At 33.8% G+C, this 72,089-nt stretch overlaps 2 protein-coding genes and 1 long non-coding RNA gene across 3 annotated transcripts; 1 reads left to right on the plus strand and 2 right to left on the minus strand.

The window, feature by feature from the left end:
* Window positions 1–17,191: 17,191 nt before the first annotated feature.
* LOC130806317 (phospho-2-dehydro-3-deoxyheptonate aldolase 2, chloroplastic-like) lies at window positions 17,192–22,377 on the minus strand. Its single transcript, XM_057671337.1, has 5 exons — window positions 21,751–22,377; window positions 18,780–19,057; window positions 18,302–18,578; window positions 17,976–18,221; window positions 17,192–17,793 (listed from the first exon to the last, which is right to left on the minus strand). The coding sequence occupies exons 1-5, from the start codon at window positions 22,216–22,218 to the stop codon at window positions 17,527–17,529; spliced, it is 1,536 nt and encodes a 511-aa protein (XP_057527320.1). The 5' UTR covers window positions 22,219–22,377; the 3' UTR covers window positions 17,192–17,526.
* A 719-nt stretch (window positions 22,378–23,096) lies between these two features.
* On the minus strand, window positions 23,097–26,732 carry LOC130806683 (uncharacterized). The gene is made up of 3 exons (XR_009040340.1): window positions 26,561–26,732; window positions 25,056–25,276; window positions 23,097–24,932 (listed from the first exon to the last, which is right to left on the minus strand). It is a non-coding gene; the product is annotated as an uncharacterized LOC130806683 (long non-coding RNA).
* An 8,284-nt stretch (window positions 26,733–35,016) lies between these two features.
* Window positions 35,017–37,470, plus strand: LOC130806837 (uncharacterized). The gene is made up of 2 exons (XM_057672056.1): window positions 35,017–35,324; window positions 36,415–37,470. The coding sequence occupies exon 2, from the start codon at window positions 36,918–36,920 to the stop codon at window positions 37,332–37,334; it is 417 nt and encodes a 138-aa protein (XP_057528039.1). The 5' UTR covers window positions 35,017–35,324; window positions 36,415–36,917; the 3' UTR covers window positions 37,335–37,470.
* The last annotated feature ends 34,619 nt before the right edge of the window (window positions 37,471–72,089 follow it).

The raw sequence follows: 72,089 nt of genomic DNA on the forward strand, positions 1-72,089 counted from the left end.
ATATTATAAGTATATTGATTATAAAATTCTAATGTGATAATTTCAACTTGATAAGGAATTAATGATAATATTTGACTATATCATTGTTTAAAAATCATAATACTTTTATATCTTAATACTAATAAATTCGTGTATTGCATAGAGTTTTATACTAGTATTAGTTTAATGTACAAACAATTTTATTTATCATTTCAAATTATGTAGAAATATGGCTGGTACTCATGGTAGAGGGAATTGATTCTTTTGAGATTTATTGCCCCTGAGTACTTTTAGGCATGTTAGTCACGACCCTTATAAGAGGGGTGTTACTGGATCGATCTGTCGTGGTAGGCAAAAGCAAATGCTTTGACATAGTCAGGCCTGGAGGTCTAGTACTTCTAGTGCTCTCAATGGACGACATCCCTAGCCGAAGATTATGCTCCCTAGGCTAAGCGACGTAGGCATGCAACTAGCCAGAATTAGGTTATTACTACACCTTAGCGTGGCAGATCTACAAATTAGTGGCTTCTTTATAGCTATGGTGTATATATAGCTAAGCCAACCTGGGAGAGGTCTAAGCATGCCCCTTCGATTCAAGAGTATCTTCCATAAATGAAGGAAATAAATAACACCATCAGGTTTCTATATATGTCTGATGAGCTATATAGAGAGTTGTATGGTGTCCCTCTAGGTGTGTTGTTGTGTATCATGTACCAGCACCTTAATAGTGTCCTAATTTTTACATTCATTAAGAGGTGATAGTTATATACCAACACCTTTTCACATGCCAAAGGGAGATGATTATTATGTTGCACTACGTGTAACAGATTCTAGGATTGACTATAGGTGGTTCTTTGCCGACGAAGCCTACCAAAGAGGCGTGAGCCTTGGCTCTTGGATACCTTTTTAGAAAACCTGTAAGTGAGCTCCGCAAGACATTAATGTTTACTAGTGGGTGCATGAATGCTAATGACATCCTTAGCCGGTGGAACGGGACTCAGAATTTACTGGTGCAATTGTGGGTTTGGCACTACTGATCAATTAGACACATACTGGGATAAGGTCTTAATTAATTTTGATTATCGACAAGAACGAAAGTGAGATTTCTTGTGGTTAGTTACTCTAGCGTACTTATGTATGCATCGGGCCTAAGAATTACAAAAGCATATACAAAAAATTCTAAAAGGTAGACATATATGTGGTTATGGTTACATATCATCTATAAGTATGTTCTACAAATTTATTCAGTTACAATAAAGGCCTTCATAATGTATTGCTGAAATGTTATGTACTCCTCTCCAATTCAAAGCAGCTAGTGATAGTGGAGATGTATTCTCATTCTTTGGCAATTGAAGAAAATTATTTCTATTTACTCGACATGCGCAAAACTTTACTTAATCCTTATTTTCGTAGTGAAAGGATCAATGCAGTGTGATCAATGTTACACCCTCCACCTCCTCTGTAGTAAGCAATGACTATGTTTCCATAAGTCCAAGTAGTACATAAGTCGCACAACCAGTGTTGAAATGGTGTTGGTCCTTTACTACAACAATCACTAACCGTTGGTTATATAGTCCTCTAGTGCTTGTCTTATCTCGACTTGCTGATTTGTTATTTGTGCATGTTCTCTCTTAGAAGTGGATTTTAGTACTCCTACATGCCTAAAAATTAAATCTCTTAATCGTAATTAAGCTACTAAAATTCGAGAGCTTAATTTCTATCTTATTATTTTAAAAATAATTAATTTTCAAAACTAAAATATAAATATTCAAAACTCAAGCCTAACTCCTTCCATCCAAATTTATATATTTTTTTCTTTTTTTCCTAAATCAGTTAAGAGAATTATCCCAATTCATTTAGCCTCATCGAACTGTAATAATCCATCTCCAATTTGAATTCGTTATTTCCTTCCTCACACCAAGTTTCCTAAAAATAGCTATAATATTTTTATTCGTCTTTGAATACAAATTTAGGAAAATTTGATTCTAAAGGTACAAATTTTCCTCTTTCACTTTTAGAGGTTTCAACTTTTATTTATCTTTTAAAGGTTTCAACTTTTAACTAGATTTGCTTCTAAGATCTTCCTGCTTCGTAACCTAAAACTACTCGTTACCTTCTTTCTCTTTTTGGTTCCTGCATCTAATTTTTCTCCTCGGCCATGGCGGCCTTTTCACTCTTCAACCATGGCCTCTTTACCATTTTAATCTTGGAAAAATTATTGAGAATAATCCAACATTTATTCGATTTTCCTACATTTCAACTATTGATTAACCATGAATAATCCGAACTTTGAGGTTTATTTGCCAAGAGTATACTATGATGACTAGTCAGCTGCTCTAACAAGTACTTTTTGAAAAAAATAAAATTAAAACATCAGAAAACTAAAAAGAAAAAAAAATAAAAAACACACAGCCAAACCTCCCACTGGCCACTACCGTCACCTCCCCCACCGCATCTCTGCCCCTCCCTTGTTCTTTTGTCTATGTCTATCATCAATTTCTATCACCATTGCTACATACCTCACCCACTCCTTCACGATTTCAACACCAACAAAATAGTCTTCAAGATTTAATAAAATTTATAATACTTATAAGTATAGAAATGTATAACTCTTTAATGGCTTGGTTTTGACTCCTCAAACGGGGTAATTTTTCCTTTTTTAAAATTTTAAGTTACTTTATGGGTTTTAGGAATCTAGGATTTTTTTTGTGGGTCAATGTATTGAAAGTTATGGGCTTGATTTGGTTAAGTTTATTTCCTTCTCTGCTATGATTATATATGATCATGAGTTTTCCTAGATAATGGGTATGAATTATAACCACAGATTTTAACTTTGTGATTTGAGATAGGGAAATGCATGCCTTTTTCTTAGATGATTGTGTGCTTCGTTTTGATAATTTATCAAATGTAGAATGTTTTGATTAGTAATCTGATTCAATATGATGATGGGAAGGTGGAATCGCTGGAACTTTGTTGCCTGTATTATGATGAAATAGTCATCAAGGAGACAAGTTGATTGCTTGAAGGTTAATATTTCATTTTACAATTTGTCAAAAATATAATCCTGATTGATAGTCTAATGTTTAATTTTGATCTTTCTAGTAAACAATAGTTGGGTTATGATATTAGATCCTCAATAACACTTTTTGCTGCAATTTAGCAGAGGTATTCATTCAAGTAGGTTGATTTCAGGTTAGGTTTTTTTGGTCGGTTTGAATATGGGTTTTGTGTCTACATTTTTTTCTACATGATTGTAAATCATTGATGATCAGGTCAAATTGAGTTTGGTTATAAGGTCGGATAAATTTCGGATCATCAGGCGTATTTTAAAATGCTTTACAATTTAGGAATGGTGGGAAACAGAGGGGGAAAGCGGATTTTGAATTTTTTCTTTTTCTTTTTTTTATAATTTTTTTATTTATTTTAGTTTTCTTTTATTTTTAAAATTTACTTACAAAAGCAAGTCATAATTTGCACAAAAATATTCTTGAGTAAAGACTTAATACTTTAAATTATACACGATTAATCAAAATTGTGATTATTTTAGAAAAAAAACAAAAAAATTAAATTATTCAGAATAATTTTTTCTTTAATCTTTTTCGTCTCTTTTGTTTCTTCATTTCATTTCTTTCCTTCCACCATGACATCTTCACCATCTTAATCTTATTTGTATCTTTCGTCTTCTCTTTCTTCCTCTTCTCCATATTTTAAATATTTTTATATTTATTAAATAGTAATTTTTTAAATCTTTATAAATTAAATTGAATCATGCACTTAATTTGAGTTTTGGATTTCAATCGCCTCGAAAATGTCCAAATTTCCATTTTAATTTTCAATAAAAAAACTCGTCTCAATTTCTTTGGGTTTTCCTTTCTTAGTTGATTTAAAATGCATTTCAATTTTTTGATCCAGAAATTATTTGCAAATAATTTGTATGATTATTTTGTTTTACCATTATCTATGATTATTTTCTTTTAATTTTTTATATCCAGAAATTATTTCTTAGTTTGAAATACCAGATGCAAGTATGGTAGATTCGTTGCATGCAACAGAAAAGACTTACTACAATTGTTTTGCAATTAGAAAAGCTGTTAAATTTCTTCTCTCAATAGAAAAAGAAAAAAAATTGAGTTCACATATCATTTTAATGGAGAATCAAGAAGCTTGGAACAAAGCGGAAGGATGAAGATGCTATTTTTAATGATTTTTTAATAATAAAATAAATATAAATTAAAACATAACCAAAAAAGGTTGAAGATGAACCGTTGAATAGGTTACCAATCGAAAACATTTTTAAAAGAAAATTCAATTTAGAGTTGAAACCTTTAAAAGATAAATTAAAGTTGAAATCTTTAAAAGCGAAAGAAACAAAGTCTATACCTTTAAATTCAAATTTTCCGTAAATCTATGATTTACGTATTCATAAGTAAAACTTTGTTGGATAGTTTAATCCTACATCAATACCTTAACGGAGCAGCTAGTAAAGGTATCATCTATTGAAAAATCAACACTCGGATATTAAAATGGTGAAGTCAACATCTTGATATGTTTACACTAGTACGAGGTAGGGATGGTCATGGGTCCAGGACCCTGTTGGACCCGCCCCGGACCCGCCCCTTTTTTAAGGGTCTGGGTCTTAATTTTTTAGACCCATCGGATCCGGGTCCGGGTCTAGATCCAAAAAAAATTTGACGGGTCCGGGTCCGGGTCCTAAGGTGAAGACCCGGACCCGGACCCGGACCCTAAACTTTAAATTTTATATTTTATATTTTCTGAATTCTGATTTTTCTTTTGCATAAATGAAAACCTTATTTGCGACTTTTCCTAAACTCCAGTAGGCACTAACCCTAATTTTTCTTTCTCCTCTAACATCTCTGCACTGCGCCTCCATCGCCATTCGACCTCCATCGCCATTCGCCATCACCAATCGTCTTCTCCACTTCAGTCGAGACTCCAGGTATATTATTATTCGTTGGTTTGTCAAACTCCTCCGGACCTTCCTCAGACACTCACTTATCCATCCTCATTATCAGTCTCCACGAAACTTCTCATTGACGGCTCACCTACTCGTATTTCATCTACTCTCCTCCGCCTTCTCTTCCGGCTTCCCCCTCTACATCTTCTTCTACTTCTACGGACCAGAGAAATTCATCTCTAGGTTTAGTCAACGAGGTGTTCAATTTCCGATTTTTGTTCGATTATGTTGAATGTAAAGTCACAATCACTGTGTTTTTGTCTTCATCTCTCGCACCTATTTACAGTCATGCAATCTGGTAAACTATCTTAAACCCTAATTTTTCTTCTCTTTTCTGTTTTCGCTCAATTTTCCTTATATTTCTCATTGAATTTCGGTATTTTTGGTGAGAATAAAATTGAATTCATGGAATTTGTGAGAATTGTATGATTTTAACTCTGTTATTGTTGTTGTTTGGAAAATGATTGAACACAGTTATTGATTTATGTAAATTTGAGAACTGTATCAGTGTCCGATTATTGGCTTAGAGCTATAATCTGCTGATTTGAAATTTTTTTAAACACATATAGTTTTCAATATCATACTGGAGTATTGCTGATTTGCTGTATTGATTTGATTTCTATTCTGTTTTCAATGAGGAATGAGGAAGGTTCAATTTTGACAAATCAAAGAGGTTTTGTATAAGACCCATTAAGGACCCATTAAGGACCCTAGACCCTGTCAGATCCGTAGGGTCCGGGTCTGGGTCTGAAAATTTTGAACCCTTAGGGTCCGGATCCGGGTCTGGATCCAAAAAAATAAAAGGGTCCGGGTCCGGGTCTGGCCAGACCCGCCCCATGACCATCCCTAGTACGAGGTGGGGATTATGGGTCAAATTTTAGGTTTTGAATCCAATTGGTCTAGGTCCAAGATCATCAAACCTAGATTTGAAGTAGACCCGACCTGAACTAGCTCTCTAAACATTTTTATGATCCGGATTCGCCTAGACTCGCTAAATTCAACATATTACATAACCTAAAATCATTTAAAACTCACTATAAACATATTTTATAATTTGGACTCATTTTAGGCTCATCTACAACATAATGTCCCATGTTAGACCTAATTAAACTTTTGAAATCTCAAAAATTAAAATATAAAAAATTAAATTAAGATGCATTATAAAATAATTTAGAACCATTGGACAAATATGGGTTTGGGTCAATGCGAAGGGAACGTGTTTTCTTGGAAAGGCAAGAAAAAATTAAGCGATTTGTCATATGCAGAAAGGAAGGCATTGCCAAAGAGATCACGAAGATTTAGTGGATCCAAAAATTACTTAAAGGATTGAGCTTTCCTCCTTTGAGAGTTGTAGGCTTTACGGTGATAATAAAGCTTCAATAAGCATATATGTCAATCTAGTTTAACATGATAAAACCAAGAATAAGAAATTGGTTGGCTCTTCATCAAGGATAGTCTTGAATCATGTCATTTGTCTTCCTTTTGTTTGATCAAAGACCTATTAACCGATATCCTCACTAAGGCAGTTGGAGCTGAGACATTTGAAGAAATTTTATGTAACTTGGATTCCATCGTCCAACTCTAGAGAGAGTGTTGGAAAGAAAAATTTGAGGGACTCAAAAACTCATAGTTAAAGGGTAATACAATCAATTGGAGAGATTTGATTTATGGTTCTTTTGTGTTTAATCTTCTTAATTATATAGTTTTAGACGTGCATATTTCTGTAAAAAGAAACCACAATTATATTAAACCCTAAGCATTAATTTTAAAACAAATTCTCAAATTAAACCGTCTTACAGTGACATCATTACTATTGCACTCACCCAATATACATTTTTGTCTTAGAAAGTTAGAGTGGTCACTTATTATCTTAAATAATTACTTATAGTTTTAAAGTTAGGAAAAATTACTTTGAATAATTCAATTTTTTTACTGATTTCCTTATAATAATCGCAACTTTTGATAAAAAAAAATTAATAATATGAGCTATTGGGTGACCACCCAAAAATATTGTTGATCAAATAGTAACTTGTTTTTGTAGTTGAACTTTATAAAATTAGGATAAATTTAAAAAATAATTAAAAGTAAAAAAAATCAAAAAACAAAAACCCTCCCTTCCCTGTTGCTACCCTACTCCACCCGAACCACCACGCACCGATCACTCACTTCAACGACACTCAAGTCTCCCAAGTCAGCTAGTTCCCTCTCCAACGAGTCTCCCTCAGGGCCGTTTCTAACCATAGGTAAGATAGACATTTGCCTAAGATTTAGAGTTAGAAAGGACCCTAAAATAAAAAAATGCTAGTTAATGAGAAGTAGACATTAAAAATTTGTAATTTATGCATAGTTCTTTTATCATTTAAAAATTATATGACACGTCTACATTTTTAATGTGAATTATAATATATAGGATTTGTCTTTGTTATTTTTCCAAACACTTGTTTAATTTAGAATCAACCTTCCATAGAGAAGGTTAATTTCTTTCAATTTGCCTAAGGCCCATACAATGCCAGAAACGGCACTAGTCCCCTCGAACCGAATCCCCCTCTCTAATTGAACTCCTTGTGAACTTTTTAGAAGTATATTCCCCCCTCACTAATTGTATTCCATCGCAATCACTCCCCATTAAATATTTGAGAATTGTGTGAGCTTACAACCTCAAAATAAGATTTATGCACCATAATAACCAATACATCTTGTTTCGGGATATTTTGTGGGGAATATCATTTGGGATAGTTTATATTGTAAGATTTGGTATGTATGTAAACTATGTAACAGAAGAAATATATGCATAGTGAGTTAAAGTAAAGTACAATGTCTGATAATGTCATAGTGTATGAACTACGAACATCTGTATTGGTCGGATCCATTTGTTTCATAAAAATAACATAGTCTGTTTGAAGTACTAACTTTTCAACTCAACAAACTAATAACCTCAAAATCTAATTGCATTAGCTGGAAAAAAAACATTACCTTTTCATTGTTCTATTAAATTTCAAGTGGTATTGAAAATTTGAGGTGGTAGTAGTTAGAGAGGGCCAAAGAAAGGGAATAAGTATTGGTTAACATTACGTCAAAAGTTAAATTTTTTTAGTTTTTTTAATTAGCTTTTTTGTTTTTTTAATTTTTTTTTATTTAACTTTTTTTTCAGAAAATTACGTTTATAATAGATTATTGGTTAACATGGTGTACTCTTGGCAAATATCCTTTAAAGTTTGGATTATTCTTGATTAATTAATAATTCAAATTATTATAGAAAATAGAGTAAAGATTGGATTATTTTGGGTAATTTCTTTCTTAATGTTGTCGTCTTTTATAGTTTTAGAATGACTAGTACTTATAACCTTAAAGTGATCACTTATAATCTTAAAGTGATCTGTTAGATAAATTAACTAATCATATAGACTTTGTCTTTGGGCTCATACAAGAATTTGATAATATAGCTTGAATTGAAAGTTATCAATTAAAACTTTAACAAAATCCATGAAGAGCAGGGCCACATAGAAATCATCTATCAAACGTAAACGACTTAAAAGATGAATATTTTTGACTTAAATTGCCAAAAAAAATATTAAAAAATATAATTAGAAAGAAATGAACTCAAATGTTTCAAACTTCCTATAGCATCACTACATACAAACATTTTCTTTGATTATAAATTTTTACTCGCCAAATTTACCGCATATAATAGATCATATCAAGCAACTATGAATTCAAATCACCAATTTTATTATTAGATAAAGATTTTGCTTCACTTTTTTTAAAGAGTCCTTATCACTATCAACTACTTCAAGCAACGCTTCTCTAATGCCTAAGTTGAGATCTTATTGCTTTAACACTATCTATCTACACAACTCTCTTAAAGAGCGGAAGAAAAGGGTGTAGTGTTTAGTTTTTGACATTATCCACCTCTTTATGGATCTCAAAAAATGTATAAACGGGTTAAATCACACCAAAATAATCTCTAACTTTTCCAAAGTTATTGGTCATATCACACAATATTATGTTAAGGCTATGGAGGGTAAAAAGCTCTAAGGTTTAGATCTTAAAGTTTGCTTTCTACTCTTGGTTCTTTCCATTCATATTTAAACTAGAGTAATTTGATAATAATAAATCAACCTTTACTTGACTGGCTGAAAATAAACCTAGTTATTATTTATTTTTAAATAAATTCATCTATTAGGTATATTTGCTAAAAATAACCCGACCTATTGTTTAAAACAATCTTCAAAGCTTCTTTGTAAAGCAAAAATTAGGAATAAAAAATAGTTGATTTTATTTTCTGCAATTATACCAAATAGATAGGTTTATTTAAAAATAAATAATAGTTGAGTTTATTTTTAACGAATTGGGTAAAGGTTAATTTATTTTTAACAATTTTCCCTTTAAAATATTGTCTTAACTTTGACCATAGTCATTGCCTAATTGTGTCATTCATATTTAAGAATTCTAAAAAGGATTCCTCTATGCTAACCCAATTAGAAGGAACATCCATATACCTTATAATTAAGATATTTGCTCTTGGTTGCTAATCCAGGTGAACAATCAAGTATCACAGAAAAATATTTAGCCACTTTTATTTTCTAACAATTTCATATTTAATTGCATGAGCAAGCAAGAAGATAAACTCATTTTGGATGTTGTGGCCATGGTAATGAACATGAGTCTCATTATTAGTAAAGCGACGAATATGTTATTGTAAAATTATGTCAAACACATCTAACATTTCAATTAATTCTAAAAAATTACCATTACTATTTTGATGCAATTTTTCATTTGTACCACGAAATTTGTCATTGTGCTTTCTAAGAAACTTAACTGTTGCGATGATTCTCAACAAGATATTTTTTCAATGTTCTTTCTCCTCCTCGACTTGTTGTTGAGCTATTTTATCAATAGTGGAGTTTTTTTGGAGTCTTATACGCAAATCATACCAAGTGGTTAGATTTTGGAAATGTGTCATACCAATTTTACACACTCTAATTCTAACATAAATATGTGCTCAACCATTAAAACCATTATTAGCTAATCGACCTCTTCCAACCATTTTCTTAAATAATTTACTAAAAAACAAAAAATACAATTAAGTTCTTTTGAATGTGCCAACCAATCTCTATCAAATTTTTCTCCATTTGGTAAAACCCACCCTAGTATACAATGAGTCCAAAAATTATCTTTCAATTTTATCTTTTACTCCTTTTAAAATAGACATGTCTCTTTTAGGACCTTTATAACTAAAATATCAATCATTTGAGAATCTAAACCATCTCAATTTCTTAGTCAAAATATGTCAACATTATAATTAATATCATTTTTTACAAAATTATAATTATCAACATTGAATCAAAAACATGCTCAATATCATCATCTTCAACATTGGAAATCTCATTTATATGTACATTATGATTAATATTAGTATCATTATCAATGGTTTCATCAACAAAAATATCATTAATATTTTCCATATTTTTATCATTTTGCTATTAGCGATTCTTTTTTAAAAAAATTATCAAGTGCTCCTCTTTAAGATTGAACTCATTTATCAATTTTCTTTATCTTTTTAAGATTGAGACATAATGATAAAGATGATGATTCAGACGAAGGTACAAGGCTAATTCAAATATTCAACAGAAGCAGGAAAAGGAAGAAGAAGAGAAAGCTTTTATTAATTGCAAATCTGGAAAATTGAAAAACTAACTTTACAAAAGGAAAGGGGAAACTATATATACATGAAGAAGAAAAATACAGAAAAAACAAATAAAGGAAAGGATCCTAATACCCTCCTGCTGAGCTGGCAGGAGGTGTACGTCCAATACCCCCCTTCAAGCTCGGGTTGGGTGTAGGAACCAATCCCAGATTGGATAGTAGCTTGTTAAAATGAGGAGAAGGCAAGGCTTTGGTAAAGAGATCAGCAAGTTGAGACTTGGTAGGAAGATAAGTTAATTGAATTAAACCTTCCATCACTTTGTCCCTGGTGAAGTGGCAATCCACTTCAATATGTTTGGTTCTATCATGGAAGACAGGATTCTTGGCTATATAGATAGCGGACTGATTATCACAATGTAGAGTAATAGGTGTAAGGTTTTGAATGCCCAATTCTTCAAGTAATCGAACTAACCAAGTGAGTTCACTAGCTGCAGATGCCATGGCTCTGTATTCAGATTCACACGAAGACCTGGAAATAACTGATTGTTTCTTGCTTTTCCATGAAATGGGAGATTGACCTAACAATACCAAATAACCTGTTACATATCTTCTTGTGGTGGGACATGCTGCCCAATCAGCATCAGAGAAGGCTTGTAGAACCAATTTAGGAGCACCATTGAGAAAAATGCCCTGAGTAAGGGTACCGAAAACATACTGCAAAACGTGGTGTAGAGCAGCTAGGTGTGGTTCTCTAGGAGTGTGCATGAATTGGCTGAGAGTTTGAACAACATAGCTCAAATCTGGTCTTGTATTTGTGAGGAAATTGAGTTTGCCAATGATAGACCTATAATGGGAAGGGTTGGGTATGATATGTCCTTTGTCAGTATGTAATTTGAGGTTGATAGGCAGAGGTGTTGGAGATGTTTTCTGAATCTCAAAACCACTGCACTTAATGAGATCTTGGGCAAATTTTGCTTGGGATAAAATGAAACCTTGATTAGTTTTTGTAACTTTCATACCAAGGAAGTAATTTATTGGACCTAAATCCTTGATGCTGAACAAGGAATGAAGGTGTGTTTTAAGAGCTGTTATGGTGTTAGAGTCAGTATCAGTAAGGACAATGTCATCAACGTATACTGCAGCAATAGTAATTTGACCATTGGATTTTTTGATGAATAAAGAGTAATCTGATTTGGAGTGAGTAAAACCTTGAGATTGCAGAGCTGTGACTAATTTTGCATACCATTGTCGAGATGCTTGTTTTAAACCATAAATGGACTTCTTTAATCTGCAAACTTTATTATTAGTGTTGGCTATACCTTTAGGCATATGCATATAAACTTCCTCAAATAAATCCCCATGTAGAAAAGCATTGTTGATATCCAATTGATAGACTGTCCAATTATTGTGTGCAGCCAAAGCTAAAATACACCTTAAGGTAGGCATCTTGATTACTGGAGAAAATGTTTCATCAAAGTCTATCCCAGGTTTCTGAGTATATCCCTTTGCTACTAATCTTGCTTTGTATCTTTCAATTTCTCCATTTGACCTTAGTTTAATCTTGTAAACCCATTTGCAACGGATGGCCTTTTTTCCTGTAGGAAGAGGGACTTCCTCCCAAGTTTGATTATCCTTTAGAGCCTGTATTTCTGTATTCATAGCAGTGATCCACTTGGAATCTAAAATAGCTTGTTCATAAGTCTCAGGTTCTTTGATTTCAGTTACATCATGAAGGTCAGAAACCAAGTTACACCAATGTGGCATACTCAGGTTACAATGATAGTCTTGTAAATAAGAAGGTGGTTTCTTAGGTCTTGTGGAATGTTTGATTTGATTTTCTTGTGGAATAATGTGTTGTGAAGAGGAGATATCAAAGGTAGTAGATGGATCAGGAGAGGAAGTGTTTTGAGGAAAGATGTTTGTATTGAGAAAAACATCAGGAATGTCAAAATGAGACATATGTGTAAAGGGAGTAGAGGAAGGGAGATATAGATCAGAAGAAAAAGAAGTAGGAGGAACAAACTGTAAATGATAAGGGAAGTGCATTTCATGGAAAATCACATCTCTGGAGACATATATTTTATGGGATTGTAAATCTAATACTTTGTACCCTTTTTGACCAATAGCATACCCCAAAAAAACACATGGAACGGCTCGTGGATCAAATTTAGTTCTATTTTGTTTTTGTGTTGTCATATAACATAAACAGCCAAAAGTTTTGAGAATGGAAAAATCTGGTGTGTGTTGAAATAGAAGCTGGTAAGGAGTTTGAAAATTTATGGGTTTCAAAGGCATACGATTTATGAGATATGTGGCACAAAGCAGAGATTCACCCCAATATTGAATGGGTAGTTTTGCCTGAAAGAATAGAGCTCTTACTGTGTCAAGAAGGTGTCTATGTTTTCGTTCAACAACACCATTTTGTTGAGGAGTATTCACACAACTAGTTTCATGTAAAATTCCCTTTTTGATTAATAAGTCTTTCATTTGTCCTTCACAGATTTCAGGAGCATTATCAGATCTTATTTTTTGCACTTTTTTTTGAAATTGAGTTTCCACAAGTAAGAAAAACTGATGCATAATAGTTACTATATCAGACTTGTATTTGATTAGGTGTGTCCAAGTATACCTTGAGTAATCATCAACTATAGTAACAAATTGATTACAATTATTGTGAGTTGGAACTCTATATGGACCCCATAGGTCTATATGTAACAGCTGAAAAGGTTTAGTAGATTTTATTGAGTTAGTGGGAAAAGAAAGTCTAGTTTGCTTGGCAGCAGGACAAATGTGACAGAAACTATTGTTAATACAATCAGTTACAAAACAATCAGGAATAACATGTTTAATTTGTGAGAAAGGAATATGGCCTAATCTTAAGTGCCATAGCTGGGCTTTATTGATACGAGAAGCAACAGTAGTAGGTGAAGAGTGGGCCGTATGAGCACTGTGAGAGGACTGAGAAGCCAGATAGTGCTTGACCAGATATAATCCATCAGCAAGATTACCAAGAAGAGTTGGAGGCTCTTTCAAGGAGTGCCCCTGAATGAAACAAGAGTTATGAGTAAAGTATATTGTAGAAGAAAGATCTGAACAAAGCTTAGTGACAGAGAGGAGATTGAAATGAAAATCAGGAGCGTGTAGAACATTGTGCAAAGTAATATTGGAGTTGAGAATGATAGTGCCAATGTGGTGTATGTGAACCCTTTTTCCATTAGGAATGATTATGGAGCCAGTAAAAGATTTAAAATCACTAAATGAATTTAAATTATTGCAAATGTGATCTGTAGCCCCACTATCAATTATCCACTGAGAGTTAGAACAAGAGAACAAGCTTACAATACCTGCTAGATTAGCCTGATAATTTGTTTCAAGGTCTGTAATTCCACTTGTGATTGAAGAATCAGGTGCTTGGTTTTTTAGAACTTCCATTAGGTAGTTGTATTGATCAACACTGATACTTGGAGTAAAAGAAGATTCATTAAGAGAAGTCTGAGGGCTCTGAGAAGATTGGATCGAGGCTGCAAACTTTTTGTCTTTGAAGCCCTTAAATCCTACTGGATAACCATGAATTTTAAAGCATCTTTCATAGCTGTGACCTGGCACTTTGCAATGAGTACATAAGTAAGATGATGATGGTCTTTTGGTGCTGGGAGTGAACTTTTGATTTGTGTTTAGTCTATCAGTATTTGGAAAAGAATAAGATTTGTAATTTTGAGATTTGTAGGGAGCAGTATTGTATGGTTTGTTTTGAGTAATGGCAAAACCCAAAGGTTCATGCACTGTAGTATTCTGAGCAATTTCTTTGTGAGTTTCTTCTTGTGCAAACAGCCTATAAGCTTCTGATAGGTGTGGTAGATCTTTCATCATTAGCACATTGCTTCTAATGCCTGAGAATTGTTCGTTGAGTTTCATCATGAATCTGATAAGCTTTCTGTTCTGTTGTTGTTTAAGAAATCTGCCAATCATATTGCAGGTACAATTGTTACAAATACAGGTAGGTAAAGGATCTATAGAATTAAGGTCATCCCAAAGAACCTTGAATTTGGTGTAAAAGTCAAGAACACTAAGATTCCCTTGGTCGACGTCAGCCAACTGTTTCTCCAGATTATATATCTTAGTATGAGAACTATAAGCAAATCTTTCTTCAAGATCTTGCCAAATATCAGAGGCAGTGCTAAAAGACATAACACTTTCTGCAATTCTTGGATCAAGATTAAAGATAATCCATGACATTATCATGTCATTACATCTAATCCAGGAAGAATAGTTAGAATGTGTAGTGTCAGGTTTAGAAAGAGTTGCATGAAGGAAATCAAGTTTGTTTCTGGCAGAAAAAGCCATTAAAATACATTTTTTCCAATTGTGAAAACCAGTGCCATTAAATTTAGAAGTAACAAGAAGTTGGGGTGTGTAATCGGAAGGATGAATATAGTACACACTAGTGGGATCATTGTTTGGGAGAACACGAGCAAAATTAGCAGATTGAGTAGATTGATGTGATTCTGTGGACATATTTTTTTGCTTGAAGAACAGAAGAGGGATAAAACCAACAGGGAAGAACGGAGAAGGGGAAAGAAATCAAGAAAGCAGATTTCCAAAAAACAGCAAAGAGAGAAGAAAAAAAATGAAACTTATCTCAAATCAAGGGGTAATCATGCAAAAATGGAAAATCGCCTGAAATCGGAAGATTGATCGATCGACCTTGCTCTTGATACCATGATAAAGATGATGATTCAGACGAAGGTACAAGGCTAATTCAAATATTCAACAGAAGCAGGAAAAGGAAGAAGAAGAGAAAGCTTTTATTAATTGCAAATCTGGAAAATTGAAAAACTAACTTTACAAAAGGAAAGGGGAAGCTATATATACATGAAGAAGAAAAATACAGAAAAAACAAATAAAGGAAAGGACCCTAATACCCTCCTGTTGAGCTGGCAGGAGGTGTACGTCCAATACATAATTACTAATTAATCACACAACAATAAATTTTCAATGAAAATAACAAAAAAGCAATACAACCTGATATAAAGCAAAATTTCCAAAGTTTTTGGCAATTTAAAATTTAATATTCCTGGTGCAATTAACAATTGTACAAAGTTGTCAAAAATATCAATTTCAAAAGCGCTAATATTGTGTTTTTTGGTGATAAAAATTTAAAAATAATTTAAACCAACAAATAACAAACCTTAACCCGAATAACCCCAAAATTTAGCTTGAAAAAATTTTGAACTTCTACTAAAATTTCGCCAGAAACTCCCACTCCCTTATCACTGAAATTTCGCCTGAAACTGTTCCCACATAGCGTCTCAGCCTTCGCCAGTTTCCCCCCAATTTCCAAACATTTTCGCCCGAAATATTTTCCATCAGTTTCAAATCTTAAAATTCACTAATTTTACAAACAAGAAAAAAAGTAAGTTAAAGTTAAATGAACAATTCCTTCACTAGTTCACATTTAATGTTTATTTCTTGAGTTCTCAAAGGTAAAAAAAAAAAAGGAAGAAAAATGAAATTATTAAAAAGATGAGAGGCGAGTATTTCATGGAGTGAATTTATTTTAATGGTAGAAAATTGAAAGTAAATTTAATTTGGAAATTTGAAAGAGTTTTTTATGGAAATTGGGGGAAGCGTGAATTCAAATTCAGAGCATAATTTTAATTCATATCAATGACAATAATGGTAGGCGTAGAAAAGCATGAATTATATGACATTAATTTTTTTTACATTGGCCCCCTGAAAAACTAGGACCCTGAGCCATTGCTCATCGGACAACAGGATCTGTTCTGGGTAGGGATGGTAATGGGTATTGAACCCGACTCGGATCCGTGGATTCATATCCGTTTTTACGGATTTGGGTCCTATAACCGTTGGATCTGAATCCGGATCCGTTTAAATTTCACGAGTTCGGATTCGGATTTGAGAAAAATACCCAGATCCGGACCCGCGGATCTAATGGATCTTTTTTTGTTTTTTTTTATATCAAATATATTAAAATGTAAATCTTGCTGCTTGCAGATTCCTCCCGGCTCCCTGACTCCTTCTGTCCCTCACATAATTCCATTTCTCTCCCAGTCCCATACTCTGATATTCCCATCCCATTTCGAACGAAATTTTTTGAAACTCGACAGCCACCGCTTATTCCTCCTCACAGCCATTAGTGCACTGCTTACTCCTCCTCACAACTACTGCGATAGAGTCTTCTCCCCTCTCCTCACAGGCGGCTGGCAAATTTAAGGGTAATAAACCCTTAATTTTGATTTTTTTTTCCTACAATACTCTTTTATGTTGAGTAGTTTTTTATTTATTTGATTTTAGTGGTAGATATATGTCTGATGAAATGTTTTTTCCGCCTTTACAAATCAAGAACTGGGTTAGCGGTTTTTCTTATTTAATTCCATGAACATTTGTTATTGAAGTTTAATTTTTTTGTTTGATTAATTCAGATGTTTAGGGATTTAGGAAGTAATGTGCCTTTACAAATGTTTTTGTTTGATTTATTTATGTAACAAACAACTTAATGTAATTGTTGGATATTTTCAAGACAATTTTAAGTTGTATAATGTTTTTTGGGTGATTGATTGTGAATATAATTATTAACATTAATCTATAAATATCACTTTATTACAATCTCAACACATTCAAAAATACAAAAAAAAAAAAAAAAAAGCAAAAACAAGTCGGACCCGTTTTGAACCCGAATCCGGTACTGGATCCACAATATCCGCGGATCCGGATCTGGGTCTTGCAAAACTAGACCCACAGATCAAATAGTTTTGGAAAAAAAAAACATGCAGTAGTCTATTTCCCTTTTTTGTTGGTATATATTCATATATCTATTTGACAACATATATATATATATATATATATATATATATATATATATATATATATGACACCAAGAAATTTAAGGGAGATCCTTAAACTTCCTAAAGAGAATTGTAGCTTAAACGGTGTTGTGTTCCTAGTCTTCTCTTACGAAGACGCTCGGCAATATTGAATGCTAATTCTAGCGATTGAGAAGCATTGAGCCTTGGATCACAATGTGTGTGGTAGCGAGAGCTTAAATCATCGTATGTGATGGTACGTGCACCTCCTACACACTCTGTCACGTTCTGACCCGTCATCTCCAGATGAACTCCTCCAGGGTAGCTTCCTTCTTGATCATGAACATCAAAGAATGCGCTAACCTCCGCCTGATGCAACATTTCTTCTATATTAGTTTCTTACTACCGAAATTATGAAAATGCAGAGCCGCAGAGGTACAATTTGTGTATAGCAATATCTAGAAACAGAAATTATGAAAATGCAGAGCCGCAGAGGTACAATTTGTGTAGTAAAAATAAATCATTATGCTTAAATGGAAAATTAGACATACCCTGATAGAATCGAAGGACCGGGTTTTGAGACCAGAAGGAGCCTTGATGGTGTTCCCGTGCATTGGGTCACTAACCCAAGTTACAATTTGACCAGCACGACGAACGGCTCTAATAAGATGCGGAAGTTTTACCCTCATATTCTCCGCACCCATCCTGGTAATCACAGTAATCCTCCCAGGCTTGTTTTGAGGGTTAAGAATGTCGATCAGCTTAACAAGTTCATTAGGATCCATCTTATCACTTACCTGATTCATGCAACATTCAATCACGAAATTAAGAAAACTACACGATACTACAAGTTAATGTGATAGCCATAATTAAGTACCTTAATACCAAGAGGGTTAGCAACCCCTCTCAAGAACTCAACATGAGCACAGTCAAGTTGTCGTGTACGTTCTCCAACCCAAATCATGTGAGCAGAGCAATCATAGTACAATCCAGAAGTTGAATCTTCTCTTGTAAGAGCTTGCTCATATGGCAAGAGCAAGCACTCATGCGATGTCCAAAATTCTGTTGTCGTCATGATTGGGTGATCTAGTGTAAGTCCAGCAGCAGCCATGAAGCCAAGAGCTTCATCAACCCGATGGGCTAGTTCACGGTACCTATTGAAGAACGTGAAAAAAATTACATCTTCATGGTAAATGAAGATATAATGTGAATTTCTGAAAGTTATAAAGCCAAAGCAGATGCAATCCCTTGAAAACAATCACGAAGAGAGATGGATATATGCGACAAACATATTTTATCTTGTCATATTGATAGAAATAAAAACATAATGCCAAAGCCTATGGCGAAAAATATACCTGTCACCCTGCTCACTGTGGTCGGTGAAATCAAGATTCCAATGAGTGACCCTTTGCATGGCAGCATAACCTCCAGTAGCAAAGGCCCTTAGAAGGTTCAAAGTTGCCACAGATTGAGTGTATGCCCTTATCATCCTATGAGGATCTGGAATTCTCGCCTTTTCTTCAAATGCATCTCCATTAATGTTATCACCCCTGTAGCTTGGCAATTTCACTCCATTCTTCTCCTCAAAACCATCTGATCTTGGCTTTGCAAATTGACCAGCCATTCTGCCCACCTAACAACACAACATCATCGTCAATCCTTAATTATCAACGATTCACCTAATTCCAGCAGACAAGACCATAAATTATACTACATACAAAACTCCATCTTATGGTGATGAACACGCCAAATTAACTCCCATGAGGAACCATTAGAGTATATATGGCTTCATGATTGTAAAGGCTTTAGCAAGAAAATATATAACATGAAAGATTCACAAACACAACATTGTGAGAATATAATAGAACCAAAAATAGAGAAGTTATTATAATCTAACGGCCCATTTGGTAATCGGTACTAAATGGTGAGAATGAAAATGATTTGTAGTGTAAATTTTTAAGATATGTATTACGTCATTCCCATGATAATGAAAGTTACAATCATAAAAAAAAAATTCTTCATAATTTTTCATTATCATCTAATGCCACATGTTTAAATGGTAATGCATTGGAATAAATTTTGAGAAGAAAATGAGATTCTTGAAGGAGTGTAACAATGACCACTAAACTTATTAAACTTATCAAGAGATATTTCTATCACAATTACAGTAACTCTTCATTACCATTCCCACAAATTAGTACCGATTATCAAACGGGCCGTAAGTGTTTTATAGAGCTAGGTAGGGCATCTCTTTCTCCCCTTTTCTTTCTCTCTCAGTCTTCTTCTCTCTCTCCCCCAGGGAAGGATAACTGAGGCATGACCCCAAGACGATTGCCTGGAAATTGAAGTGAGTTGTTTCGTATCAAATGTGCTTCATGACGAGTACAATATATATTAATCATAAGTAATAACAGTTTTAATTCATTTTGATCAACTTTTACTAGGAAAATGAAATAGGTAAATTTGCTACAAGAGACAAACAAGAACATGCATGGAAGTAAAAAATTTTTAGAGTTCAACTCGAACTGCCTTAGCACTGAATTTGGCTATTCACAAATGAACCTAACAGTAGCATACGCGTCCTACTAGATTTTTTAAAAAATAGCTAGACGCAATGACATTAGACCCAACAGACTCGACTTTACTATTGAATTACAGCATACATGAATTCCTAGCAAAACCAAAGGAAAACCAGGCCTGGAAGAAAACAATTAAAAAGGACACATGTCCAGCTTGGTCAGCATTTCTTTCTCACCCCTTTTTTTCGCCATATATTTTAAGCCAAAATATCTGCTTATATATCTTGATGGCGAATAATCTACCTAGAGGCTATGTATTACTCAGCAGGTGAGTAACTCAAATAAGAGAACAGTAAAGCAACCAAATCAACGAGGTTCAGTAAAAAACATTTTTCCGTGAAAACTATTTTCGACGTAAAGTGCAAATGATAATTCATTTTCTTTTGTTTGGTCTGGTGGAAACTATTAAGTTAAGATGGAAACAAATATGTTGAGGATGAGTGAAGGAAAACTAATCTCCTTCCACTTTTGCAGGAAACTGTTTATAAAAAGATAAAAAAAAAAACTCCTTTTTATGCAATTAAATCTCTTATCCAACCAAACAATGAAAATTGAGAAAAAATAATCCGATAAAAAAGTTTCCTCCATACCAAACACCCCCCGATACCCTCAAAACCTGCCTTGAAAAACAAACATTCAATTGTTAGGTGCAAAATACATAAGGAAAAGATTACATGATCAAACATTCAATTTTTGAACAGCACTATGCTTTAGAAAAGAATATATGTGCCTTTGTAAAGCAGTTCTCTCTACAATGCACAGAGCCACAGATTCAAATACACTGTTGCCTCTCCCTCTCTTGTATGCACTCTTTCTATATCCTAATTGTGGCGATGTTAAGAGTAATTTTATTCCTACATCATCAAAACAATAAAACATTACATCTATAATTGGTTTGACTTAGAAGAGAGGTTATATAATCAAGAATGTTAGTAATAAAGTACACTAAAGATGACTTTATTTGGCCATCCTCATAATCTAGATGCACCAATGGCTTTGATGAACACAATCCAAAGCAAATAAAGTGGCTCTGAAAATGCTCCCTCCATCCCTCTGAATTTGCCACCACAACATTTCATTATCCCAATTGCCGCTGCTGGTGAAATTTTCCCTCGTACCCTTTCACTATGTCGAAAACGAAAACATGTATTCTCTTGAAATCTTAAAGCATACATCAACCCCACATGGCCACACACATGCAAAAACACATATCAAGTATATGATCCTCTCTTCATATTTCCGCAAAAAAGCTCTCATTTCTTAGCCCCTTATTAATCAAAAACTCAACCAATTAACTACCCTGAAGACATAAAACCCAATGAATTCCAAAAACTAATCACTGAAAAAGAAAAACTCAATTACCACAATCCATAGGCCATACATTGTATCAAGCATGTAAACTCCTTTTTCCAGCAAAATATTCCCACTTATCCAACAAAGGAATTCCAAAAGTCAATCACTCAAACAGGAAAAGTAATCACTCACAACAAAAGAACATTAGCAAGACAAAAAGAGAATTTTATTTTAACAATTCAATTGAATAGAAAAACCCATCATTTAAACAAGAGAAGTAATCAATTACTGAAAGAAATATATGACATATTGGAATTTTGATGTCTTTACCTAAACAAAACAATCCAATTGAAATCCCTATAAATAAACAATCAAACAAGACAATTAATAAATGATAAAACAGAAAATTGAACATCAAAAGGAGCTAAAAAGGAGATAGTTTATAAAAAATTACTTTAACAATAGGCATCTGACCACCAAACATAAGAACGACACTCATCTGAAGAAGAACCCTGAAAGTATCCCTTATATTATTAGCACTAAACTCCTTGAAACTCTCAGCACAATCGCCCCCTTGAAGCAAAAACGCGTTTCCCATGGCCGCTTGACCAAGTCTTTCTTCGAGGCTCCGAGCTTCTCCCGCGAATACAATTGGTGGGAAAGATTCAAGGGTCTTAAGAATTGAATCCAACTCATTCAGGTCAGGGTATTCGGGTTGTTGAAGGGCTTTCTTTGCTTTCCAACTGTCTAAAGACCATTTTGGATTCGGATTCTGGGTAGTTGTGGATGTTGATGGAGATTTCGAGGCTCTAATTGGGAGCAAACAGAAATTGGGTTGATGAGGTTTCGGCGAATTGAATCCATTTGAGTTTCCGAAAATTGATCTTGATGTAAGAGATGGAGTGCTTGTTGTCAAAGCCATATTTATCTGTGTGTTTTTTGTTGGGTTGTTGTTCGAAGGATAGAGATGGTTTGAGAGGAAGGGATGGTGATTAGTGATTGAGAAGGGTTGAATGAAATAGAGGAAGCCCAAAATTATAAGTTAATAACCGTGATTGTCAGTTTTTGTTGTGCAATTGCTAATGTTGCTTCTTCATATAGTACACTGGTGACAGCACCCCAATATATTTGAATATTTTTATTTTTTTCAACTTTATTACTTTTCCGTTCTAAACTAATTACTCCATCTGAATGAAGTTTGAATATAATACTTCATTCGTTCTATATAACTTGTATACTTCAATAAAAATACTATTAATCACCATTTTTGTTTCGGTAATTCTAACTCATGCCCAATATATAATATGGTCGTATGAGATCTTGTTTAATTTGTATTAAAACTTTGTTTTTTAATATGTGATTTTCACAATTATTGTTGAGTCAAAATAAATATAATTATTTATTAAAATATATATTAAATTACGTATAAAAAGAAATGTAGTAAGTATTGTGAAACGAAGGAAGTAGTATTAATACTGGTCAAACTGCATTATTTCATGTTAGAAATTCAAATATTTTATTTATTTTTCAAAAATATATATCGTCTCGTCTATTAAATTTTGCAACATTTAAAAACTTTATAAATTTCTTTTGTTGAACATAGAGAGTACATTATTTGATCTAATATATGATGTACCTAGATCAAATCCCAACCGACTTAATGAAAAATGAATAACTCAAACAACATCCTAATCGATTGATTAGTAAGTACCATATTGTATTGGAGTTTTATACAAGACATCTAAACATATAAATATATAATCCATACCCTTATATTTCATTAGCTTATAATATATACAATCAGATTACAAAAAATCATTCCCTTAAATGCCATTAGCTTATAATATATACAATTATGTACAAAAAAACACACCCTCGCATTACATTAGCTTATAATATATACTATTAGGTGCAAATAAACATATTCTTGCATTACATTAGCTTATAATATATACTATTAGGTGCAAATAAACATATTCTTGCATTACATTAGCTTATAATATATACTATTAGGTGCAAATAAACATATTCTTACATTACATTAGCTTATAATATATTTAGGTGCAAGTAAACATACCCTTGCATTACATTAGCTTATAATATACATACATTAAGTGCAAAAAACTATACCAAAACATAAGACAAAAGGTCAAGTTTCCACATTCCCGTAATGCCACTTCCGATAACAAAATAAATGGCCAAAGTCTTATATGGTTGAGGTTATGTATATCATTTTTAGCTTAGATTACGATATATAAGCATATTTTCACCATAAGTAAAATTAGCCCGACTTCCTTCATTTTGAACCCCTTGACTGTTTCCATATCTGTATGAGTTTTTAAATGAGAACGGTGTGTAATACATAGGTTGTACATATGGCATTTGACATTGAATACCTCCAAATGATTGGAAATCCAAATTTTCCATCAATTGTTGCACTTGGGATCCTCCGACGTTCCTGCCTTTAGTGGTCTTAGCACCCTTCTCGTGAGCACCTTGTAGTCGATTGGTCACGGGCCTACCTCTTTTCTTTTTATATGATGGATCCTTTAGGTGGTTTGTACTAGCGTTAACACTTGGTGTGCCCATTTGATGGTTGTTGACAATGAATTTGTTGAAGAATTGACTTTAGCAACTAATGATTGCACGGTGGCTACTAAGTATCAAAGTTAGCAACTAAAGATGGGATATTGTCCTCTGCCAAAGTACAATCCTTTTACCTTTGATCTCAATCAACTTCATATGTAGTTCTTTCAAGGCATCAATGTCTAGCTGAACTGTATCATCACCATCATCTGCTTCATCACAAATTGGCTCAAACTCCAAATGCATTTTATGATGTCGCATGCCTTCTACAGTGTTGAAAGGATCATGGTACGGAACCTTCACTAGTGTGTGCTTCCTACGGATATCTCGCCTCCATTGCTTAAGAACATACATATCTGGAATTATAGAAATATCATACCAATCTAATAACCGAATCATGTGTCTACACATAATGCCATGTTCACAAACAATTTTCAATCATAATCCATCACAAGACTTTGGTGGTTAAAAGTTATACCATAGGACCGCTTATGTTTGGTGACAACTTCTTTGGAGGTACCTTTTGGTACAACCCAAAGTCGATCCTCTATCACATGTCTTACCTCAATTGCAGAAATCATAGTCTCCTCTCGTGAGTTGCAGTAAGTAACCCTCTCACATTGAATTTGGACTTCTCGAAACTTGGAATCCGTGTATATCTTTCGAAAAAATTTCTCAGCAACATATCCCATGGATAGGTTTCTATGTCTCATGGCACTCAAGGCATCAGCAGCCTTTTTATCCTCCACCTTTTTGCCCATTGTTGAACAATAATGCGCTATAAATTCATATAGTTTGGTTTTGCTATTAAGGAAACCATCAAAGAAAGCATTAATGCTTTCCACCCTTTATGTGGTCATCATACCAGCCCAAAATGTATCACGAATACGAACCGGAGTCCACATCGTACTCTGCTTAAATAACTCCTCGAGCAACTTATCAGACTCAACATTGTGAGTCTTAATTACCTATGCTCACTGTTGTTCAAACTCTTCTACGGTAAAACCATCATAGATTGCTTGCTTCAATTGTTCCTTCAAAATTTCATAACTGTAAAAAAAAAAAAACAATAAAAATAGCAAAATGAAAATGCGAAATATAATCACACACATTCGAGAATACTATTCAACTAAAATAAATTGATTAATCCAAAATGTTAGCTAAATTACTAACCTTGAGTGCTTTCCTAAATTTTTTTTTTCCAAATTTTTGCATTATATGCCAAATGCACCATCGATTTTTCATTTCGGGCATTACCAACCTTAAAGGCCTTCTGAATGCAACAGCTTGGTCAGTCAAAATTGCATAAGGTGCCTTCCCACCCATACAAATAAGCCATTGCTTGAAAAGCCGCTCAAAGGTTTCACAATTCTCATTGGAAATTAAAGCACAACCTAACAATAAAGATTGTCCATGGTCAGTTAGCCCAACAAAATTGGCAAAGAGTAAGTCATAGTCATTTGTTACATAAGTGGTGTCAAAACACACCACATCACCAAAATCTTTATAGGCAACACGACTTCTAACGTCAACCCATATCACATCCGTTAAAGATTCATTCTCATCGCACCTATAGGCATAAAAAAAATTTTATTATCAGCTTGCATTTTTTCAAAGTGTTCATTCATGACCTTTGCATCCCCATCAACCATTTTTAATCTCTTCATTTGTTGTATATGATTATACACATCTTTTTGGGTGATAGGTACTTTGTCCCAACCATCAAATTCTTCAACTAAGCAAGCAAATGATTTACCAGGCTTTAGACCCGCACTATAAATGCTTATTAGTTTTCTCTTCATGGATTTGGTGAAGTGCACCTCCCGATATTGCCTAATGTGTTTGGATTTGCTAGGAGATGGGTTATGGTTTTGATGTTCATGTATGCCTCCCATAAATTACCCAGTTAGATGTGCATATACCATGACAGGACATCCACACTTTTTTGACTTCCTACTTATAATTTTCTGGGATACACCCCCACCTATCTTCATTTGCTGATCAACAAGCTTATCTTCATGCAAGGCCTTCATATTTGGGTTGCCCCAACAATCACAACGCCACGTAACATCCCTCCATTGCTTATTAGCTCTAAATGCACTTGCAGTCCTACATATCCCAAAGCCCTACTGCTTAGCGTACTATATGGTTCTTCTACATTTAGAACATTAGACTCGACATTGTTAATATGCGTTGGAGATAAACATAATGTGTTATACTAAGCTTATTAGTTGTCACCACATCACCCTCATCTTCTTTTACTTCATCCATTCCACCCTATTAAAGATCAATGCTTAGAAAAGGAAGTATTTCATTAATTACTAAATATTAACCATATAGATAAAATATATAAAGGATTAGCAAGATTGATTATATACAAATATAATCAGTTATATTATGCATTTGTATACCTAATTGTGTTCTTTCAAATAGTAGAATTTGTCAAAAATTGAAACTTTATTGCTCGTTAATATCTAATATAAAAAGAAAATGGATTACAAGCATAACTTACAAAAGAATCAGCTTAATCAACAATGTCCAATGTTTAATTATAATTATCAACTATTCACTATGTAGAACTTAGAAAAGAAGTTCTTTTTTTTTTAAAATTACAAAAAATCAACTTGATTTATGAAATATAAATAAGATTATAAGACTAACAAGTAACAAATACTTACCTCTTCAATTAAGAGATCTTGCAAATGGAGAGGGTGAATTACAGAGAAAGAGATAGAAATGGACAAGCAAAAAGGAAAGTTGAGTAGTACTACTTTTTTTGATTTTGTTGAAGTGCAAAAGTCCACTCAACTTGGATATATTGATAATTAAATCTACTTTACCAAATTGCCCCTGTGATTTGTTGGCAAAAATATCACGGTTATCAACCTAAACAACCCTAGAGGAAGACACACTCCACCACCAGTAGTATGCACAAAAAAGGTAAGCTGAAATTGAGAATTTAGAACCAAGTTGGTGGGAATGTCCACTCCAACTACTAGGGATGGTAAAATAGATGGGCCGGTGTCGTATGCCATCCTTATTACAAATATAATAATGTAAAATACAAATTATAATATATATTTGTATTTTTTCTTTGTTAATGGCTAAATATAACTTACACAATAATACTAAAAATAAACTTGAAGATGAACTTTGTAACGACAATCGTTACCCCAAAACTTGATACTTGTTGTAGCGTGTAATCACTTTCATTTTGTGATATTTTCCCCAGAAAGGTACTTGGGTTGAGACTTGCAAATTAACAATGAGATACAAACAACACAACACACCCTTAGTACTTAGGGTATGTCACTTAATGACAAAATGTTTGGTGAATTATAAACTTTGGAAATTCTATCAAGAAGTTTATAACTCTTTTTGGAAGAACACAAGTGAAAGAGAAACCAAGGATAATAGAATTCGAAAATTAGGTGTGTGTAATATCCTTCTCCAAGCCTCTATTTATACTAGTTCAAGTATACCAAAGGGTCATGGCACATTCAATCACCAATTGATGATCAAGCATAATGACACACTAATTAATACCAATATAACTATGGTATTCATGAGCATTGTTCCTCCTCATTAAGCATTGGTAACATCATAATTGATATGTAATAAGAGTAAGAATCAATGCACATAATTCAAAGAAAACGTAAAGTCACAAAGATCTGATCAAAGCCCAAAGCCGAGTCGGCTTTAGGTCCATTCCTAGGAAAGCTGACTCGGCTTTTCCTGCTGGACAAAAACATTTCCAGTACCTAAATCCGAGTGGGCTTTAGGCCCAATATTAGGAAAGCCGAATCGGCTTTCCTTGCTGACTGGTTTTCAAATTTTCCTTTTGTCTTATCCTTTGAACCCCTTTTAGACCTTGTATTTGAATTCATTTTGTCCTAATAATATTTGTAATACTTGGTGATATATTCTTAGGATTTAATATATACTAAATGTTCAACAATTTTCCCCCACTTAGAATATATTAAAAACCTCTTTCTCAATTACAATATAAACTTTATAATTCCATTTCATGCATCAACGCTAATATCTCTACGAATTGAATTAACACCTAGTACAACACAATTCACAAATGACCAAGCTAGAATTGATATCCCTTAGAATTTGAATCAAATGACCTTCCAACCACTCAAAGATGAAGTTACACAAAATCAATAACACAAAGTCATTAACCGGCCATATTATAAAGCTGTGTCCATATCTTATTCGTAAGTTTATTAGTAAATATGCCAATATTGACTACTTGAAGTGGCTACAGTTCAAACTTATATAGGTAGGTTCTCAATACGTATAAAACATATCCCCGTGAAACGAATACAACTTCAAGAGTTTTTCAACTATTGATCTTGAGAACTTTCAATGGACAATTAACTCATTCATCACGGTCCAAAGCAACGATGGGTCATTAAAACTTGTTGCATACAAAAATCAAAAGAAATTTTACCACATTAAATTCAAGACGCAATGTTACTTATGTTTGAATTAGGCTTTTTCCAACTGACTTTTATTGAAATAATCTGACTGCAATTGATGCTTGTTCAACTGAATCCCTACTCATGGCTTTCATATACAATCGAACACATTGAACTTAGTGTTCACATAGTCAAACATTATGATTCAATTAGAGATAAGTCTTTGCACTAAGATGTGCCTAAGAGAATTATGACGAGACTTACCATTATACACTTGACTATAAGTCCTATATATAGCCGTCATACAATCTGCATGAACCGCCACCGACAAGATTGGCTTAGGTAACAAAGGTATCTCAAATATGAGATTCCTTAACCACTCTGCTTCACTTGATGCGGATGGAAGAGCTATGAATTCCGTTGACATAGTGGAATCAGCTATGGAACCTCCCCTATAAATAAACACCCAACCACTAGTGGAAGAATTATTCTCTTCATCAGTGATCCAACTAGCATCGGAAAAACATTCCAAAATAGAATGGTTCTTCACTATATGAAATACCATAACAAGTATCTTAATACTCTCCTTATCGCCTTCCAATGATGGGGACCCGGGTTACTTGTAAATCTACTTAGTTTACCAACTGCAAAAGCCATGTTTGGCCTTGTACAGGTAATGGCATACATCAAAGATCTAATGACCTTTGAATATTTCAATCGTGAAATCGGTTGTTCGGTATGTTTGGTAAATTTCATACCTGGTTTCATAGGAGTAGAGACTGGTGCCTAATCAAGCATGCTAAGTATTTTCTCAACATAGTGAGATTGACTTAGCTTGATTCGGTTACCTTGTCTCATGATCTTAATACCTAAGATCACATCGGCCTCCCGCATATCATTCATTTAAAAGGACTTAGACAAAAAGTCTTTTGTCTCTTGAACTTGTACTAAACTAGTACCAAAGATGATCATGTTGTAACTGCCTCGAATTATGAAGGCAAACACTAACTGGAATTTAGTATTAATCAAGCGGAAGCTTACTTTTGTTAACACAATTAAGGGGTTACTTAAAGGTTAAACCAATATCCAAGTATAATACTTGAATTAAACCAAAGCAATATAACGGAAGTCTTAACTGTCCAAAATATAGAAAAATTACAACCAAATCGAAATAAGTCCAAAATTCAAATTACATCCTTAAAATAGTCTAAATCTAAACTAATAGTCCCTCAAATACAATAACGAGATCTAAACAAAAGGGGAGTCATACTCCAACTCGGGTTCATCTTCCGCTCGCATATCCATTCTCCGTCGAGGTGCCATAGGGGTTTGCTCTAAAAACAAAACCATTGGAAAAACATACAAAGCATAGTATCAGCAAAAAGGATGACTATAATGATCCAAATATGGATCCAAATGCGGACAGCCCACAAGCTGAGACAAGTCAAGAGGAACACATAGATGAACAACCTACTAACTTGATAGCTACCAACTTGAAAGCTGCTACTGATTTGAGGGCTGCACCTTGTAATTTGGACGAGACAATCAATGAAGATCAACTCCAATCATCAAAAATGAGAATCAAAGAAGGACAACAACAAGAGGAGTCAATAATGAACCCCACAGCAACACCTATGCAAAACAGAAACTCACTTTCTGACCAACTGACAGCAAGACAACAAAACGCCTGCCAGCCTACCTTGCGTAGCATGGAGAGCTCAACCTACTGCATGAATGAACGAGGAAACTTGGAAAACAACATCTCTATACATGAACCAAGAAGTCAAGGCCCAAGAACCTTGTTGGTTGTACTCACAGAAGCCACAAACGGAGTCGCAAGAACCCCTGCTCGCCAATTCTGCAGCACAGCTGATACTTAGCATGATTAGGCCGTTTTACTTTCTGTTTTGTTTTGTTTGGATTTCACGCGCTCAGAACAATAAATACGGAGGTAGTTAAATTTGTTAAGACACCAAATATGACCGTTAGAACCCTATATAAAGGGCTAACCTCATTTGTATCATTCAGTTCAGATTAATCAAATATTTTGCATTCAAGTAATTGTTGTTCAATTACCTTCTGAGAGGGTCTCTTTGTGAGTCAAAGCAAAGTGGTTTTCCCAGGTTAATTCCACAAGAATTGAGAGAGTGCCTTTCAATTTGAGTGTGAGGAAGAGGCCAATCAATCCAGTGCGGATTATTTGTCTCTATCCACGGCATAAGGGCCACTCCTTAGAGTTGTCCTGGCCAACCTTCTTGTTTGTTGTTCAAACAGAAGGATTATCATGTGTGTGCCATTGTGAGTAATCAGTCTTGGCATGGTTTCTTGGTCGAGTTTATTGTCTTCTTGAAGCATTCAAGCCCATACACGCATCATATAAACACATTGGTGTCCGTCAAACAAGTTATTAAAACCTTTTTTTTATTTTAGTAAATTCATTTTGAAATATGTTTTTTCATTTGATAAATCATATTAGCATTCAAACCCAGTTCAATGGCTTTATAGTTATTTTAAATTCTAACTTTTCATCGTATATCATAAGATCTCAATGGATCCAAATCAATTTCAAACTCATATCATAAGTTTACATGGGTACTTTGTGAGTCATCCTGTGACTCGTTTGGTAGTCGGTCTACCGTCCGCGACATGTCCGGTAAATGTAACACAATGATATTATAAATAATACGCGCTCAACATTGGTGAGCCGTTTAATCATGTACACAACATTTGTTGTGGCATATGTACCCGCCATTTAGGCTAAAACATTTTTGTATATAATATATATCTTGTAATTTTAATAGCAATTGAAAGTCAAAAATATTAACTTTTTCCATATGATAAACATCTTTTATTTGCACATAGCAAAACATACTTTATTTCCGACTTAGCAAAATCAAATCATAATATTTTCCACATGGGTAAAACATGCTTAGCATAATCATATTATCAAACATAACCTTTGTATTATATTGGGGCATCACTAGCATGTATGGAAATGCATCGTAACAAAAAGTGATTAAAGTTCAATACAATGTTTCAAGGAAACTACTAAAATGTTTCGTTTCAATCCTTCTTAAAGTAAATATAACTTAAAAGAGTTTTGAAATTCATTCAAAACAACTAGAATATGATTCATAAGTCTATAAAATAATTATGACTGAAGATTTCATAAAACATTATTTTCTTAAATACGAGATAGTTTTGCCGGTAATAAATCGATAATTGATTTACAAAATACATATTAATTCTCCAATAAGGCACAAAATAATCAAGTCATTATAATACCTTATTTAAAATGAATTTAAGGTTGTCCCATCAGATTATAATTGGTTATGTGAATTTATAACGATCTTACAATTATTTTCGACAATTTAGGTATTTACTGTTATTTAAATGGTATCTTAAATCCGTAAAATTTATAAACCATATAATTTAAACTTATTTTATACTATGAGGCAGTAGGTTATTAATATAATTATAAATTTTTGATATAGGTCTATTTTTACCCAAATTTAATTAACAATATTACACCTTTTAATAAATAAAAATTTTCTATTAATTTGATAAATTAGTAAATAATTAATAATTTATTTTATAAAATTATACCAAAGTTCTTGAAGTCATATAACATGTTTATCAAGCTATTTAAACTTATAAAAGTCATGTATGATGTTTTATTATTTTGTATAGACATTTTATCGATAAATAGAATAAAATAGGTTTAAAATTTTTTGAGTCCGAATAAAATATTACAAAAATTATATGATGTTCTAGAAGCTATTTTAAGGGGGATAAAAAATTTTACATAACCATTAAAAATCATGTGGGGTATTTTTAATAATTAATATCGTTATTTTACCGATAAATCGAATAAAATTTATTTAAGTTCATATATGGTCACGAAAATCCATATAAATTTTTGAACATGTATCTACTGTTTATATAAGTGTCTTATAAAATTTTCATGTCCAAAGACGTCATTTAGTATTTATTTTATATTTTACTGTTTTCAAACTTACCGATTATTAATAACCGAGTAAAAATTATTAAGGTCTTTAATTGTCAATGAAACCTTCCCAAAATTTTACCAATTTTACCTACTGTGCATATGAGTATGTGATAAAAATATTAAGTCCATATGTCTTTGTTTGGTAATTATTTTATATTTTACCATTTTACAATTTACCGTTAAACAATTTAACGATTATTCAAAAATCATAAAAAAAATTACAAATTAAATATATTCTGGCCAAATCTTGTTGGAGACATTATAATATGTTTTTATTAATTATTTTTGATGCTGAAGAGTTCATCTAATACCATGTTTTATAATAAGAGTATTTAACACCGTAAAATCCATTAAAATATCAATTTAACGAATAATCTCAACAAAAAGTATCCAAGAAATTTTCTTAATATATAGCTACTGAAAATTTCTTTTAAAATGAATTTCAAATATTTTCAAATTCATATAATCATTTCCATCACAATAACTTTCACAAAGTAGTGTTAAACTAATTTATAAAATCAACATGCATGATGGCCACAATAATAATACATGTAATAAATCATTCCATACTCAAATTTATCATTTTGACATCATTTTTCAAGATTTAAGAACTTCATTTTGGGAATTTTATTTTTTTTAAAAACAAGTTTATACACAAACTTTCCCCACTTGTTCTTAAATCCTTTAAAAATCACCCTATATAATTATTCCGTAAGCTCCCACGTAAGCTCCTACACGTTCTTAGAAGTGGTTCTAACTTCGGGTCCTTGCCCTTCAAGTCTCAACTCCAACTCTTCAATTAAACATATTGCATTCATCCAAAAATCAATAATAATTTTGGATTTCTAACATGCACTTAACTTTCCCTAGTTAGAGGTAGACTAAAACTTGTGATGATTTTAACATATTTAGAGTATACTTATTATGTTGAGCAACATACTTAGTTAAGTCCCATAATTTTACTTGAATCCTTTAAGTAACAAAATTTATATGTTTGTGGAAATACATCTTCTTACTTTCTATTATGGCCGATTTTTATAGATTTATAAGTGATGATTTTGTAATTTCAGAGATAAAATACTCATTTTATAATGATCTTAGTTTATAGAAAGATTCATGTAAAAAAAATGTTTTACATGAACAAGTTTTAACAAAAACTATTGGAATAAAGAAATGAACATAACTTACTCTATACTTGGTTGATTTCTTCAAGTTTGGGGTATATGGAAATCTCTTAAGATGAAGATTATTATTACAAGAGATTTGAGTTTATAAACATAAATTTTCAGAAGTTTTAGATGGGTTTTTGAAAAAGATTTGATGAGAAAAGAAGGTATTTTTGCTAGTAATTGTAAGATTGAACTTCTATTGTGTTTATGGATGAATTTAGGAGTAAAATAAAGAGTGAAAGAAGGTTGATGGAGCTGAAAATCTGGACAACAAATATGTCTTGATTTATAATGTTTGCATGCTTGGAGCTTTAGGTAAGAACAAAAGGGGCTTTGGGTAGAGAGTTTGGTGGAGTGTGTAAGTGGGTTTTGGGGCTAAAAGAGGGGTAGTATGGCAGCTAGGGGCTGATGTTTTGGGGCTGATTTGAGGTGATTTCTATCCTCAATTTGGTCTAATATGGTGTAAGAAAGGTTTAAGTAAGATACTTTAAGGTTTGGGTAAAAATTGTTATACATGTAACAAATTATGTAATTTTTACTTTATGTTTAAAAATCACTTGTATGTGTATGAAATATTGAATTTATTCTCAACATGGGTAAATAATGTTTTCGGGTAAGTATTATAATTATCCCAAAATGTTATGGGTAGTTGCTCAACTTTAAGTTTTACCTCCAAAGTTTACGTTACATGTTACACTTCATAACTACGTTACGAGTTGACAAGTTTCTAATCATCATAGAAAATTTTCAAATTACTACCATCACTAATAATTAAAATTTAATTAGTATTGAAAAAATATATAAAAAAAAATTAGGCGCTAAAAACGACTAATGAAATCTCATTAATAATACGACTATTTCACATGTCATCTACACATAGACAAATGATAACCCCAATACCATTGTTATTAAATTTGCTATAAACGCACTTATCGGGTTGGTTAAATTTGAATCCAAAGTATAAAATCGTTTCATCACATTTTTGATGCCATTGCTTAGGTGCTTATTTAAGTCCATATAAGGATTTAACAAATTTACACACCTTTTACTCTTATCTTTTCAAAACAAACCCTTTGGGTTGTTTCATATAAACTGCCTTATCTAATTCCCCATATAAAAATGCGGTTTTAACATCCATTTGATGGATCTCTAGATGATAGATTGTAGCTAAAGCTACCAACAACCGAATAATGGTTATTCTTGCAACCGGTGCATATGTATCAAAATGATCACTACAAGAAAACTTGTTTTTAGCAACAAGTTTTAGCAACGACTATATTTTTTTCGTTGCGAAAAATACAAGTTGTTGCAAAATCCGTTGTTGTTGCTAAATAATCGTTGCCATAAAAAAACATGAGTGCGGACTTTGAAATAATTAATATTTGTTTTTTGCAACGATACCAGTCGTTGCTATAAAGTATTATTAGGTAACGCAACAACACGAGTCATTGCGAAAAATTGTTTTATGTATTGCAACAACAATGTCATTGCAAAATATCTGAGGTATATTTTAATAAAATGTGAAAACACACTAAACCTAATTTCATTTCACACGCATTCTCCTGGCTGCCTCCAATCTCCATCTCCTTTTCAGAAATCGCGCATTCTCCTAATCTCCTCTCTTCCTCGCCTGACGCCTCCTCTCTCATTCCTTCTTCGAGGCTTTTGTGCTTCTGTGCTCCTGTGCTTCTCTGATAATCGCCTCCTCGCCTTCAACCCATCGACAATCGAGTATCGACAGTGCTTCTGTGCTTCTTCGAGGCTTCGATGCTCCTCCTCCAATCTTCAAACTCCAATCTCAGCATTCACCACGGAATCAAGTGTGGAATCTCGTAATGTAAGTATATTGGTTAATTTTTTGATTTTTTAGGGTTTTTTCAAGCCTTCTGTTTGATTTGTTTCATACTTTCGTTTGGATTTTTCTTGTTTTTGAACTTTAGTAGATGGATTTTGTAGTGTTGTTCTTGATATTTCGAATTTCAAGTGATGAATCTTGTAGTTTTTTTCCTTGTTTTCGAATTTCAATAGGTGAATCCTGTAGTTTTAGTGATTGATATTAGTGCTGGGATTGATATTTTAGTGATTGATATTAGTGTTGGAATTGATATTTTAACCTAATTGTAATCAATAATTGATATTTCAGTGATTGAAATTAGCGCTAGGGTTGAAATTGTGATTGATAATAGTGGGGGGGGGGGCGCTCTTTGGATCAGCTTGCTTCAAGTTATTTGCAAGACTGAATGAATCATCTTTAATCCTCTTGTCGGAGTACTTGACTACTGTCTGTAATGTTATGCATCCTTTGATATTAGAAGTATGAATTTAATTGTTTGACAATAACACTCTGACTCTTGACTCTTGTTCTTCTATAATGTACTCAAGTTGTGCATTGCCTAGAAAAACTGCAATTATTGTTCTCTTTCGACCAATTAATTGTAATTTTGAACTTTCTATTTTTCTTAAAAGCACCAAATTACCTATTTCTATTATCTTGTTCTGATAGAAGGTGCACATTTTTGGTAATCTTTGTTGAACATTTAGAGATGGGGCTAAGTAGTTTATTATTTCTAATTTTGATGGTGCATTTGCTTGTATTGTAAAAATAAGCTGGTTGTTTGCTACCACTGTCAGTGCTTTAATTATTTGTATGATTTGTCTAGGACAACTGTGGGTAGTGTGACCCGTGAAGAGACCAATTTATCTACGTGGTTTTACTATGTTAAACCCACAAGGTCTATTTTCATGATATTTATAGTATCTTGTTTCAAAATTTCAATTCTTACTTATTTAGATGCATTTTTTGTATCGTGTTCATTTAGGATACCTTTGCAAGCAAATTCCAACTTTGGTTATGATTTTAAATGTCTCCCTTTTCCCTCTTCCATGTTAGTTGATAAAACTCTGACATGGTGATATTGTTTCAACAGAATGGGACCAAAGAATCTATAAGTAAACTTGTTTCGGACTTGAACAGTGCAACATTGGAGCCAGATGTTGGTGAGATTTTCTCAGAATTATTATTCATCATCATGCTATGAAACTGTAACTTTGTAGGGTTTCTCAGAATTGTTGGATTGGGAAAGGTGGGGCTTTTACTGGAGAAATCAGGTGAACTTCCTCTGCTTCCTATCAATATCTTTTGACTTTTTATGCCATGTGGTCTTTTTATTACTAATTTATAGTTATCTCTTGTTTTCTACAAGCTTATTCCTGGTTATAATAGTTGTATGATTATTTTCTACAGTATCTGTGGAAATTCAATTTTCAATTTCTAAAACATGCTTAGCAATAAGCATGTAGATCAGTCTATAAAAGTGTCATATATGGCTGTTAAAGAGTTTTTTGTCCCAAATTAAATTGTAAGAAAAATCCACTTGATGTTCTAAACTTTAATTCTTCTTCTGACTTCTCTTGGTCTTGTAATGCCTTTATGCTCATGTTTGGCCCATATTGGATGCTAACATCATTAGTTTGTAGGATTTCCATATCAGATTCATTAGGCATATTGATCCAATTATGGTCTTCAATTTTTGTCTTTGTTTGTGGTCTATTTATAATTGGATCAAAAACTTATGGAGCATTTAAGTTTGTTGCAAATCAAGTTTTTCGGGGTAGCAAGCTCAACTCTTCAAGACTTAAAGATGAGGATGATGATAACGTTCAGGATGATGTATGCAAAGCAGTCGTCCCTTGGGTACCTTCTCATACACTCAACCCATTACCAGAAATACAAACGGAGGTGTCAGATTCAATGGAAGCAGATGAAATTGAAGCATCAACTATGGAGATTGAGAATGCAAAGTGCCTATCACTTGTAAATTTTTGCATGAAAACTTGTATATGGTAGGAGAATTATTTTGGAAAATTGGTTATACGTTACATGTATATGAATTAGGTATATTTTTGACACACGATAATATTTGGGACGTGTGATATTTTGGGATACAAATTAATATATAATGATAATCGGTGATATTAGTTTAGTTGGTTATAAATTATTTATTATTTTAATTGTCTAGTTTATATATAGATTGTAGATTGTTTTAGAAGATAACAAAGTCGTTGCGAAAAATGTGTATATTTTTTGCAACGGTAATAGTTGTTGCTAAAAACATTAATAACAAATTTTACTTAATTGTTTTCCCTACAGTAAAGTCGTTGCAAAAGATTGACTATCATGTATTGCAACAACTTGAATTGTTGTGAAAAACATATATTTAACAACGAAAACAGTTGTAGCTAAAAATGCAGAAAATTTGGCAACGAGCTTTTTTGTTGCTAAAAACGTTGGAAGGAATTGCAACGATACTTCTTTTGCAACAATAGATCTCGTTGCAAAAAACAGATACCTTTTGCAACCACCATAGTCGTTGCTAAAACCTTTAGCTACGGCTGTACCCGCAACAATGGAATTCGTTACAAAAAACATTTTTAGCAACGAAATCAGGTTTTTAGCAACGACTTTTTCTGTTGCTAAAAACAAGTTTTCTTGTAGTGGATCGATACCAAGCATTTGTGTAAGCTTTGTTTCACTAAACGGGTCTTAAACTTGTCAATAGTACCATCAATCTTCATTTTCTTTCGAAAAATCCATTTGCGACCAATTGGTTTACAAGTAGGAGGAAGTTCCACTAACACATAAGTGTTATTTCCCATGATGGATTGCATCTCATCATTAATACCCTCTTTCCAAAAGCACTAATATATGATGCCATAGCATCTTCGTAAGTCAATGGGTCACCTTCCACAGTTAATAAATATGGAACATTAGAAGAAATTTCTTCTAGTACCTTCAACCAAAAATACTTCGAAATATGGTCCAAAGCTCTTAGCTTTAATCCGTTGTCTCTTGCTCCATCGAGGAATAGGATCAACACTTTGTTGTTCATCTAGGTGTAGACTCTCATCAGCATCTAGAGGTTAACCTTGTTGATTATCATCAACATCGTCATTGGTACAAATTTGTAGATTTCTTTGTCTACTAAATGATAAAAATCTAATTTCATCAAAAATTGTGTCTCTTGACTCAATAATCAAATGAATCGATATGTAGTCATTTTGTTCTATAACATAGAACCTATAAGTTTTGCTATAAATAGCATAAATTATAAAAATGCATTCAATCCCTCATTCACCAAGTTTCTTTCTTTTGTTATCGGGCAATCTTACAATGACCCTACAACCCCAAACTTTAAGATAGCTTAAGTTTGGTTTTCTTTTGTACCAAAGCTCATAAGGAGTTTCCTTATTTGTTCTCGTTGGAACCCGGTTAATAATGTGACAAGCTGTTAGCATTGCTTCACCCCAAAATCCTTTACTCAAGCCAGAGTAGGATAACATGGAACTAACCATCTCTTGTAGAGTAAGGTTTTTCCTCTCGGTCACACCATTTGATTGTGGTGCGTATCCGACGGTTTTTTCATGTATAATACCCATTGAATTAAAGTAAGTTGGATCAAAATATCGATTCTTAACCTTTTAAATTGACTACCAATTTTTATTTCTATTTCTTTTTTGTAAATCTTGAAGTAATTAACAGCGCCATATTTTGTATGTAAAAGGCATACATAACAAAACTTTGAAAAATCATTAATAAAAGTTAAGACATATTTTTTATTTCTCAATGATGGTATACTATGAAAGTCGCAAAGATCACTATATATTAATTCCAAAATCTCGAATTTTCATTCAACACTTTTAAATAGTGCTCTTGTGATCTTATTTTACATGCACATTTTGCAATTTTTAGACATTTTAGTGCACATAGAAATTAAGTCATGGTTAGACATAAAGGCAACTTTATCAAAATTCAAATGTCTTAGTCTAACATGCCACAAGTAATGTAAATCAACTTTTTCATTCATAGGTGAAGTTTCAAGAATACAAATAACATCTTTATTCAAATTTAAAAACAACTTAAAAAGACTATTACAAAGATAAGCACGTCGTACAAAAAAGTTATTTACACCTATACGCTTCAAACACTAGTTTGTAGCCCAATCGATTCAAGACCGGTCCCTGTAATACATATGATTTTAAGCTCCTTAATTACCGCTTTAAAATAAGATAATTATAATTAATTAATAATATTAACCTTTAAAATTTTGTTATTGTTTTAAAGATTTTATTTAATATTTAAACAATTAAGTTGAATAAAGACTTATTTGGTTTGAATTATTTTGGTGAAGCCATATAGTTAGTTGAAAAATAAATAAAGTATTACTCGTTGAATATTAAGATCAATTTTTTTTTGTTTATCTTCTCCCTTGTATAAAAGTAGTAGTAACAATAGTAGTAGTAATTTTGATAAAATTGCTTTTATGTCTAAGCATGACTTAATTCCTATATGCACTTTGAAACCATTCCTAAAAGGTGAGCTTTGTATTCACACTGATGCAACCATGGGGAGATAAGCTGGAAACCTAAGGGTCTTTGTTCCCTTGTATCTCGTTTTTTTGATTGGGTAACACAAAAATCTTTTCCTAAAAAAAAATAGTAGTAGTGATTAAATTCATAGTAGTAACTAGTAAGTATTACTAATGATGTTAATAATATATGTTAAAAATAAAAAAAAAAAAGAAAATTAGGATAAGGATCAAAAAACAAGGAAAAGAAAAAGAAAAAAAAATAAAGCTAAGTATATCTAGGGATGGCAATTCAGTCCAAAATTGACCCTAATTCGATTTGATCCGAGAAAAATAATCCGATTTGAGTCCGAGGAAAAAGTTATCCGACTCCGACTCCGACTTTACAATTCGAGTCCGAGTTAGAGACGGACAGGAGGTGGACCTTATTAAAAATCCGACACTCCGACCCAACTCTGACCTTGAAGGAAATCCGACTTGAATTTGACTTTTACCCCAATATTTTGTTTCCTTTAAAACTCTAGACGTGAGTACGTGACTTACTCTAGCTCTCTCTCGTGCTAATTGTAGTTTTTGATTTTGAAAAACTACTTGGTTACTTTATTTAGATTAATCAATGAAAATACGACAAATCAGATCAAGAGAAATTAAATACACTAAATCAAAATGCGAGAAAATTTTGTTAAATTGCAGTAGTAGGACTATTTATCTTGTTAAACTTGAATTCAAAGTACATAATTTTTGTTAAATTGTATTTGAAAAATATATTTTGTTAATTTTGTATGCTTTAAAATCATTACTACAATATCACAACGATAAAGTCCGAGTCAGGGCAAGGTTGGAGTATGCATAATCCGACTCCAAATGGAAGTGGACTAAAAAAAAAGTTCGACTATTATCCAAAGCAAAGTCGCAGTATGTATAATCCGAGTCGAGTCCGACCAATTGCCATCTTTTAAGTATATCACGTGAATAGCCTTACCTCATTTCCATCTTTATTTTATTCAAACTTTATCTTTCAAAATAAGGTGATAATAACGAAAAAAAAAAACCAATTCTTTCCTGATGAAACCACGGCTTCCCTCAGTGTGACCACCGCCATATACACTGCTCATGTTTGCTGGTCGCCACCCGTAGCAACCATCGCAGTACTTGCTGCCTCCGCTAGCTTTCAATTTCTATTTTCTTTTCATTCTCCAGGATGAAGGGATGGTGAAAATAGGAATGAATTAGCCATGAAAATTGAAAGAGTTGTATGCTTGAGAGTGAAGATGAAGACATGAATTACATTAGCAATTGGTGAATTGAATCTAAAGAGGAGGAATTGATGCTTGAGGTACATTCCCACTCAAACAAATTCAATTACTTGATTTAAATCTTTAAGAAGTGAAATTTTATGGTTTACAATTGAATCTTGTGAAAATTATATAAATTAGGTCACTTAATAATTTTTGGGTTTTAATTGATTAAATTGAAAATGAAAACATATATTAAATTTGTAATTGGTGATTTGAATCTAAACTAGTAAAATGGATATTTGAGGTACACCCATCAAGGTAAACTTTGTTGAGCTTACTTTGTATGTGTAGGAAAAAAAATATGTATAATTGTTTGATATTCTTTGGTATTAACTAGAAAAAGAGGATTGTAATCGAAAGTTGGGATTTTAGTTAGTCTTATCTTAGTTTAGGTTTAATTTGGAATGTTAAAAGAAATGGGGAGCAAAATTCATTAGTTAATGATTAGAGTTAATCGTAAAGATTATTCAATTTTAAATTGATTCTAGATGCAAATTGAGCTTTTTAAGTGTTTGCTTTGAAATGGTTATAAATTGAAGTATAGAAGTTCCCCTTGTTGTTGTCGGTCTATTGAAGAATAATGTTGAATCGAGTATAGTCTAAGGGATAGTAACAAATGATTTGACTAGAATTTGAAAAAAAGTTGATAGTGAATTGTAATTGGTAATTGATTTAGAAACGGGAAGAGTTAGAGTAAGATTTGGTTTAATATGGATAGAGATTAAAAAATGAATAAATAAATATGAATCAAGCACCATGAGTTGGTTTATTGTGTCAAAAAGGGTCCACTTAGAATTTGTAATATGAGTATAAATTTGAAGTTAACAAAGTAAGATGATATGGTAGGTGCTTTCTTGTTTGGTTATAATTTAGTATGTTTATGACGGTTAGCATATTCTGGTTAGGATTTTATGCGTTGCATTTGTTAGTTGAGGTTTTGAGGTGATTTGTTTAGTTGAGATATGTACTGATCTTTTTTATAGTTGAGCATTATATGATTATATTGGTAAGTTAGGATTATGAGTTGGTGTGGCGGATGATGAGTTGGTTTATTTAGTTTGAATAATGAGTTGATTATCGGTTAGTATTATGATGTAAATTATAAAGTTAGTTATATGGTTAGAATTATGTTAAGTTGTTAAAGATTACAAACTATATGTTAAAAGTGAATAAATTTAATAAAGGATAATGCCTACATTGTTCGTAAGTATCAATTTTGTTTAGGAGTATGTATATAATATTATTGATTATATATTAAATATAAGAAATATTGGATGAACATTGAATCAAGAACTAAGAAAACCAGATGTTTGAGATAAAAAGGGAATTGGTTAAAGTAAGATATAAGATTAGTTGTATTAAAGTTTGAATAAAAAAAATCATTTCATAAACCAAAGTTAAGCATAGATTATTAGCTAGTTAAGTCTAATCTATTGTAGATATTTAGCAAATATATGTTTTATTGAAGCTTTCGACTTCATTAAGAAATCGAATTAACTGAGATTGTCGTCTTGCTGTAATTGAAAAGGTTGGATTTCTTACTCAAATCTTTAATAGTTACGAAAAACCGTTATGAAGGTATGTATTTCATTTCAGTTGAGATTGGTTTGAATACATGGAGATGTTCTTCCTAATATAAAAATTTGTTTTTGTCAAACCTTAGATCTTCTACTACGGTTTGGATGTTTGCGGGGTGTGCAAACTAGGGATCTTTGTCTAATAGTTATCTAGAGGGCCTAGCTAGCCCGATGGAAAAGAAAGTTCATTCCATTTCACAGATTTATGATTTAAAGATTTTGAAAGGAAAAGTTTTAGTGAAGAAAATAATAAAGAAAGTTCTATCTGTTCTATGGATTGATGATTTTTGGACTCTAAAAGGAAATATTTTGGCAAAGAAAGTGGAAAGGTATTTGATTTATAAAAACAAAAAAAAAGAAGAAAATGGTTGTATAATGTATTTATGAAATAGTTTGTTTGGAAATTTGTAGGATACATTAATGTGTCCTACTTGCATATGTATTTAGATTTATAGTACGACATATAGCTCAACCTCTTTTGCTAATACTACATGCCTATAGATGACCTACTTGAAGATTAGAGTTGGGGTATAGTCAGAAAGCATCGCCACTCATTTTGTGTAAATAGTTATAAGATTTCCTTATCGCTTTAGTTTTATGCATAATTAGTACTTTGGTTGGGTTGTAATAGAAATTAAATAAAGCTATGTTAAATGTGTACTCAGCATAAAAAAAACTATGTGGTTTTGTTCTTTGAACCTGTCTTGGTAGGGGACAGATTTTGAGAAGCTTGAGATTGGTGAAATCAACGGCAGTTGAAAGCGTAAGGATTAGTAATCAACAAAGTAATCTCAACCAATCATATAAAAGAATGTAAGTAAAGCAAATCTTAATTTAAAACTATTTTTAGTTCTTATTTTAGATTATTGGAGAAAAAATTCTACCCTACAAGATGATGTGAATTTGAAATGTTTGGTGCTTATGCCACCGACCGGTTGTTATTTTGAAATGTTGGATTTTGATCTTGCAGGGTGACTTTTAAGTCAAAAGAAAGTTTTGGTTTATCCGATTTACAAACAGAACTCTACCTGATTTTCAGCTGAACTTTATATATATTTTAAATCGTTTCAAATGATTCTGATAATGTAATTTCTTTACATCTTTCGAAAATTGTAAACTCTGATATTTAAATTCTTAATAGATGTTTAGTAGATGATATAATCATTTGAGTAATTGATTATTTTATCAACGTAATAGCCCGATATAAGTGTTAAGCTTCCGCATTAGTTTAATTAATCTTGTTTAATCAGCTGGTTAGTTTCGGGTCGTTACAGTCCCGAGACAAGATTTCTACTAATTTCGAGTGAATAGTAAACATCCCTTAAAACCAAGAGATTCCCGAAGTAAACAATAGCTCAATTTGTCCAAGTCCTTTGCCTTGGACCATGATAGATGCATTGTTTCCCAAAAAGAGATGCTCCCCATCAACCATCTTATGTAAGATTTTGAACCATTTTGTAGAATTGCATATATGTCTCGAAGCCCCCGAATTGATCCACCAAGACCAAGTATCATCCTGCATAACATTAAAGTTAGTATTCATTGAAGAAAAATTCAAAGAAGAATTTTTAATCAAAATTATTGCGGTTTTCTAGCCACTATGCTGCAATTTTGATCCCAAGCATATTAGTGGAAAAAACGTCAACTGCTGCGGTTTTTGGCCCTTATATGCTGCAGTTTTGACCCCAAGCATTTGTGCTAGCAGTAGATAGACAATAATAAATGTTGCAGTTCAAAATCGCAGCAAAAAGGGCATTATATGCTGCAGTTCATGGGGAACCGCAACATATAATGCGCTTTATTTTTTATTCACAAAAGCACATTATATGCTGCGGTTCCTAGAACCGCAGCATATAATGGTATTTTTTTTGTTTTTTTTTCGTTTTCTTAACAAACCAATGCATAATATTCGTTTCTAATATGCACAAGTGAAATCACCAAATAATTCCCATAAATTCATCACCAATATATATACACTCAAAGAATTATAATAAACAAATCGGAACCGCAGTAGATGGGCTTCTTTAAAATGCTGCGGTTCAAAACCACAGCACAAAAATACATTATATGCTGCGGTTATATGGGAACCGCAGCTTATAGTGTGATTTTTGTTTAATTCAAAAAACCACACTATATGATGCGGTTCCCATAGAACCGCAACATATAGGTAGTTTTGTTTTTTGCTATTTTTTGTTTTATTAATAATCCAATGCATAATATTCATTTCTAATATACACAATTGCAATCACCAAATAATAACCATAAATTCATCACTAATATACACTCGATCATTATAAGTACCAAGATTCCATTTTCACTTTAGCCCAGGTCCTGGATGTACTGGTTTGGTCTCCACGTGTCATGCAAGGTGGCCTGGTCGCTAGTTTGCTACTGTGCTGTTCTGAAACCATGAGCTGTTCTGCGTGGTCTATATGCAGCCTTGTGTGGCTCCTTTGGTATCTTTATTTGATACAACCACATTTGTATCAATTCCCCCCTCTTTGAAAAAAATTGTCCTCAATTCTAAGTACTCCATGGCTTGCTAAACTAACGCCCAATACACCTAATGCTTGTTGGTTCAGTTTTGTAAAAATGCACACACTTCCATTACTGTCAAATGATCTGTTGTTGAGGGTTGGTACTGCACTGCTGCTGCACTTACAAGCTTGCTGATTCTGTTGCCTGTTCTATTGGCCCGATGTTCTGTGCACACACACACATGTAAGCATGAATGCCCTTGTGATCTGAATCAGGAAACCTACTTCTGGCCTGCTGTGATGGCCTGATGTTCTGTGCACACACATACGGAACTATTGTTGTGTGTTGTTGCACAGACCCAATACAAACTGCTCATAACAAGCTTACCAAGTTCCCCATGATCATTACACATGTAAGCATGAATGCCCTTGTTCTCACTTGCATAATGAACCACACCCATATGTTAAACAAGCTTAACAAGAAGATTAGCTTGCTTGTATTACCTAGACCACAATTAACTTGTATCATTCCCCCCTTCTTAGAAAAAATTCGACCTCGAATTTTTGTAGGGTTAAACTCAACAAATCTCTCTGCATGAACATAATCCATTAAAGGTGATTTTTCAAGCATAAAATCAACCTTGACAAACTCATGCTTCCTAGTTTGCTCTACTTGTAAGCCAACCTTCAATCTTGGATGAGAATCCACTACTTCAAAGCACTCCATTGTAGAACCAACATTCTCCATGCAAATTGTCTCAATAACCTTCACAAGATCTTTAAGGCTCTCAATACAAGGTGTTTCAACCACTTCTTCAAGAGTGTTAACAATCTCTTCACAAGATGCTTCAACATCTCCTTTATGATCAACAATCATCTCTACACAAGATGCTTCAACAACTTCTTCAAGATCTCCAACACTTTCAACAGAAGGTGTTTCAACCATGCTTTCAAGATCATCAACAACCTCTACACAAGATGTTTCAACTACTTCATCAAGATGTTTCAACCATGCTTTAACAAACTAATAACATAAATTTGAATAATGTAAAATTCATAAATACAATGATATCTTTAGCACTAAATTACTAAATTACTTGTTAAATAATAAAGATATGAACTTGCAAATTAGTAAAATAAATATAATAAACTTGATTTCGTGGGTTATGTTATCTACAACGAAAAACAGAGAAACAAAATTAGTATACAAACAGTTACCTTAATTTTCGAGTGTTTTCATGAATATCTTGCAAAACTTAAATGTTTAACAAATTAAAAAGAGAAAAAATATCTTAATTTCATGGGTTTTGAAGATGAACAAGACCAAAGTCTGAAATTTCGAATTTATGAATAGTTACAGCTGTGGGTTTATGAATAAGAAGTAGCAGTGAACAAGAAAATGTCGTGGGTTTCAATGGGTTTTTCGAGTGAAAAGAAGTAACAAATATGCCGTGGGTTTATGAACCAAGAAGTAGCAGCGTGAAGAAGAAGATGAAACAATAGCAGTCGTAAGAGTGTTTTATGAAAATTCTTCGTGTGGGTTTTGTGAAAACAGTAGCAGCATGAAGATGGGTATAATGTTAAGAGCAAGAATGATGAAGAAGAGCAAGAACTAAGATGATGAAGAACATGGTTTTTTGAAACTGTGGTCGGGTTTTTTGAAGAAGATGAACGTATTATGTTTAATGCATGAAACAGAAGAGTACGTAATAAGACGCGTTTTTGAAAGTATTAAATGCTGCGGGTAATAAGAAAACCGCAGCATTTAAGTGGCCAAGTGATTATATGCTACGGGCTAGGAAGAAACCGCAGCATTTGATTGGATTATTTGCTGCGGGCTAAGAAGAAACCGCAGCATTTGATTGTTTTTTTTTTTTATTCTTTTTCCTATTTATTGGTACGTATATAAAAAACCGCAGCAAATGGCACGCAGTAGATACGTTTTTTTTCCACTAGTGATAGTTACCTACTTACCTTAATTAGTGTATAGTATTAAGGGAATTATTCTTCTTTTATTTGTTTTCATAGTTAGCGGCTTAAACCCTATGTATAAATTAAGGCTATTATGCTCATCAGAAATTAATACAAACTAAGTATTCAAAACCCAAATCAGTCTTGTTTCCGCATTATGATTTTTTCAATAAAACACATAAGAGAAGTCACATTTATGGAGGGAGATCAATTTTTTCTGAAATTACAACAGTATAGACAGATTTCGTTGGCCAAACGTTTACAAGAAGCTTGCCCTTAGATTCTATGGTCCCTATAAATTATTGAAGAAAGGTTGGCAAGGTCGCATATCAACTAGAGCTTCCCCTTCCAGCTTGATACACTCCAATTTTCACATGTATCAACTAAAAGCTGGCATCGGAAAACCCACTGCTTCTGATTTTCCTACCCAACTTTTAGCTGATTTGGAATTAAATGAAGAACCAGTGGACGTTTTGTACATTTGTTGTAAATTTTTTAATGTTGATCTGTATGACATCTTGGTACTGTGGAAAGACTTGCCCCCTTTTGAAGCCACTTGGGAGGACATGAATTGCATACTGCAGGCTTTCCCTATCATCACCTTGAGGACAAGGTGAGTGTGCTTCCCCCTAGGTAATTTCATGGCTGGGTCACATGCAAAGGAGTTGATCATCTACAGTAGAAGAAGGAATAATCAGGAGGGAAATAGAGATTCAATGCATCCACTACTAGATGTACAAAAGGAATAATATTTTTTATGGAGTCAGTTACACTTTCTGTTTTGACAGCATATCAAAGCTATGTAATTAATGATGTAAGGGTACCTTATCATTAATGGCATAGTGTATTTTGGGAGCTAGCTGTGCTCGTAATCAACATATTTTCTCTATATTCTGTCTTTCTCTACTTCCTTGTCTTGCTTCTTTTCCTTAATTCCTTTTCCCTTAAATACCGAATACCCAAAAACAAACAAGAACCATAACAGTGTGAAAGGAGGGTGATTGGATAGACGTGAGGATAAGGGTTATGTGGGATAGCTATTTGAGATGAAGAGTTTGAGGGCTGTCTGGGTTCATTTAGGGGAATAAAGGATGAGTTGGGATTGAGGAAATTTGCTGTGTGTCTGTGTTCGGCAATCAATAAGTTTTTAAGGGTTTCCAGCAACTTTATTTGGCTTTCTATGATCATAGTTGCTAAAGAGTCCTTTAAGGATTCTTAATTCTTGCTAAATTTCTCCTCCATAGCAGCTACTTCAGCTTGGATTTGCGTAGGTATCAAATCCTTTAACGGGATCAAATCCTACTCTAATGATTCAATTTGCTGTTAGTTTATGGGATTTCCCGTGGCACTAATACCAGATGATCGGCTACTATTTTTGATCTTTTGTTATGGTTTAAGGAAAGACAAGGAAAAAGAAAAATAAGGCAAAAGATCAGAAGAAAGAAAGGAAAGTAGTATGTTGAATTCCAAGCACAACTTTCCTCAATTACACTATTCCATTCATGATAAGCAATGCCTTACATCATTATTTACATAACTATATATAGAGTTTACTTCTAAAATAGTGTAAGGTACATTGTATATTTGGCCTAACATAATAATAAAACGTGAAACTGTTCCTCTAACCGATTCATTCTTTTTGTGTAGGCGCAGGTGGAACAACAGTAGGCAGGTGCCTATATGTTTCTTCATCTAACCTGCTTCTCACGAGCTGTAGGCATGACAGTTTCCTAACTTTATACATTAACTTAAGGAACTTACCTGGCCATAAACTTAAGAAACAAAAAGCCCATATATGGATTAGCACGTCTAGGGTGAAACTGCTTCATTCCTGGAACATTGGTTCTCTTTGATGTCACCTTTAGTCATATCAAAGATCATTCAAACCAATGCATAACAGATTCATTCAAACGAAGTGCTTCGTGGACAACCTTTCTCTCAGAATTCAACATAAGCATATCCCTTTGGTTGTCCGAATAGTCACCCTGTTGACAGTTTCACATGAATGAAAACGCTTATGGACTTCTCCAGCCGTGCAAGCATAATCAACCTGCAACGTGTCCTTATCAGCCATGATATCATGAATAGGTGCAAATGACCCGCTAAAGATGTTCTTCACCTAGTAAACTAATTTGGGTACATCCCGAATACAATAAGAAGTTTCAATAACACTGGATCAAAAGTCTAAAGCTCCAAAAAGTTGATGAGAATGAGCTAAGATGTGCGTGCAATAAACGATGATATGAGAAGATATCATGACCAGCCTTGACAGGGGTCAGATGACTGATAAAACAAATGGAGTGTATATGTTATGCAAGTAGGATATCACATTGTTCGACAGAACAGATCAAAAAGATGATTAAAAGCTGAAAGTTAGCGCATTAAAAATGTATGTGCAAAATATTAATCTCGAGTAAATCTGGCGAAAGATAATCTGGGAGAAGAAAATTAAGAATAATCTGAAAGAAATAGTTAAGTTTCTGAGAGATCTGGGAAGATTGAATAAAGCATTTGGGAAGAGATAAAAAAGTGAAACAGGGCGAAAGAAGAAATTGTTGTTTTAGATGCCTACGTGAATTCGTTAGTACAGTTGTAGACAGTTGGGATTTGGTGCAGAGATAGTGGGACACGTGTTGAAGGTTGAAAAAAAGCACCGGTTAAATGAAAAAAGGCATAAACTCACATGTAATACCCCAAATAAGTATGACTATAAACACTATAATAAACAATAGAGTAATGCACCACTTATTGCATGATTAAAATAGATTTTGAACAAAAAGATTCCAAAGTTGGACTGTAGTAACCTTCTGTCTTGATCTGCACATACCACTCGATGCACTCACTCCCGGTCGAGCAACCCACATTTGGTCGAGCGAGCTTCATACTTCTACTTCTTTCTTGTTGCTTCGATCAAGCAACCCTCATCAATCGTTCCAAACTTCAAACCATTCTCATACGACACATCTTTATCGACTCTTTCCAAAGTATAAGACAAAGAATGCAGTGGCGGACTGTAACAGGCTCAAATTTCTTAATCTTAATCTTCCGATTAATTATTCCAAAATTTCTTTTCGAATTCCTAATCTTTTGGTTATCTAATTCAAATCACCTTTAATTCCTAAACCTTATTCCGATTTTTGTAATTTCTTCCAAATATTAAACTTAAAAATATATATATATTCTTAAATTTATTTATAAGCCCTAAAATATTATTTTATTATTTTATACTACGAAAAGTAAAATTTTAATATTATATTTACGGTTTTATTAAAACGTTACGTTTCAATTTCGTTTCCTTAAACTCACTTTACTACTTATCATTTTAACTTTACAACTTTGATTTAATTATTTTATACCTAAAAATTAACTATATTTTTCTTATTAACTTTAAGTATAGCTTTAACTAAAATTTTCGAAGTAAACTATCATATTTTCATAATCAAACCTTAATCATACTTTCCCATTAATCTAAAACATTTCACTAGCATAAACTAGAACAAAAATTTGATGAATCAATATCCTTTCTACATCAATCCATAATGTTCATCACTTACACAAGCTATCACCATTTCCTTACACAAGTTAACCTTCTTCTACACTCCAAACTCGTACATATCCACTTACACACTCCAACTCTTACACATTCACTTACACACTCTAAATCACTTACACAAGTTAATCTTCTTTTTCATACAATCTTATGAACTAAAAAGTTTCCCAAAACCCATTATAAATACCCCTCCTTAGCCATGAGATCACTTGCACCCCCATCATCAAATCTTTCTACCATTATTTCTTATATCTTCACTTCATTAACATCTTACTAACTTTATACCCTTTTTATTTGTTGAAGAATCAAATGAAGATGGAGCTTGATCTTATCACTTCTTAAGCCAATAATCATCAACTTTTAAAAAGTCAAGTATTATCTTTTGGAGCTTGGATATCATTTTCTTTTGGGTAATTGAAGATCTACTTCTTTGAAGCTTGGAACCTTGAAGACTTTCTCTTTTGGAGCTTATTTCCTTAAGTTCTTATTTTCCTATTATTATTCTCTTACTTGGTTTAGCACCACCTTCGGAGGAAAATGGTACACATTTTCTTAACTCTCTCGTTATGTGATATTTATTTATGGTTACTCGATAATATAAAAGCATGATCAACATGATTTTATTTTAGTCATTTAAACTTTATATGGTAATATTAAAGTCATATCCAGTTTAGTGATATTTTCGTCAAAACAATAATACTTTTGGGATACTCGAAAAAAAAAAGTCATATATATGGAAAATTTTGATTAATATGATAATATAAATATATATGAATTTTACTAGTTAAATAAACTTATGTGTTTAAAATGATTCCATATCATCTTGGTGTTTTGATAAATTTTTAATCGGTTTATTGGTAAAATAGTCAAAGAAATTTGTTAAAATGCTTAGCATTGTTTTTCTTGTAAACTCATTTCATATAGATTTTGGACCCTTAATAATTTGTCGGATTATGTTATTTTTATAGTGATGATAGATCCGTTTTACTATTTTACTGGTTATTTGATAAAATATGTTGTTAAGTACTTAGAAATATTACCCTTGACTGTTATGATTATTTATGACACAATAATGACTTAGTTTAGCCTTAGGAATCTTAGTATAGCTACGAAAATTTGTTATTTAATTAATATTAATTTATTAGATACTAGTAATTTGTTTCTATTAAAAGGGTAGAATTGTCAAAAATTTGACTAGTGGAAGTTTGACTTATAAGAATGTAAACTATTTCGGTTTAGAGTCTTGTTTGATATTGCATGATAATGATATTGATTGTATGACTCTGATAGTAAGGTAACGTCGAACCATGGACCGGCATGTAAAATCCCAGCGTCCGTGTTAGCCGGCACGTAAAATGCGATGTCAGACAGGGGGTCCGAGAAAAACCCATCCTGTGAAGTCTCGAGCATAACAGTATTGAGAGGAGTGACGACTCCCACCACAGTTAGGGTTTAGGACTACGGTCCTCACCTAACCAAACCCTTACATATATCAGTTGTCATTATTGTTGTGATCTTGTGATGTGCTATGATGGTAAAGCTATGAGGCTTAATTGAACTTGATTAAATAAGCATTAAGGTTACCAAGTATTTAGTAGTAGTAATGAACTTCTGCAAGTATTGAGAATGTAACTTAATGGCTTAGTAAAGGTCAATAATGAGTAATAACCTTCTATATTGTGCTTGATGATTATTCTGTAAGCATGATTTAACTATCGCATCATAAGCTTGTTGAGAAAATTGTACTCGGCTTTATCGCTGACCGATTTAATCGGCTGTCATCCATATTATGGATGACAGTATTTTGCAGGAAAATTTAGCTCAGGTTTCGATCCAGGCTGCAACTTTAATTATTCTATCGAGGACTTAGCTTCAATGATTTTACTTGATGACTATATTGTACTTATGTTTTTTTATCGTATTTAAGTAAACCTTATTTTATATTTTCTCAGTTGTAAGATATATTTTTTTTACTTATGTTTTGAACAATTTTAGTTTAAATGGTTTTAGCAGTTCGGCGTTTTACACTTCCGCATTATTTATTTTAAGTATAATTATTAATGTTAATTATGCATCGAGAGTGCCGCTCCTGCTACACGTGGTATCAGAGCTAAAGTTACTCGAATCTTGGAATTTTAGTTCCATGTGAAAGGCTCGATAGCCGACTAAAAAAAAATAATAAAAAAAAATTTCAAATGATATTTTTTCAAAACAAGTCTTCCTAAAATTTCTATTTGTTTTCTATGTGCTTATGTGATTATGTGTAAAATTACGTGCCAGATTAATTAAGTTAATGTGAAAGTTAGTTACATGTTTAAAAAATTTTTAGGTAAGAAATGGCGTAACTTCATCTGATCACGAAGCTAGAGTTCGAGAGCTAGAAGCACAACTAGCTCAGATGGAAAGGACAAATGAGCGACTGATCACCCTCATGGAGAATCAGGCTCAAGAGGCCAATGTTGATGGGAAATACTTTAAGAATATGGCATATCATCATCCGCCGCAATACGACGGAGAAGCTGATCCGGTTCGCTTCGAGAATTGGCTCGCAGAGATGGAGAAACTTTTAGAGGTCATTAACTGTCCAGCGCACCTAAAAGTAAAGCTGGCTTCCTTCTACCTATCTGGTCCAGCAGAGTTATGGTGGCGTTCTATCAAGGCCACTATGACTGATACCTTTTGGGATGATTTCCTTATAACTCTTCGTCAACAATTCTATCCGCCATCACTCCAACGGAAAAAGGAGAATGAGTTATTACATCTTCGTCAGGGTCTTATGACCGTGATTGAGTACAGTTGTAAGTTCAATGAGCTGTCTCGATTTGCTTCTGACATTGTAAGCAAAGAAAGTGTTCGTGCATCCTGCTTGTGCGAGGGTCTTAATCTTAAGATCCAAAAGGGGATCGGGAAGTATTCTGACTTCCGAGATCTCTACGACCGAGCGCTTGAGTATGAGAGGATCCTTGACAAGGAGGACAACACCAACAAAAGAAAATTTGGTGGAGGCAACAACAACAGGAACAAGAGGCCAACCAATTGGGATCGCAAGCCGTTCCAAACAACAACTTCAACAAGAGTCACAGTTTGGAAGTGTCGCTTATGTGGTAAGGATCACCGAGGTCGTTCATGCACTGGGAAGATCATCTGCTTCAAATGCAAAAAGGAGGGTCATGTTTCCACTAACTGCCGAGAAGGGATCCAGTTGGGAGCTAGTAGTACTGGTAATTATGGAGCTCCTAGTTCTTCAGGAAATGTTCAGAGTATTGCAGCTAGGAGGACTGCCGGTTTGCACGCTATTAGCAACCATGTAGACAATCTTCATCAAGCGTTTGAGGGTAAGGTCATTTCTGGTCACTTTGTCGTAGGAGACTCTTTAGCTCATATTCTTTTTGATTCAGGAGCTGACCGATCTTTTATCTCTTCTTCTTTCCTTCATAAATCCTCTATCTCTCTTGAACCTCAAAAATTTAATCTCCAAATTCTATTACCTGACGGTTCACCATTCCTATGTGACCGTATCTTTCCTAATTTCCCTCTTAAGATTTCGGACAACCATCTACCTGCCGATTTAATAGTGTTTGAGTTGGGTACATATGATATTATTTTGGGGATGGACTGGTTGGGACGTCATCATGCAGAGATTTTGTGTAAAGAGAAGATCGTTCGGGTTAAGGCTCCAGGTGGAGAATGTTTGATTAGGAAGAATTCTGTGTTTCCCATTCAAACCATTTCTGCAGTTCAAGCCATTGAGATGATTAAACATGGAGATAAGGGATATTTGTATTTTATTGCTAGTAGTGAGGAGAAAATCAAGTTAAGTCTTGAGGAAACCCCAATTGTTTGTGATTACCCTGATGTTTTCCCTGAGGATCTACCTGGTTTACCTCCAAGGAGAGAGGTTGACTTTCATATAGATCTAATTCCTAATGCTACCCCTATCTCTAGGACTCCGTATCGTTTTGCTCCAGCTGAGTTAGCCGAATTGAAAAAGCAATTAGATGAGTTATTGGAGAAAGGTTTTATCCGACCTAGTGTGTCACCCTTGGGAGCCCCTGTTCTGTTTGTGAAGAAGAAGGATGGAACGATGAGATTGTGCATTGATTATAGGGAGATTAATAAGATCACCATTAAGAACCGTTACCCTTTGCCTAGGATAGATGATTTGTTTGATCAGCTAAGAGGCGCTCAGGTGTTCTCGAAGATTGATTTAAGGTCTGGATATCATCAATTGAGGATAGCCAAGGAGGATGTTTCTAAAACAGCATTTCGGACCTGATATGGACATTATGAGTTTTTGGTGATGCCATTTGGGTTAACAAATGCTCCTGCAGCATTTATGGATTTGATGCAGAGGTATCTTCGTCCTTATTTGGAAAAATTCGTGGTTGTTTTTATCGATGATATTTTGGTATATTCAAGGAGTAGGGAAGAACATGAAGAACACTTGAGAATGATTCTAGAGCTTTTGAGAAAAGAGAAATTGTATGGGAAGTTTAGTAAGTGTGAGTTTTGGCTTGAGGAAATTTCTTTTCTAGGTCATATGGTGTCTAAGGGTGGAATTTCTGTAGATCCTGAGAAGATTAAAGCAATAACGGACTGGCCGATTCCTAGAAATGTGACTGAAGTTCGGAGCTTTTTAGGATTAGCTGGGTACTATAGGAAATATGTTGAAAACTTTTCTAAGGTTGCTCGTCCCATGTTTAAGCTGTTGAAGAAAGGGATACGATTTCAGTGGAATGAGAGGCACACAATTGCTTTCGAGGAATTAAAGAAAAGACTTACTACCGCCCCTGTTTTAGCAATGCTTGATTGTAGCAAGCCATTCGAGGTCTATTGTGATGCTTCATTCGAAGGTTTAGGTTGTGTACTTATGCAAGAAGGAAAGGTCATAGCTTATGCATCGAGGCAGTTAAGGCCACATGAGGTGATTTACCCCGTGCATGACATTGAACTTGCTGCAGTGATCTTTGCTTTGAAGTTGTGGAGACATTATTTGTATGGGTTACTGTGTAAGATCTACACTGATCATCAAAATTTGAGGTATGTCTTCACCTAAAAAGAATTGAACATGCGCCAAAGGCGATGGCTTGAGGTTATTAAGGATTATGATCTTGAAATTGTGTACCACCCTAGAAAAGCGAATAAGGTAGCTGATGTCTTGAGTAGGAGACCGAGAGTGTCTGTGAATGCCATTATGTCTGTACCATGGGAGTTGTATCGTGAGATGCAGAGTTTGGGATTAGAGATTTGTAGTCGACACGAGGTTGGTCAGTATTTGGGAGCAATGACTATACAACCCACTTTGTTTGATCGTATAATTGAGGCACAACTTGAGGATCCAGAGATTGTTGAGTTGATCCATAGAGTTGAGAAAAATGAGACTGATGCTTTTGAGTTAGGAGAAAGAGGAGAGTTGAGGATGAACGGTAGATTGTGTGTTCCAAATCAATTTGAATTGAAGAATGAGATTCTGAAGGAAGGTCATCAAAGTTTATTTCATTTGCATCCAGGTCGAGATAAGATGATTGAGGAGATAACAGAGATATTTTGGTGGAAAGGTTTAAGGAAAGATGTCTCTGATTTTGTGTCTAAGTGCCTAGTCTGCCAGAGGGTAAAGTTCGAGAGACAAAAGAGTTCAGGGTTGCTTCAACCGTTGCCTGTCCCAGATTGGAAGTGGGACTCGATTTCTATGGACTTTGTGGTAGGACTGCCAAGGACCCAGCGAGGGAATGATGTTATTTGGGTCATTGTTGATAGATTGACCAAGGTCGCTAGATTTGTGCCAATGAAGAATACTTGGGGGGCCAAGCAATTAGCAGATGCCTATGTCCGAGAGATTGTCAGACTTCATGGTGTTCCGAGGACTATTGTTTCGGATAGGGATCCGAAGTTTTTATCGAGGTTTTGGGAAAAGTTGCAGGAAGCTTTTGGGAGTAAGTTGTGCTTAAGTACTGCTTTTCATCCTGCGACTGATGGTTAGACTGAGAGAACTATTCAGACTTTAGAGGATCTTTTGAGATGTTGTGTGTTGGACTTTGAGGGTTCTTGGGAAGATAAATTACTGATGGTGGAGTTCGCCTACAACAACAGTTTCCAATCTAGTATTAGGATGGCACCGTATGAAGCTCTTTATGGAAGGAAGTGTCGAGTACCTTTGTGTTGGGATTTGATGGATAGGACCATTCCCGAAGGTCCAGATGTGATTCAGGAATCCATTGATGCGGTGAAGATTGTTCAACAGAACATGAGAGCAGCACAGAGCCGACAAAAGAGTTATGCTGAGAATCGTCGAAAGATGTTGCAATTTGAGGTTGGCGACAAGGTTTTCCTAAAGGTTTCACCTACAAGAGGTGTCCAGCGTTTTGGAGTTCGAGGAAAGTTGAGTCCAAAATTTATTGGACCTTTTGAGATCCTGAGGAGAGTCGGGGAAGTTTCTTATGAGTTGGCTTTACCTCCAACTTTAGCAAAAGTTCATAATGTGTTCCATGTTTCACAGTTGAGGAAGTATGTTCATGATCCGTCTCATGTTCTAGCTCACGAGCCGCTTTTGATTGAAGAGTCTTTGGTGTATGAGGAACGACCAATCAGGATCTTAGATACCCGAGTAAAAGAGTTGAGAAATTCGAGGATCCCATTGGTCAAGGTTTTGTGGTTAAACCACGGGGTTGAAGAGGCGACTTGGGAAAAAGAGGTCGACATGAGAGAGCGTTATCCTAACCTTTTTGGTAAGTCCTAGTTTCGGGACGAAACTATCTAAAGGGGGAAAGAGTTGTAACAGGCTCAAATTTCTTAATCTTAATCTTCCGATTAATTATTCCAAAATTTCTTTTCGAATTCCTAATCTTTTGGTTATCTAATTCAAATCACCTTTAATTCCTAAACCTTATTCCGATTTTTGTAATTTCTTCCAAATATTAAACTTAAAAATATATATATATTCTTAAATTTATTTATAAGCCCTAAAATATTATTTTATTATTTTATACTACGAAAAGTAAAATTTTAATATTATATTTACGGTTTTATTAAAACGTTACGTTTCAATTTCGTTTCCTTAAACTCACTTTACTACTTATCATTTTAACTTTACAACTTTGATTTAATTATTTTATACCTAAAAATTAACTATATTTTTCTTATTAACTTTAAGTATAGCTTTAACTAAAATTTTCTAAGTAAACTATCATATTTTCATAATCAAACCTTAATCATACTTTCCCATTAATCTAAAACATTTCACTAACATAAACTAGAACAAAAATTTGATGAATCAATATCCTTTCTACATCAATCCATAATGTTCATCACTTACACAAGCTATCACCATTTCCTTACACAAGTTAATCTTCTTCTACACTCCAAACTCGTACATATCCACTTACACACTCCAACTCTTACACATTCACTTACACACTCTAAATCACTTACACAAGTTAACCTTCTTTTTCATACAATCTTATGAACTAAAAAGTTTCCCAAAACCCATTATAAATACCCCTCCTTAGCCATGAGATCACTTGCACCCCCATCATCAAATCTTTCTACCATTATTTCTTATATCTTCACTTCATTAACATCTTACTAACTTTATACCCTTTTTATTTGTTGAAGAATCAAATGAAGATGGAGCTTGATCTTATCACTTCTTAAGCCAATAATCATCAACTTTTAAAAAGTCAAGTATTATCTTTTGGAGCTTGGATATCATTTTCTTTTGGGTAATTGAAGATCTACTTCTTTGAAGCTTGGAACCTTGAAGACTTTCTCTTTTGGAGCTTATTTCCTTGAGTTCTTATTTTCCTATTATTATTCTCTTACTTGGTTTAGCACCACCTTCGGAGGAAAATGGTACACATTTTCTTAACTCTCTCGTTATGTGATATTTATTTATGGTTACTCGATAATATAAAAGCATGATCAACATGATTTTATTTTAGTCATTTAAACTTTATATGGTAATATTAAAGTCATATCCAGTTTAGTGATATTTTCGTCAAAACAATAATACTTTTGGGATACTCGAAAAAAAAAAGTCATATATATGGAAAATTTTGATTAAAATGATAATATAAATATATATGAATTTTACTAGTTAAATAAACTTATGTGTTTAAAATGATTCCATATCATCTTGGTGTTTTGATAAATTTTTAATCGGTTTATTGGTAAAATAGTCAAAGAAATTCGTTAAAATGCTTAGCATTGTTTTTCTTGTAAACTCATTTCATAAAGATTTTGGACCCTTAATAATTTGTCGGATTATGTTATTTTTATAGTGATGATAGATCCGTTTTACTATTTTACTGGTTATTTGATAAAATATGTTGTTAAGTACTTAGAAATATTACCCTTGACTGTTATGATTATTTATGACACAATAATGACTTAGTTTAGCCTTAGGAATCTTAGTATAGCTACGAAAATTTGTTATTTAATTAATATTAATTTATTAGATACTAGTAATTTGTTTCTATTAAAAGGGTAGAATTGTCAAAAATTTGACTAGTGGAAGTTTGACTTATAAGAATGTAAACTATTTCGGTTTAGAGTCTTGTTTGATATTGCATGATAATGATATTGATTGTATGACTCTGATAGTAAGGTAACGTCGAACCATGGACCGGCATGTAAAATCCCAGCGTCCGTGTTAGCCGGCACGTAAAATGCGATGTCAGACAGGGGGTCCGAGAAAAACCCATCCTGTGAAGTCTCGAGCATAACAGTATTGAGAGGAGTGACGACTCCCACCACAGTTAGGGTTTAGGACTACGGTCCTCACCTAACCAAACCCTTACATATATCAGTTGTCATTATTGTTGTGATCTTGTGATGTGCTATGATGGTAAAGCTATGAGGCTTAATTGAACTTGATTAAATAAGCATTAAGGTTACCAAGTATTTAGTAGTAGTAATGAACTTCTGCAAGTATTGAGAATGTAACTTAATGGCTTAGTAAAGGTCAATAATGAGTAATAACCTTCTATATTGTGCTTGATGATTATTCTGTAAGCATGATTTAACTATCGCATTATAAGCTTGTTGAGAAAATTGTACTCGGCTTTATCGCTGACCGATTTAATCGGCTGTCATCCATATTATGGATGACAGTATTTTGCAGGAAAATTTAGCTCAGGTTTCGATCCAGGCTGCAACTTTAATTATTCTATCGAGGACTTAGCTTCAATGATTTTACTTGATGACTATATTGTACTTATGTTTTTTTATCGTATTTAAGTAAACCTTATTTTATATTTTCTCAGTTGTAAGATATATATATTTTTTTACTTATGTTTTGAACAATTTTAGTTTAAATGGTTTTAGCAGTTCGGCGTTTTACACTTCCGCATTATTTATCTTAAGTATAATTATTAATGTTAATTATGTATCGAAAGTGCCGCTCCTGCTACACGGACCCAGGACTTAAACTCAGTGAGAGCATAATCGACAAATTAATAATTTAATAAAAAATCATAAATACAAAAAAAAAATATTGTTTTCAATTCAATCCTATAAAACAATATTTTGTAATATATTTTGACGAGTTTTCATATTTTAAAACCGACAGATGACATGATCATTGGGAACACTGCAAAAAACTCCCTTCTCAATTAAATTTACTAAGCAATCATTCATTCATTGATCATCTATTTTTGTCGCAATTTTGTCATCACGATATTCACTGCAACTAATAATTTTTTGAAAGTATTTTTTCATGAGTGACACTATTATCTCTACCCATTAAATAATTATATATCACTAATCAATAGTTTTTAATTAAATTTTCTATCAAAAATAATCCACTTTTTAAAATTTATAATTTAAATAAAAATTTTGCAAGAATCAATTAATGAAGAACATACTTAAATAAATAACAAAATAATTAATTATATTTAAATAAATAACAAAACAATTAATCAAGAACACATATACAACTTATAAAAAACAAAACTAATAGTAATTGAAATTAATCAAGAAAATATATACAATTTATCCAAAAAATTAATGCTAATTGCAACTAAAGAAATTTATTGTTCGTGGTCGTTTTTTTATGTTTGCAATTAGAATTAGAAGCACAGATAATTGTATATATTAGAGCTGTTGAAATGTGACCCAACACAAAAATTCGAACTGAAATCGAAAGTTAACCGATCTGAAAATATGTTTCTTTTTTAGGTTTTCGAACCGATATTATCCGAACCGAAGTTGTGCCCGAACCGATTTACGACCGAAAACCGTAAAATCGAATCCGAACTGCGACTGATTTTTAAAATCGACATATAACCGTTAACAGAGATTACCCGAAACTAATAGTGACCGACCCGAGTCATACCCGATCCGAATCATGCTCAAAACCGAACTTGATCCGGCTAAAACCGACTTAACTCGAACGAATTTTTAATCGAAATGCCATAAACCTGAACCAATTTTTAACATAGAGGTATGTTCGACTAATATTCAATCATCTTATTATTTAATCTAATAAAGTGATAGAAATTTTAATAAATGAAATTTTATACATTCATGGTTTCATATATTTAGAGTTAATAATCAATGGTCGATGTTTATTTAACTATTTTTAATCAATTTAGATTGAAAATAATAAAACTTTAATTATAATTTACATTCAAACAAGTAAAAGTAACAAAGTAATAATCATTAACTGATTTGCATTTTAACTATTTTGCCTTAACTAAGGGGAATCTTATCAGCAATTAAAAAATGCGAACAACTTAATCTGATATTTACTCGATCTATTGTAATTATTAATTCGTAGCCGAATTCTACTTGAAAATAATACCCGAATCCGATCTGTACCCGGTAAAACCGAACCAATTATTAACCGATGACAGTCTGAGACCGATTGACTACACGACACGAACTTCAACCGACACCGAACCGATGCTAACCCGATAGCTCAAATTACCGATCTTCAACTGAACCGTGACTAACCGACCTGACCCGAGTGTGACCGGCAGTAATATGCATCCGAAAAATGACCGATCTGAAATACAACTGAACCAAATGACACCCGTCCGAAACCGTCTCGATCACCCGAATGAACACCTCTAGTATATATCAATAGTTTCGTGAAGCATCACTGATTTGATGGAGTGTAGTTGGTTAGCAGATGTAAATATTTAATGTTATTTAAAACTACTGGGTCGGCCCCTATATGGTTAAAGTTAATGTCATCATTAAGATTATTGACACTTATTTTATTCCTTGAAATATGACTATTAATTACTTTTCTAAAATCTTAACATTTGTGTCATTGGGTATGAAGATTCTAAGTTAGGAGGATGTTACAATCCAAACACTAATAATAGTTTGAATAACTCATCCAAGTTTATCCGCAATAATTGTTTTATTGTAATCACGGCCAAAAATAGGAAAAGGATTAGTGAACGTTATCATTACAAAATACTTCTAACAAGCATGTCCTGTTTATTCAGAGTCACAGTGATTGGACATTTTTGCTGTCTTTTTCCTCCTATTTTGTTTCGTGATTTCGTAAAAGCAGATAAACAACAACTGACTGCACTTTTGGATATTATTTCATGAGTCATGACATTAATACATTGTGTTTTGTCATATTTATCCACTACTATCATTTCTTGCCCTTCTATTATTATTACTTCTACTTTCTTTGGTTTGTATTTTATGCATTTGCTAAAATATTGTGTGGAGGAAAATTAGTAAGCATGTAGACTGTTATATTTGGAATATGTCATAATTTTGATCAGAAAATATATAGATTTAAAAAATATATGGAGGGCCAAATTGATGAAAATGATGATGTTGAAGAATAAAAAATTAGACGAGAATACTTTTAGAATTGACAATTGTCTTGTGGTTGTAGATTTGGCAATAACTTCATTGAAAGAAAAATTTTAACAATTAAAACTGTTTGATAATATTTATTAATTTTCTTTTGGCTCTAAAAGTTTAATATCTTATAACAATGATCAATTAAAAATGTGTTACAAAATTTTATGAACACTTTTTCAAATTAATATTAATCTAATATTGATGGAAATGATCCTTTTAAGAATTAAAAGTTGCAAGTAATTTTTACAAATCGTTTGTTATTGGCATTTGAAATCCTCAAGTGTTTCAAAGTTGCAAAGTGTTATTCGAATGTTTCAATTAGTTTTCAAATGCTCTTAATTATACCCGTGATAATTGTATTTGCTAGAAAAAAGCTTTTTAATGTAAAAATTATTTTATTTTTGAAAAGTCCGAATGTCCGATGTATATCAAGAAAAATAAACAAAAACACCGAATTAGATGAAAACAGCCCGACGGCATAAAAAACTCCAGAAAAGGTAAAAAGTCATTGGACCACGCTCCAAACTAAGACAGGCCACCCAAACAACATAGGAGTGGACTATGTTCAAAACACCAATAACAATAAAAATCAAAAACTTACAAGTCCAAAAACACCAAAACAACCCCGCAAAAACCTCAATCTTGATCCCAATATGCATAAACAAAAGATGTAACACCCCCATAATTAGGTTCAATTTTAAAGGATGTTTAAAGAAAAATATAAACCAAACTAAATTATGAAAGTATTACGACCACATCTATTTCTGATAAGAAATAAATGCAAGCCTAAACAAATATATAAAATAATTTTATACAATAAACAAATTATAATTGAGTTGCAAATAATTTTAGAAAATAATATATAGTTGAGTTAAAATCAATTTTTGAAAATAATATTATATCACCTAAACCAATTAATTAGTTGGATATTTAATAATGACAACACATATATCCAATTATTAATTTGAGGGAAGGAGAAAGCCAGTAGGCCGATGCTTTATCCCTAAACCTACTTCATCAAGAGGTCGTCACCCCAAATAATTCAAGGCCAGCAGAGTAGTCTCAAGTAACCTTAGTGTGCATACCTCTCCTACTTGGATCACAACAAATAGAAGAAAGACCAAACTTCGTATCAAGTACCAGAAATAATAATACCTTTCGACAACTAAACTAACCACTTTTATACTTGGATGGCAACAAATATCAGAGCTGCATTTCCCTCATGTTACACTTTACGTGGTTTAATATATTTTATAATAAGTCGTGAGGACACAAACAAATAATCAAACATACATTATATATTTTATTTATGATCATAAAATTTTCTCAACAAAAATATATCTCAAGAATATCCAACTGAAATCTCATTTGCCAAATTACCATTTTAACATCAATTGGTGACAACAACAATTTATATCATAAATGTTTCTCTTTTAAACTCAATCATATTTTTAAATCGTTATTAAAATAAAATAATAATGTGTTTTATCAAAATAATACTATTATAAATTAAACATGTAACAAAATATTAATAAATATAATTTGAGAATAAAATATAAAAACTATAATATCGTACAAAATCATGCTTCTCATTCAAACACATATGACTTAGCACATAATATTAACGAGATAATCCTAATTGGATGGACATTAAAAATTACCTTATACAACGGCCCTAGAATATAGATTTACACTCCTATCAACTTTCATTTATAAATGTGACGTCTGAAATATAATTGTTGTTTGTAATTTGTAGATAGAATATGTCTAAATATTGAAAAATATTATTAATGTGAAAAAGAAATTGATAACAATAGATGAAAAGAAAGACAAATGGTTGATGAGAGAAAAAGAATGAGGAGAAAAAAGAAATTTAAAAAGAATGAATGAGTTAAAGTGTAAAATGATTTAATTTATAGTTGTAAAATGTGATAGCTAATTGACTTAGATAGGAAGAGTGGGAAGAAGTAGAGGAATAAGAAAGTTATATTAGGAGATGCAAAATGGAATTTAACATTATTTTTTTAAGTAACCGTGTACTTTCGTTTTTCAAATTCAATTAATTTTTTTTTATATTGAAACTACTTCTAAGTTTTTGGGTTCTTTTTTTTATCTTATTTTATTTTATTTAAAATTAATTTTTACTATATGTGTAACTTAGTCGTTTTAATAAATTTATTTTTTTCTGGATTTTCATTAATTTACATTCTTAATTATTTATTGTTCTATTTTATTTTTATTTTGTTTATTTATTTTATTTTATTTATATATTTATTTTAAAAATATTCCGGATATTAAAAGATTACAACGCAAAGCAGCAGCTCCCAAGGCAGCCTTTAAGGCAGTAACCATAGTAGCAACCAACCACCAACAACAGTAGACCCAAAGTAAAATCACAGATGTCCCTCAGATCAGGAACCGGTAAGGGCGAAAACAAAACGTTGCAGTAGACCCAAGGCCAGCCATCAGAAGCCAGCATACATCAGTATACAGAAGACGGTAAGCCACACTTCAGATAGCACCCAAACCAATCCAAAACCACCCAGCCCACATAGCAACCAAACAGCTTTGTAACAGCATCCTACCACATGAATCAACAACCCCCAAATAGAGCAACAATAGCCTAACTCCTGCACCAAACAAAACAAAGATCCAGCATGCAAACCAACATACTGCACCAAGATTGGGTCCCTCGCCCTCTCAATCTTGCACTGAATCACTCCTTCACTTGGAGATAGCCAAATAAATGCGAAAGCCTTCACAAACTCCACCAATATGCACCCAAGAATGCGCTTCTTGATTCTCAGGCCAGCCTCGTGATCCTCCTCTTCAGGTTTCCCTCACCCTTGGGCTGAATCCACGACCTTCCTCAAGGCTTCACTCGCTCTTGTAGCAAAGGTTACACTCTAGATTACTCCTCAATCTAGCTTCAGAGATTGTCTACTCTTGAATCGTGTTGGGACTGATTGAAAACTATACGCCAATATACTCAAGGAAATGAAGAGAATGTTCTAAGCAATGTAAGGGATTGAATCTATGTAAACTGAATTAAAACTCTTCTTAATCTCCGGAATCCATCATTACACTAAGGCTAGATGCCTATATATAGCTTTCTATGTATTTACAACGGCTATCTTTACACGTGCCTATCACAAGGCTTATTTTCAGAACAGAAACCAAACAAAAATAGACTAAGTATTGGGCGCCTTTTACTGATGACTGGGGTACCTTGCAGTGATCCCTCCGTCTTCCATAGTGATTGTCAGTAGGGTCCTAGGCCCTTGATGGGTAGGCCCATGTATAAGGTTGCCATATCCACCTTGGTCATCCTCTGGAAGCTCGTGGTTAATTCTCAGGCAGTGCATCAAGATGGCCTGGTCGTCAGATTTTCGAACAGTGTCTTGTGATTGTCCTGTTCCCATTCTTGCTTGCTTGGAATTCTCTCCTGTTCCCTTCTTTGTTTGCTTGGGGCTCTCTTGTTTTCTTGGGAACTGTAATGATCTTGGTATGCTTGGGGCATCCTCAGGATGAGTGGTATCATGGAGAACAGAATGGGAGCTTGAATGACTTGAACCATGATCAGAATCACATGCATATGGTTCAACTCCTCCTTCTTGAGGAAGAATTGACCTCAATTCTTGGCTTGGTTGATGTAGTTGCAGGTCTCCAATATTGAAGGTGTTGGACATATTGTATTCAGCTGGTAATTTCACCTTGTAAGCATTGTCTCCAATTTTTGCAATGATTGGGAACGGTCCTGCTGCTTTGGGCATCAGTTTATTTTTCCTCTGTTGAGGAAATCTCTCATTTCTTAAGTGTATCCAGACTAGATCACCTTCTTGCAATGGTTCTCTTTGCTTGTGCTTTCCATCTGCTTTTTTCTTATATTTCTCATTGGCCATCATTTTGTGCATCCTCAGCAACTCCTCAGCTAAGCTAACTGCATCCCTCTGCTTTTTGTCCTGCATATTAATGTGTGTGAGATTGATTGGCAAAAGGGGGTTTTCCCCATAAACACACTGAAAAGGAGTATATTTTGTGGTGTAGCTTGGACTTCTATTATAAGCAAATTCAGCCTGACTCAGCTTGAGATCCCAGTCCCTGAGGTGCTTACTTACTAGGGTTCTTAAGATTGAACCTAGGGTTTTGTTGGTGACCTCTGTTTGGCCATCTGTCTGAGGATGATGGCTGGTGCTAAACAGAAGGGTTGTACCTAGTAATTTCCATAAGGTCTTCCAAAAATAGCTAAGAAACTTGCCATCCCTGTCAGACACAATGGTTTTGGGCACCCCATGTAGTCTCACAATTTCACTAAAGTACAGCTGAGCAATGTGTTTGGCATCATCCACTTTATTGCAAGCAATGAAGTGGGCCATTTTTGAGAATCTATCAACAACCACCAAGATAGAGTCCTTTTGCCTTTGGGTTCTAGGTAGTGCCATGACAAAGTCCATGCTCACATGCTCCCAAGGCTTATCAGCTACAGGCAGTGGTCTGTATTCACCTTTGTGAAAGGTGATTTTTGCTTTAATGCATGACTCACACCTCAAAATATGTTTGCCTATTGGTCCCTAACATTTTAGGCCAATAGAAATGTTCACTAAGCATATTTAGGGTCTTTTGTATCCCAAAATGTCCACTTAAACTCCCCTCATGTATTTCCTTTACTAGTAACAGCCTTAAAGGAGTTTTGGGTATACACAGTCTGTTATTTTTAAACAAAAAGCCCTGTTGTAGGTGAAAATCACCTTGAGGTTCTGTCAAACAAGCAGCATATATATCACAGAAGTCAGAATCATTAGCATACAAATCCTTAATCATTTCAAAGCCAAGCACTTTAGCATCAAGAATAGCTAAGAGGTTGTATCTTCTACTTAAGGCATCAACAATAACATTGGTTTTCCCTGTTTTGTACTTTGCAGAGAAGTTAAAAGTCTGAAGGAATTCTATCCACCTAGCATGTCTAGGATTGAGTTTGTTCTGTCCATGTATGTTTTTCAAAGATTCATGGTCAGTGTATAGGATGAAAGGTTGTATTTTCAGGTAATGAGACCAATTTTCCAAGGCCCTAATCATTGCATAAAATTCTTTATCATAGGTTGAGTAGTTGAGTTTTGACTTATTCAGTTTCTCACTGAAATAGGCCACTGGTCTGCCTTCTTGCACTAGGACTGCGCCAATGCCTGTTCCACTAGCATCACATTCAACCTCAAAAGGTTGAGTGAAGTCAGGGAGCTTCAAAACAGGGGTTGTGCACATCTTGTCCTTAATTGTTTCAAAGGTTTTCTGTGCTTCCTGGGTCCAACTAAATACTCCTTTTTTAGTACATTCTGTTATGGGGGCCATAATGGTACTAAAGTTTTTAATGAACCTCCTATAAAAAGAAGCAAGGCCATGGAAAGATCTCACTTGGGTAACAGAAGTAGGCACAGACCAGTTCTTCACAGCCTCTACCTTGGATGGATCAACCTTCACCCCATCTTTACCTATAATGAATCCCAAAAATCCCACTTCCTTCATAAGGAAACTGCATTTTTCCAATTTCCCATATAATTTTTGCTTCCTCAAAGTTTCAAACAGTTGCTGCAAATGACCAAGATGTTCCTTCAATCCTTTGCTGTATATCAAGATGTCATCAAGATAGACTACTATGAATTTTCCCAAAAAGGGTCTCAACACCTCATTCATCAATCTCATAAAGGTGCTGGGGGCTCCTGTTAGACCAAATGGCATGACAAGCCATTCATACAAGCCATACTTTGTTTTGAAGGCAGTTTTCCACTCATCTCCTTCTTTCATTCTGATCTGATGGTAGCCACTCCTTAAGTCAACCTTGCTGAACCAATGGGCACCTGCTAGCTCATCCAACATATCATCTATCCTAGGTATGGGAAACCTATATTTGATAGTTATGTTGTTAACACTCCTGCTATCTATGCACATTCTCCAAGTCCCATCTTTTTTTGGTACAAGCAGAGTGGGCACTGCACATGGACTGAGGCTCTCCCTTACATATCCCCTGCGTAGTAACTCCTCAACTTGCCTCTGTAACTCTCTAGTTTCTGTGGGATTGGCTCTGTAGGCTGGTTTATTGGGTAAAGGGGCTCCTGGTATAAGATCAATCTGGTGTTCAATTCCCCTTACAGGAGGCAAACCTTCAGGCAACTCATCAGGGAACACATCCTTGAACTGCTGTAACGGGGGTTTCACTGCTTGAGGTATTTCAGCTGCTTGCTCTACTTCCTTAGTGACTAAGACATATACCTCATTCTTGTTCTTGATTTCCTTTTCACAAACTTTCCTGCTGATCAAATGTACGGGTTCCCTCACGGGAGGGGGAACAGTTCTGTGGGGAGGCAGGGGAACTAACTCCTTGAGCTTTCCTTCATGCTTTATGATATAGGTGTTTATAAACCCATTGTGCATGCTCCTCTTGTCATACTGCCATGGTCTACCCAATAGTACATGGCAAGCATTCATATCTAGCACATCACACAGCACTTGATCCTTATATGATCCAATAGTAAACCCTATTAAGCATTGCTTATTCACTGTACCAATAGCATTGTTGTCCAGCCATTTCAGTTTGTATGGGTGTGCATGAGGTCTAGTTTTCAAGTTCAGATCTGTTACTAAAGCCAAGCTAACACAGTTTGATTCACTTCCTCCATCAATAATCATGTCACAGACTTGGTCTTTTACCTTACACTTTGTTTGAAAGATATTTTCCCTCTGGTTGTTTTCTTCTTCAGCATAAGTAGTGTGTAGGCTTCTCCTTATAATCAGGTTGTAGTAGCCTTCCTCAGGTAAAACCTTCTCCAATCCTTCCTCAACCTCTTCTTCATCAGTACTATGTTCATACCTTACTGTTTTGCCAAATTCATCAACTCTGTAAGATCCATCTGGCTCATGCTCAGCCACTGGAGGCCAATCCTCCTCCACCCTACCATTTCTTACTACTAACATCATCTTGGGTTGGGTATCCTCCTTGATTTCCCTCCATTCCTGAGCAGTGAAAACTCTGATGTTGGGGCAATCCTTTTTATAATGTCCATGTCCATGGCATTTAAAGCAAACCACCTTGTTCAAGGGCATAGGTATTCTGTCAGGGGCATTGAGGTTTTGCTCTGTTTTTCTCTGTGCCTTGGGTGATATAGGTCTAGATTGTTTGGGTGGGTATGCCTTAGGGGATCTGTTGTAGTTGTTCCCTGTCACCCTTCTCTTGTTGAAGTTTTGCTCATAGATTGGGGCTAGGTTAAAAGCTGTTTGTAGGTCTAGCGTAGGCATGGTCATGAGTTGATCCCTAATGTCTTCTCTCAACTCAGATAAAAACTTAGTCAGTTTCAAGTCCTCTGCATCCTCTATATCACACATCACCACCAACTTTTCCCATTCATGTATGTATTCAGTCACAGTTCTGCCCTTTTGACTAAGAGTGCTCCACTTAATGTACATTTGATGCTTGAAATTGATGGGAACATACTTCCTGTTCAAGTGCTTTTTCAATTTATCCCAAGTATCAATTCTTTCCCTATGTTCCCTTACCCTCTGCCTTTGTATTCCTTCCAACCACATAGCAGCAAGTTTAGTGAGTTTCATTTTTGCCACTTTGTACTGTCCTTCAGGTGTAGTTCCTCTATATTCAAAGTATCTTTCCATACTTGCTTCCCATTCTATATAATCCTCAGGATTGTTGGACTGTCCATCAAATTCCTTCATGTCTATCCTCAACATTTTATCCTCCTGATCATTATTAGGGTGATGGGGTTGTCCCTGTGGAAATCCTCTTTGCATTATCATTTGTACGAATGCCTCTACTGCCTCCATTCTTGCTTCCATGGTTTAGGTCTCAACAAACAAATAGCAAGCACACAGACACAAAAAGGCTTCTAAGTCTCAACAGCTAGGAACCAACACACAAAGCACACAGGGGCTCTAAGTCTCAACAGCTAGGTACCAGCTCACAAACAAGATGCTCAAACAAATAATGCAACAAGACAACAATGTATGGATGCACAACAAATATCACAGCTATACCAACAAACAATTATTTCTAACAAGAATCAGGTTGATAAACTCCCACAGCAATAATGACAATCAACAATGTATTCAAGAATACCAGAAACGAAATTCTGAAACCCTAAATCAAATTTTTTTTTTTTTTTGATTTTCAAATTCAGAAAACGCGCCAAGTAAAGAATCTCCTTCAAGATTGCCTGATAGATGTTCAAATGTATCAAATCGTGATAAGAAAACGTGTAATTGTGAGCAATTAACAAATTTAAAAAACAATTGAAACAACGAATTTGATGAAGAACAAATGTAGAGAACCAATTTGTCAGAAAACGAATTTTGCTTTTCCAGATTTTGAAAACTTCGTTTAACCCAATTAGAAATTGAATTAGCCCTTAAAAACTATATCAAAGATTAATTGAAGATCACCTTTATCCGGATTAACAATTGCATGTAAATCCGAATGTGAGTTTAGAACGATTTTACCAGATTCGCACGCGTTACAAGCCAGTCGCCTCTGGTGTTCCTTGCAGGATATTCCTTCGTTTCTCTTTTCAACAATGGTGGGTTGTGCCCTCTCGTCACTTACGCTCTGATACCAATTTGCACCAAGATTGGGTCCCTCGCCCTCTCAATCTTGCACTGAATCACTCCTTCACTTGGAGATAGCCAAATAAATGCGAAAGCCTTCACAAACTCCACCAATATGCACCCAAGAATGCGCTTCTTGATTCTCAGGCCAGCCTCGTGATCCTCCTCTTCAGGTTTCCCTCACCCTTGGGCTGAATCCACGACCTTCCTCAAGGCTTCACTCGCTCTTGTAGCAAAGGTTACACTCTAGATTACTCCTCAATCTAGCTTCAGAGATTGTCTACTCTTGAATCGTGTTGGGACTGATTGAAAACTATACGCCAATATACTCAAGGAAATGAAGAGAATGTTCTAAGCAATGTAAGGGATTGAATCTATGTAAACTGAATTAAAACTCTTCTTAATCTCCGGAATCCATCATTACACTAAGGCTAGATGCCTATATATAGCTTTCTATGTATTTACAACGGCTATCTTTACACGTGCCTATCACAAGGCTTATTTTCAGAACAGAAACCAAACAAAAATAGACTAAGTATTGGGCGCCTTTTACTGATGACTGGGATACCTTGCAGTGATCCCTCCGTCTTCCATAGTGATTGTCAGTAGGGTCCTAGGCCCTTGATGGGTAGGCCCATGTATAAGGTTGCCATATCCACCTTGGTCATCCTCTGGAAGCTCGTGGTTAATTCTCAGGCAGTGCATCAAGATGGCCTGGTCGTCAGATTTTCGAACAGTGTCTTGTGATTGTCCTGTTCCCATTCTTGCTTGCTTGGAATTCTCTCCTGTTCCCTTCTTTGTTTGCTTGGGGCTCTCTTGTTTTCTTGGGAACTGTAATGATCTTGGTATGCTTGGGGCATCCTCAGGATGAGTGGTATCATGGAGAACAGAATGGGAGCTTGAATGACTTGAACCATGATCAGAATCACAT

Source organism: Amaranthus tricolor, chromosome 2, assembly GCF_026212465.1.
Source record: "Amaranthus tricolor cultivar Red isolate AtriRed21 chromosome 2, ASM2621246v1, whole genome shotgun sequence".
Lineage (NCBI taxonomy): Eukaryota > Viridiplantae > Streptophyta > Magnoliopsida > Caryophyllales > Amaranthaceae > Amaranthus > Amaranthus tricolor.

Coding starts and splice junctions, on each gene's coding strand:
- LOC130806317 (XM_057671337.1), bottom strand. CDS start 22,218: ATGGCTTTGACAACAAGCACTCCATCTCTTACATCAAGATCAATTTTC. Junction 19,058..21,750: donor GTCAGATGCCTATTGTTAAA/GTAATTTTTTAT, acceptor TTGTGTTGTTAG/GTGGGCAGAATGGCTGGTCA. Junction 18,222..18,301: donor CTAACCCTCTTGGTATTAAG/GTACTTAATTAT, acceptor TGCATGAATCAG/GTAAGTGATAAGATGGATCC.
- LOC130806837 (XM_057672056.1), top strand. CDS start 36,918: ATGCTCATGTTTGGCCCATATTGGATGCTAACATCATTAGTTTGTAGG.